This window comes from Limanda limanda, chromosome 12, assembly GCF_963576545.1.
Source record: "Limanda limanda chromosome 12, fLimLim1.1, whole genome shotgun sequence".
NCBI classification, from domain to species: domain Eukaryota; kingdom Metazoa; phylum Chordata; class Actinopteri; order Pleuronectiformes; family Pleuronectidae; genus Limanda; species Limanda limanda.
In genome coordinates, this window is record NC_083647.1 from 18,884,899 (window position 1) to 18,956,987 (window position 72,089).

The 72,089-nt window shown below is 44.7% G+C and overlaps 1 protein-coding gene across 1 annotated transcript; it reads right to left on the minus strand.

Annotated features, from left to right (window-relative positions):
• Positions 1-14,416: 14,416 nt before the first annotated feature.
• On the minus strand, positions 14,417-23,133 carry bmp4 (bone morphogenetic protein 4). Its single transcript, XM_061082737.1, has 4 exons — positions 22,869-23,133; positions 18,691-18,813; positions 17,711-18,075; positions 14,417-15,515 (listed from the first exon to the last, which is right to left on the minus strand). The coding sequence occupies exons 3-4, from the start codon at positions 18,066-18,068 to the stop codon at positions 14,662-14,664; spliced, it is 1,212 nt and encodes a 403-aa protein (XP_060938720.1). The 5' UTR covers positions 18,069-18,075; positions 18,691-18,813; positions 22,869-23,133; the 3' UTR covers positions 14,417-14,661.
• Between the last annotated feature and the right edge of the window lie 48,956 nt (positions 23,134-72,089).

A 72,089-nucleotide genomic window follows, 5' to 3' on the forward strand; every position in this document is an offset into this window, starting at 1 on the left:
TCTATTCACCAAACTCACCGAGCAACAAAATCTGCTTGTATTTTTGTGGTTGAATGATGCACAGCGATGACTCATATGATTATTTTTTTCTCCAAACCCAAAAGGAAACACTACATTTTTTATTTTTACTGGGGACAGAGACCAATGAATTAAAGGACACAAATGCTGGCCTGGAAAAGTTCTCCTTGTGGGAGGGCCATGGGTGTGAACTGTGACCTCCCAGCTGTGCTGTGTGGAAGTTTACTTATTGAGTTGGATGAATAAGCATGACACAGTCTTTTATATGGAATCATTCTGGGGTTTGAAACATGTCTGCAGTGGTGCATGTCCACGGTGCCTCCTCTGAACTTCATGGAAACAGCACCTCCCAACAAGTTCCTCTGCCTGCTCACCTACTTTTACACGACCACTGAAGTTTTATGATCGTATATTTCTGTAAAAAAACAGTTTCCATGTGTCATCTGCATTATTATACGAGTCACTATCTCACATTTAGATTTCCCCTTTGAGACTTCACATATAACAATGCATTGGCAGATTCCGACTCCTACTGACGTAAACGTGCTGGTGGGGATCAACTCTGAAGACACCAGTTATTTTAAGGTGTTCCTGTTTACTGAAAACTCAATTCTGTGTGGTGCTGAATGCCGGAGATGCTGTTTGATGAGGTCCTCGGAGGAATAGAATTTCAAAGTGGTAATTATACCATGTTTTGACGAGGTGTGTTAAAGGTGTCTGAACCTGCAGAGAGTAACCACTTTGACTCTGCTGCTCCTCTTGGCTTTACGGAGCTTTAAAATGGAGTTTCAGCACATAGTTTATCGCTCTGACCCGAACCTTTACTGTTTTGGTCAATTCTCCTGGCTCTCATAGTGTAATTTCTGGCCATGGCAAGCCCAGCTGTTCTCAAAAGCTGTGAAAATCCACTGCACACCAGCTGCTCAGCACCAAAACAGCAGGCAAATAAGAGTTAAAGACCAGCAGGTAAATACGGTGGAGTATATAGCCACTGCGGAGCCAAATATTTGCCTTGGGAGTTGGTGGAGACCAAAAATAGAGCTCAAAGAGTGAATATTGGCTTAACATTCACCAGGTGGCTTAAAACATGACTCCAAATAAATAATAATATTGCTCTGTAACTGCTGGATGTGTAAATAAGCAGCTTTTTAAGTTCACCATGTTAAGTCAGTCCTGTCTATGTCATGTTTTATTGTGTTGAAGACATGCCAAGCTGGGATTTAGAAATTGTCACCAAACAGCTATTTGGCGTAAGTGTGGCAAGCGATGGCTGTCTTGGAGAACTCTGCACTATGATCATGCATTACAGCGTGTCTGCCCACAGCCAAACAGAAGGAAAACAGCCAACAAATACAATAGGTCAGATATTTACTGCTCTTCTTGCACAACAATTTATCAGCCACTGAGACCTGCTAGCTCAACATTCAACAAGACCTTCTGTTAGATCTGATTTGGAGGTGCTCAGCAGGATCCTTTCAACAAAGCCTACTTTATTTACTTGGGTTTGTCAGTTTAACTCTGGTCTTTCTTCCTCGTGTCTTTCCGCCCTCGAGTCTCTTGCCTGCATGGAACACCATACATCATTTCATTTCATTTTCATTCGTGTTTCACTATCTTGGTATGATCTGGACTGAATAATGGTCGTCTGATGAAAGCTACATAAAACCATTGTAAGCACTAATTCGACATAAAGCGCCAGAATCTGTCAAATTGTTGAGAGCTGTTGTCAAAACCTCAGCTGTGGCGTACGTCAGCACAGCACTGATTCATCCTGGAAACTGTCTCATGATCGTTTTGTCCAAGCAACATCCCAAACATCTATCCACACATCCAGTCCCATGCTCTGCTATTTTGTCTTTTACTTGGGTTTCTCTCCATCCATTGTTTTATTGTACAGATGCAAATCTTAGAGCATGTTGTTGGGCACGTTCACACCCACCTGGTTTGGTCCGGACTTTCAGACCTTCTGGTTTAGTCCGAATCAACGGAAACGCCCTTAACCTTGTTTGACCAGACAGTTTTCCACAACTGATATTCAAACAGTTTCCGGCAAATCTGTAAAAATTTGGGCTCCTGCATATGTCTTACTATTATGAAGCTGCCACAGTTACTTATATCTATTATCGCACGCAGGTATAATCAGCCCCACTACACCCATCTCTCTCTCTTGGTCTCTCAATCCCTCCTTCTTCCACTCATCCCTGATTTGATAGCAGCCTGTGCTTGTAAGGGTTACAGTACCCAGCCCATAATGCACTCCAGACGGCCTGACTTCCTAATGACTGGTTGTGCTCCAAGCCTTTCCGGGCACGGCTGTGGCCGCGAGCCTCACACAAACACACATGCAGACATATACACATGTACACACACACATTCACCTCATGTGTTGACCAGTCAAAAGGAGTACCTTCGTCATGTGTCTGTCTTTACACTTTTGTTATCCTGTCCCCATGTGGTGTACCTGTCCCCTTCAGAGCAAACTCACCACATCGCCCAAAAACCGGCATCTGCTTTCTCCGACTTCTCTTACATACTATTAAAGTATCTCGGATGGTAGGCCGCCAACATGTGGCAGGAACTTGTGTGAACCCCAGGCAACATGTGCAGCGTGTACCCAAACATAAAGGACAAGTTAATGCGAGTGCCTTGGAAACGTTCTGTCCAATAGAACAGACCATTCTCAGGGTTAGCCTGGTCTTCATTAGGATGCGGTTCTTCTTCTACCTTTTCCTTGGCTTTTTCAGGATAATAAGAAAAAACGCATTCTCAGTCCTCTCTTTTCTAGATATAACACCACCTCCGCAGGGAGTTTGTCCGTTACCAAGGCAACATGACTGTTTCTGTTGGTGTGACTCTTCCATTCCTATTTTTGGCTAAAATGTTTTATTGAGCAGTTTCACCCTTTTTCCTCTCTTCAATGTCTCCACAGGATCTCGTCCGGACATGTTCTTGAAACTTTCCAGCAGGTCTCTTTGTGAGAACGCAAACGTACAAGTCAGTTGCTCCAGACTTTTTTCTGAACTTGACCTAGACAACTTCCTGCTGTCTTCTTCATATGTGAATAACGAACTCTGGAATATGTCCGAACTCAATTTTTCCGGCTAATTTTTAAGTTCAGGTCTGAAATCAATAAAAGTCACAAGGTTATAATCAAAGACAGAGACACATAGAATAACAAAATGTTGGTCTACTGGACAGAGCCTGAGGTCTTATTCCCCTAAAACTCCTAATAATACAAATGCATGTTGCCCGATGTGTTTGCTTGCCTATCACCAGCTTAGTTTCTGGTTCAAATGCTTAGTGAACAAGTTTTTTCCACACAGGGAGAGGTAATAATATCTGAAGTATATAATCAGTATTCACTTACACAGCCGGGCCGTCCCCTAGGGCACATGGCTGCAGGCTTTGCTGCCATATGTTAATGATCTCACTCTCGAATGCCCCAGCGTCCACAGTTAAATGTATACAGTTGTGTATGTTCATGCCAAGAGCAACAAACAGCCTCTTGACAATCACTCGCAAAGGAGGGAGTGTCAGGGTTTATTCATGCTTAGGCCTAAATCTGGGGGAAAGAACTGGCTTATTTTCTTTCTGCACTGGCTTGGATGTTCAAATACACACACAGATTCACCGGTGGTGGATACAGGGCTGCTCCGTTATTTGAAAATCCATCTTGGATTAGAAAAAGTCGGGCTGCATCCGAGATGAAAATAATAATTGTCTTGCCACATGTTGATAGATTTGTTGTTTCGGTGACAGTTTCTCTCTATTAATGATGTAACAGTATCTCTTCTTTCTTAAATATACTTAATTAAAAAAACGTACAAGGGTATAACATATAATATTGGCAGCTAGGGGTCTCTCAATTAAAAAGATGACAAAAGACCAAGATTGATGATGTTGTGAAGCCAATTCCCCTCATGTGACGTGAACATGGAAGATGATGCATTGTAACAATAGAGTGGATAGAAGAGATGTTTGCCAATACCTGAAAGTGATCCAGAAATACATCGATTTAAGTAAAGATACATTTTTAATGTACTAAAGTAGAGGTTCTTTGTTCCATCCCACCACAGCCCTTTATGTCCAGGTGGCTCAGGACCTGTTGAAGGCTCCCGATCGTCCACTAAAATGAGCAGTGTTGCTTTTGGCCAAAACAAAAACCTCTAGCCCTCGTAACCCAGATCTTTTATCGTAGATATGCGAGTGATGCTGGGTGGCCTCCCCACACCAATATACAGTGCTGGGCTCCCACCTGAGGAAGCAAGTTGTTTTACTGTCTCCAGATTGACGCATAGACACACACACACACACACACACACACACACACACACACACACACACACACACACACACACACACACACACACACACACACACACACACAAAGGGCAGGTTGTGCTGTTGCATCCTGCCACCAGAGGGTGCAGACAATGTGCCCCCATCACCCCCTGGCTTCAGCCCGAGATTCCTCCCGGGACTAAAGAAGGAGCCTCCGGAGGTCGGATCGGCAAAATGAGCCAACGAGACTACAATGATCTGTGTCAGGAAACACACATTCATCTTCCTCTCACACACACACACACTCACATGTTCAAAGATATGACTATATACTGTATATCTGTGTGAAGATGGGCTGGAAGATATGACCCTGTTCAAACAAGCTCGTCCTGTTTTTCTTTTCCCCTCTTGCTATCTCACACACACATGTTCACAGACAAATAACACACACACACACACACACAAGTTTACAAAGAATACATATAACACAACTCTGTGTGGTTGATATTAGTATACGTAGGAGAGTAGGACATTAAATGGCATATTTTACAAGTGATAAAAGTTCAGTTGCAAGTTCTTCATTTATTTCATTAAAGCTGAACGTATTTGCCCTTCTGTCCTATTAAGTGTAATTTTCCAATTATCTCCTCTCATCATTCTTTCTTAAGGCCTCTGTTCCCTCTTGTCTTTTACTCTATAAACTCCCTATTGCAGTGTAGTGTTGCAATCCCAGTCCCTGTTGACAATTATGTTTGTTTGCAAAAGGTTTTCTGTTTAAAAACAGTTTTTCTATGGTCACACACAAATAATAATAATAATAAGAAATTGTGCCTGTAACCTTTTTACACAATGTTCTTTACAATGTCGCAATCAGGACTTTTAAAATCATATCTGTACTTTCAATACTAATTCAATTCCATTCTGCCAGAAGCCTTAAGAGGTCACTTTAAATGAACATGGAGATTTCATGAGAACAGTTATTACAAGGTCAACTGGAAGTACTGTGTGCTTAAGATCAGGTCATTCTAGCTTGTCTTCTGTTGGATATTTTAAAGCTGCATATAAATATAAAAACTTCCACCAGTGCAGTGAGGACAAGAAAAATATATTAAACCAACACTCTTCACTTTGGAGAGATGAACAATGTTTTGTCTTTTTTATCTCAAGTTTAAATTCTTGCTCCCTTGGTGAAAGAAAATATCCTCCACAATAACTGAAGAGAGTTAATGAGCCATAGCCAGCGCGTCTGACAGGAGGAGCAGCAGTGGCATTAGCTCAAGACTAACAACCGCAATGGCACAAAATAATACTGACCCTGTCTCAGTATGTTTTCAGGGGCCTTTCAGTGTTGAAAGTAGCTTATCTTGTGACTTTTTAACGTAATCTGCTCGAGGTGAATTTCCTCTGTTTAGCCAAGAGGCTTTGCAGAACATTTTTGTGGAAATTAACTCATGGCCTTGGTAAAGGTTCAGAGCTTAGGTGTCAATTGAATCCTGACCATAGATGGACGGCATGTTTCCACTTCCTCCTATTGTAAATTTTTTCCAGATACAGATGCCACCATTTTGGGCTTTAAACATCATCTATAGCCACAGTCTGCGCAGTGGTGATTGTGATGTAGAGCCTCAGTTTCCAATTGCGATACAGACCCGTGAAATTTCACCCCAATTTTGAAAGCATCAAATAATAAATTAAAACCAAACCTCATAAAGATAAATGAACACTTGGACAGACATCAGTTTGATAAGAACTTTAAAATGACAGAAACCATACTTTGACTTTAGTTTGGTCCCATCTGATAAAATGGAGGAGGCGGGATTATTGACCTAAACTGCAGCCGGCCACTAGGCGGTGACTAAGAGTGTTTGGCTTCACTTTTGGTAGGTAGTATGTCGTCCATGATTATATACAGATCCAGGATCATAGAATCAAAATTGGTTTCAGGGCCATTTTGATATCTGTAACTTATGCCCATGAGATCTGAATAACCTGCAACAGAAACTTCCCAGACTCAGTTGTGCGACCTGGTCCCTGGTATTTGATTTTCCCTGTGTTCCTGTTGTGATGTTTGTCATACTGTGTTCACTTTTTCTGTGACATTTCCAACATTTGTTTCACATTTGACTGTCTGTGAACCGTGCAAACATCTGCTCGTTGCCTGAGAGAAAGTTTGCGAGCACCGATGTGTCAGCAGCTCTGAATTTTCACCCCCCCGAGTACAGTCATGCAAAACACACAAATACACACACGTATAATTACACACACAGGAACACGTTACCGTTGCACATTACTCCTGCCCTGCAGCACGTACGCACACTCTTGCATACGCAGGAACCTTCACACACATGCATGCAGCCACACACACACACACACACACACACACACACACACACACACACACACACACACACACACACACACGCACACACACACACTGTCTCTTTGCACATAAGTCTGCAAAGCCACGAGAGACACGTCCTAAGACAACAACACCGACCCATTCCAGTGGTCCCCTCCACCGTCGAATCTTGATAACCTCTGAGGCCCTTGTTAGCTCAGAGCAGAACCAGACGGCCACTTTGAACACACACACACACACAGACACACACACACACTCACACTCACACACACATGCATGCACACACCACAAATATCCCACCCCCAGCGTCCCTAACTGTGGCTGACACATCAAAGGGCCGTGTCCGAGGAGGGAAGTCGGGGAGGGTCTGTGGAATCATGGGAGACAAAGGAAGCGATTAAGAGATAAGGATCAGTCTAAGATATGACATTTCATCCTGGGCAGATCCGGTAGACACACTCCATTCAGGGCCGGGTATATAGCAACGGAAGGGGAGGAGGGAGAGATGGAGGAGGGTAGGAGCTGCGGGGGTCTCTCTGTTCCAGCCCGCCTTGCACCTTTTTCCCCCCTTCTTTGCGGTGACAAACCTCCCCCCTAAAAAATGAAGCCCGTTAACTTTGCATCCTCCAGTCCGAGTCCTCTCCCTTCAGGGTAGGACGACGTCAAAGTAGAGGTATGCGTTAGATAACTGTACGACAAACAGACTTAATTCAGGCACGAGAATCTTTACCTCTCCGTTCGGCTACGTGGTCGTTTATATTCTCCTCAGTGTCTCGGCCAAAGCACGGAAGATTCCTCATTTTTATTCGCTCTTAAATAGTATTTAGCTATACACAAAAGAGGCAAATGCGAAAAAACGTCCTCATTGTGGGCCTAATTGCCTCGGGGTCGCGTTACCTCTCCGGTTTCACGTTGTTGCTTTCAAACTGTAGCCCGCAGGCCCGGGGCACAATCCACCTGCCTCTCAGAGAGCCGCACAAAGGGTCAGCGTATGAACACAGAGGGAGTCTGTTAGCAAATAAACACTGAGATCTAACTCCGGCCGCTTCTCCAGCCAAACACCAGCTCTCTCCCCTCAGATATTTATGCACCTGAATGGGAGACGCAGCCGGTAGCCGCAGCCGGCTTCTGTAACTAACCCGGGCAAAACAATGAGCTGTCACCAGACGACACCAAACTGTATATCAACTATTATTGTGCTGAAAGACAAATTGCTTTTTTTCATCGGGGAGGGAGCAGCAGAATGAGATTGAGCAGTTGTACACAAACAGCTTTGTCTAATTACAGGAGGCTTTTTAACAATGTCTCCGTTTGCCAGGAGCCTCAGAGCAGAGATTGTTAAAGGAACTAAGTGATACTCGCTCTGCTCACTGTCTTTAATTTCCTGCCATATGTGTAAATAAAGACAAGGGTGTAAAAAGAATATGTGGCCATTTATCTTGCCACATTTTATTTTACTACAGGCCAGGAAACAAACTGCCTGCAGGGCAATGCACATTCAGCTTTATCAAACGGCTGCTTCCACATGTTTCCTTTTATTCTCCAGTTTGTACATTTGAGTGGATTGATTTCTGTGAATCCAGCCTCATAAAAAAGTGTTAAACTTTAGATGAGCTGATTCCAAACCCACACATTTATTACATCCGCCAAACTTGTGTTTTCACTCCTGGCTTTGTTGGGTGGTTGTTGTTTTGCTTGTTTGTAAGCAAGATTACGCAAAAACAACAGATTTCCACAAACCTTGGTAGAAGGATGTGGTATGAGTTAGGGAAGAACTCAATAAACTTCGGTGCAGATTCGAATCAGGGGTGAATCCAGGACATTTTCCTTTTTTTAATGTTGTGAATGTTGTGAGAGTATTTTCCAACATATTCAACATTTTCCCAGGAAATAATGAATCAATCTGGATGGAAAAGATGCAAGATGTTTTATTTGTTATTGCTTCAGACCCTCTTTCTATATGAGGAGCAATTAAGCAACGGCACTAAAAGGAATCAGAAGTTCGCACCTGCTTTGTGTTTAGAAAATAAAAAGTTCAGCAGTAGTAAAAAACGTTGCCTTATAATAAAAAACAATGTTGTAAAAGGCTCTGAGCTCGGTGGAAGAGAAGTGTTTTTTAAGGGAGTTGGTGTCGGCACACCTGTTCGGTGGGAGCTGGGAGGCAGGGGCTCTAACTACAGGCCAGAGGAGCATCAGGGGGCCGGGCCGTCCAGCAGCCATCTTTTCATTAGCCGTATCTAATGAAACTGCACAGGGCCCGAGGAAGAAAGGCCTACTGCGGGGACACCCTGCCCTGCCCGAAATTACACCAGAGACTCGCCCACAAAAGCAGCATTCCGTCCACACAGCGACAGTGGCACTTGACACCAAATTTTAAACCCGCAGGTTGTTTCGCCGACAAGTGGAAATTTCCACTGCGATCCCTCTCCCAGTCGGAGAGGCTTGGTGAGAGAAACGACTGTCGGGGGGGGGGGGGGTTTAATCACACAGTGAGTGAGCGAGTAACCCCCCCCCCCCCCACTACATACTCACACACCCTGTGGCCCCCGACCCTCCATTCTGGGACTCTTTGTTTGGGAACAGTTGTCAAGATGGAAATATCTGATACTCTTTCTAATCACTCAGGCAGCAATTACTGTTATTAAGCTTTCTTTGAGAGGCCTTCATTGTTTTTCTTCTAACGCCACTGACAGACACCAGGGGTGTTAACGGCCTGAACGCAGCGAGCAACTGCACATTTGTGACCGTGCACATGTACTTAAATGTGCACGTGAACGCAAACGCACACACTTACACACTGTGAGTTAAAGAAAGCTGACATACGGCGAGAATGACCAAATCCCTAACAACTGTCACTCAAAATCACAGTTTACGTGTTTAGGTTAGCAACAACAAAGTCACATGAAGAAGCAATGGAGGGCCGCATGTAAGAGTGTTTATTATCAAGTAATCATATATAGGCTGTGTAGTGACAATATACTTCAATGAAATCTTAGTTTAGATGTTTTCAGATATCAATCAATCAGTCAAACTTTATTTGTACAGCACCTTTCGTGCTCCACATCTGATGAACCAAGAATAGAACAGAACAATTAACAATGCTGACGTTGAAATAAAATAAAATAGATTTTAAAAGCTAGAATTACAATAAAAACAATAAAAAAGATAATGATAAATAGAAAATAAATTGATAGAATGTGATGAAAACAGAGGTATTGGACGGATAAGACAGAATATAATTTAAAATGTGAAATAACCTCTTCGCATACTTAATCAAATGCCAGACTAAAGAGGTTTTAAGCTTGAGGTCAAAGATTCCAAGTTAGTCACTTTTGGAAAAGAGCCAAAAAGCTAAAGATATTCAATTCAGCTGATACCATTGATTTTATTATTTAAATAACATAAATAACTGTAATAAGTAGAGGGTTTAGCCCTAATTTGATACCGAATTAAATCTGTTGTTTTTTCTCTTGCCTATTTTTATTTATTTACCTCACTGTTCTGTTTGCTCTCCTCTCACAAATTACAATCTGTCGCCACATTGATTTTCTGAACTTAAAAAGGTTCACATATTCAAGTTGTGAAGGGTTGTGCTTCAAAATAGTCCGAGGATCCAAAAAAGCAATTATGAGCTCTGCACTTGTTTTTATGTGGAGTTCACCTGTGTCTGAACCCTCAAAGCTAACTCCTGCACTGTTACCTGCACTGTATACAGTGTGTGTGTGTGTGTGTGTGTGTGTGTGTGTGTGTGTGTGTGTGTGTGTGTGTGTGTGTGTGTGTGTGTGTGTGTGTGTGTGTGTGTGTGTGTGTGTGTGTGTGTGTGTGTGTGTGTGTGTGTGTGTGTGTGTGCTCTGTGCCACTGACCCGGGGTCAAAGTGTTCCATCGATGACAGCCTTATCCCCTTAAACGCACGGTGCTGCGTCCCGGCTGCCATGTGCCAGTGCAGAGGTGTGTGTGATGAGTGGAGATGAGTCACAGGCCGGGTTGAGAGGAGGTGTCACACAGATAACCCTTACAGATGGACAGCGGGGAGGGTCTAAGGTTTCAGACCTGTGTGTGTGTGTGTGTAAAAATGATATACCCTGGACAAAAAAAAGAGTATAAGAAAGAATGTGTGTGTGTATATGAGTGGGAGAGTGAAACGAGAGGCCCTGACCTCCAGCAGCATTGACATGAGCTATCATCACGATAGCCCCGACCGATTCTCCACCAAAGAGAGGGAACACACATACTGACGTTTTGTTTTTCTCTCAGGGGTCAGATCCTCCAGATCGGGCAGTTAGCTCTGGTCTTATTTGCAGAGGTTCACCACTCTTACTTCAGCCAGAACCCCAATAAAACATGAATGGAGTTTTATTTTGTGGTGTTCAAGTGGCGCATGTTTGCAGAGATGATTCCTCAGTTACTCTTTCTGGACTTTTGAGCGTCTTCTATGTGTATCTCAAAACTGAATGGATGGAATAATAATTACTTCATTGGTGTAGGTCTCAGTAGAGTACACCTCTTTCCTGCTGTTCCTCCAGCAGAGAAGTTACGTCTTCTCCCCTGTCGACTGGTTTGTTTGTTTGTTTTCTTGCTTTTCAGCTTTGAAAGGATGGAAAATGGGCAAAGGAAGAACCTGTTAAAATAAAGTGCATATCCCGACCAGGGGGCAGAAACCAGGATTTTTTTTAATTTCCTTTAAAATGGCGACATTTTCACCAATTTCCTTAGAAGTAATTCATGAATCATGATGAAAGAAACATGGCATCTTAACGGGAATGAAAGTTATGAGAGGTAAATTTGGTGAAGATCCAAATTAAAATCTGATTCTGGCAGATTTAAATTTTATTTTATAAGGCCACTGTTTGACCTTTGCAGAGGTATGTGATAGACATCCTAGTTTAGATATCTCTTGGGTTATGTTGTCAGATTGCTGCACATATGAAACTGTGATTTTCCACTCAATCAGATGCATTGTATATACAAAATGATCCTAAAAAACATTGTGGGTGAAGCTTTATAAATGTTTTTCAAAACTTGGTTTCCTTATGCACACCCCAGCCTGAGATAGTTTGTGGTGATAGTGTGAAGTGTGTGAGTCATAAATATCATGTTTTATTGTGTATGGGAACAAAAGAGAGAAAGAAGCATTTCCCAATATCTCTTCATTAGTGGAATAATTGGTTTAGCAATTGATTTGTGGATCACAAGAACTCTTCTAAGGCAACGATGCTGATTATAAATTGTTTTGAGCAAGAAAATAATCCAAACGTTTGCTCTTTCCAGCCCCTTAAATGTAATTGTTGCTTGTTTTTATTTTATAGCATTTTAAAATTAGTATCACACAAAACAAGGAACTTAACACACTGGGTTTAGGAACTTGTTTACATTTAATAGACTGAAATTGTAAATTCAGGCACAAACCGCAGTGAAAAACCTGCGGAAGGTTAAACCCAACTGAAACGTTTTTGCATATTTGTGTTTCTGAGATGTTTTTGTGTCACGTGACTTACCTGAAAACACAAACATACATTCAGCTCTCTAACTTCTGAGGTTACAAAAACAAAAGGGGAGGGGAAGATTTCAGCTCCCACTCACACACGCGGCCGAAGCGAGCGAGGATCATCTTCCTTTGTTCCTGCGGAGAAGGTTTACTGTCTATAAACACTCGGCTTTTACGGCGGAACGTCCAAATAAAAAGCTTTTTGAAGAACTTCACCCAGTCAATTAGTCGAGCAGTGTCAATAGACCTGCCGCATAATGACTCACCTGTAATTGCGTGAGAACGAGCGCTTACAGGAGACTGAGTGGCACGTCACATAGGCATGACAAAGCCCTCAATCTGTTTTTTAAGCACCCATTCTGTAATTGACCCCCCTCCCACCCCTCCCTCCCTGCTCCCTTCACACACACACACACACATTTGAGTTCTGAAGTTGTTAACAATCACGTGGCTGATGACACTAGAGGATTTGAGGCTGTCGAAGGCTTCTCCTCCTCCGGGCTCGTCTTGAAGCTCGGCCGGTGGTAAACTGGAAAGACTCTCGCTGGACAAGCTGAGTTTAAACTAACGTCCTTCTCCGGGCCTTTTCATTAACATGCGTCCTTTCTTTGTGCCGGGCAGTGGGATAGTGATCGGACAATTACCATAACTGGCTGATGTTATCTCAGCTCGGTTCAGAGGGGAAGATCCGCTGAACTGTTGAAACTGCTGAGAAGACAACCCCCCCCCCACACACACACACCTACTTCTTCCTGCTCCTCTGCCTTCAGCCACTTCAAAATTAAATTCTTCTCCGTCTTCTACTTATAAAGCACCTCTCCCTAATTTGTGACGCTGATAAGTGAGCATCAAAGAGAAGCCCGGCGGCCATCAGGCGGCCTGAGGGGTCCGCAACATGCTCCTGCAGAAAACCTGACCTTTGCATTTAGGAAATCAACTTGTCATTCATCATTTATTTGAGACAACATACTACTTAACTATCTTTGGAGTTGAGCTTTACCATTTAAAAAAAAAATCTTGAGAAAAACACCAATTTGTGTTTAAAAGTTGGGTTCATGCGTAAAAACTAGCAGATAAAAAATTCTTTGGAATTGTGATCGTATTATGATTTGTTTATATTTTAAAAAACGTCCAGCGGTTTACCCCCGAGACACGATGATGTACAGGGCACCCTCTGCAAAACAACAATGCAACGCAAAGCTTCCCCCCCCCCACTCGGCAGTTCAAAGTAGTCGCTCTCTCCAAACATTATCATATAATTTGGGCCAGCCGTCAGCTTGTAAATAAGTGATGTAGAAGCCCATTGTGTGGTGGGGCACAGGTTGGAGACAGGCGTCTTTGCTCTGCCGGCATGAGCCGCCCAAGACAAAGGCAGGAGACAGAGCGTCTAACCTTTGATTCTTCTGAGGACTCAGCCGTCTTGTGTCAGGACAGGACGCATCGGCCACAATCATGCCCCCGATGTGGGGGGGACGTCAAGAACAATAGAGTCACTCTCCCACAGTCAGGCTCAACAGCCCGCCCCGGCTGCAAGTGGATTAGCGAGTGTCCAACCACCACATGTTAGTCAGGTTGACATAAAAGTGAAATATGAGAACAATACAGCCTTCGCTCTAAAGGGGGCACACGCTTTGAAACGGCATTGGCTTTCTGTGACAGCTTCTGTAACTGAAAACTGAGAAAATCTGTCACAGGACGAAAATTTCCAATATTCATCTTGGTGGTGAAATGGTGAATAATAAACCAGAGCATCAGAAAGATTCCTCTGCTTTTATCTTGTGATTTAGATGAAAGTTGATTGAAACACATTAAAAGGCCAAACGATAACTAAGATAAAGGTGTAGAATTTAAATCCAAATTCACGCTGAAACCAAAACTGAAATTTTCTGCCAACTTGTTGCTACACACCTTTAAATTTGATACATGAAATTATCAATTTCATTCTGTCCCATGGATGGATTCAAATTAATCAGTGCAGATTGCAGATAATTTCCCCGTTTCCTTTAAAAAGTGGCAATTTCACACAGTGCTCTAATTTAGGCAAATACACAAAGCATGTATCTTGTGATTGGTTTGAATGTATTATTGGAAGCAAGTCATGTTTTTATTTTTTTTTCTCCAAAAATGTATATAATATGAAAGCAATAAATATTACAAGTAAATAAACTTTACTTTTTAGATTGTTTTTACTATTTTCTCAATAAAAAAACTTATACAATCTAATGTACATTATGAAAAGTTGTACAGCTTTTTATGTTTAAAATAAGGACTCAATTTATTTTTAATATGTAGATATAAATATATATATATATATATTTTGTCAAAATATATGATCATATTGTCAAAGAAACAAAAAAAAAGTGAGACAAACATACACCTCAACATAAACGTTATAAATAAGGGTCCAAGTGAACTTTTTTTTTTTTTTTTGGAGTCAAGACCTTCTGATTCGTGTGAGCGTCCATGTTGCTTTTTTCAAGTCTCTAGTCCAAGTCAATGTAGCAGATAGTCTGTGTGTTAGCGGCAGCCGCAGCCCTCCACTACCATTTCCTGATAGTTCTTTAGGACCACCTTGTCGTGTTCGTCTAGGTAGAGCATGGAGATGGCGCTGAGCTCAGTCGGCACGCAGCAGGCCTTGGGAATGTTGTTGTTCACAGAGTTCACCAGTGTCTGAACAATGGCGTGGTTGGTTGAGTTCAGATGATCTGCCAGAGGAAAGGGGCATTCCCCGTGGCAGTAATAAGCCTGGTAACCAGGGGGCGCCACTATCCAGTCATTCCAGCCTACGTCGCTAAAGTCCACGTAGAGTGCGTGGCGCCGGCAGTTGCGGTTGCGTTTGCGGCCGCGCTGCTTGGGGCTGCGCTTGGTCCGGCGGGTCAGTGGGTGACCCTTCCCGTCGTGGCCAAAGGTCACCAAGAGGGGGCGCAGCTGCTCCCAGTCCTCACCCGGCTCCTGGTGTAGCGAGCGGCTGATGCGGACGTGTCGGCCCTGGTGACGCGGTGTTTGGTTGAGGTGCTGCACCTCCACCGCCAGCCCGTAGTTCGGGAGGCGCTCACGAGTCCAGCGCAGCACGGCCGGGCTGACGTCGAAGCTCTCCCATTGAGACGCATTCTGGCGAACGAGCCGCGTGTCCAAGAGCTGCGTGATGAGCTGCCCGGGCCGGGGGGGCTTCAGCACCTCGTACACGTTTATCCGGTGAAGCCCCTGCTCGTCGGAGAGGGCGTTAGCGACGACCTCGTCTATCTGGTGGCGGTAGAGCCTGAGTTCGGCCGAAGAGAGCAGCTCGTCCTCCGGGATGCTGCTGAGGTTGAACATGAAGCGGAAGGGCGTGGCCTCACCAAGGTCCTGCTCGTGCACCTTCTCCATGTGCTCTGAAAATGAGGAGGAGAAATGTTAGCTCAAGTGAATAATTCCATAATGTTCAGTGTCGGTTATATCAATGAATACAATGTGTAAGAAAATATATTTAAAAAGTCTTTAAAGTTTCCATGACAACATTGACAGAACCAGCAGATAAAACCATTAACGCGGTTGTGCTAACCTCACATTTTCACACTTCCTTGATGTTTTCACCTGACACAAAAAGTATGTGCAGCATACGCGCACTTTTACCCGGCTTCTGCAGTACTCAACAATATAAATACACAGAGTCCACGCTTCCTTATCTATCTCCACGGATTACCCAGCCCTTCTCTCAATGCCTTTCTCCGAGCACTTTGCTGAAACACGCATTACAAGGAGGGTGGTGATTAACGTACCACAGCTACAGTATAAACACAGTGGAGGCTCCCTGTTCCACGCTCAGTCTGCAGATTTCTGGCAAGATCACCATTGTTGGGGAAAGGAATGTTGTGTCTACTATTTTCCTGCTCAATCCACCCCTGTTATTTCACACCCGGGCTCTAATCTTACCCAGGTGGTTCTCATTATTAAAACCTGCTGTGTTTTTGATTAGCGCCGCAGTTTGTTCACTTAAGACATTTATCATTTTCATCGTGAATAATCATTAAGGGGTCAGACAATACAGTAGAATCTCATTTATCCCAAGCCCATGGAGAGGGGGGTGGTGTTCGGCTGATTCAAACGTTTTTGTGCGCGTTAACCTTCTCATGTGCTTCGTCGCTTTAATTCATAAATTTGACAATTGAGGACACGTCTCCTGTAACACCCAGAGAATAAAAATACACTTTTCTTGTGGAATTCTGAATTAGTAGTTGCCTGTAAACACGTCTCCTCACCAAAAACCCTCCGCCTGCTGCAGACTGTAATACCTCACCGTGTTTTGGACAGATCAGCCAACTGAATCACACTATCGCACAATGGTGCTCCCATGAAAGCAAGCACTCCTACTCAAAAGACCTCAAAGCGTATTATTAACATAGTTTAGCAGAGGAGAAGGAGGGTAAATGCCTGCAGAGAGCAGTCGGAACACGCACACACACACACATTCTCTCACACACACACACAAACACACACAAACACACATGCATGCACGTACACATTGCATCACAGGCACAAGTTCCTCCTCCAGCGGCGGTGCTCTTTCTTCCTCTCCTGCCTCGGTACGTTGCCGTGTTGGTGTGTGTTGGCGTGTGTTGCCACGAGCAGTGTGTTTGACAAGCCCCATTAAGGCTGACTCATCCCTCCTTCCTCACTCCTCCCCCTAAGGGTGGACATGTTCTGGAGCCCTAAAGCCCCCCCCGGTTCTCTCAGATCACTACGCCACAAGTTCACTCGCTAACTCTCAGCTCCGGTTCTCTCTGCCGACGGTTTTTTGAAGCCTTTGCCCGACGCGCTCCAGTCTGGCTTTTCCAAGCTCAACGTACATTTAGCAGATCGGTCAACCTGGAGTTTCTCCTGGCCCAATTGAAACGTCTGCAGCTGTCGCTAAAACTAAGCAGATCCAAGTCACAATAAACAGAAACCCTTCTAACATTCCAGCCTTTCTATCGCACAGCAGCTCCTGAGACTGTTTTTCCATCTCTCCCGAGAGCTGCAGCGTCTGCTCTCAGCACCCACATTGTTGGCAGTAGGGGCTTTATTTAGAAGGCTGCAAGAGTAGCATTAAAGATAATTGCACGTTGAGGAAGGTCCCTCTAAAAGAGCCCTCCATATAAACTGGAGACATGAGACATGAGAGAGGAGCACACTCCGACTCCGAGCCAAGACTGCAGCTTTTTTAAGCCGTGTTCGGTTGGGTGGGGTGAGAAGTGCAAGTCAGTAATATGGAGGCATGCTTTTCTTTCAGCTGCTAACCAAACACACAGAGTTTTGTCGAATGAGGCTCTCGAGAGCTTGTCTGGCAGATTTCTTTGCCCCTCTTTAGACAGTGTTTGGTGACCACATCCTCAGATTCCTTGGTTCTGGTGCGATGGGTGGAGCTGCCTCGTGATTCAAGGGATGAAGGAAATGTTTTTTTTAATCCTGAAAACTTACCAGATGTCAACCACGCTGATGAAATATAATGCTACTAAAAATTATAAGAATACGCGGAAACTGTGACCTTGGTTCTGGTGAAATGTTTCTGCCGCATGATGCAAACATCCTCCTTTTCTTTTCTCCTTACCTTCATGGTGGAAGCCCCTCACAGTGTTGGCCCGGCTGGCTGACCTCTCTGGGTACTCAAAAGCGATGTCGTGCCCCCCAGCCTCCTCGGCCTCCCCCGACTGCAGGCGGTAGAGGTCCAGCAGGTAGCGCGGCACGGTGGTGGAGCGGCTGGGCCGCGGCCGCCTCTTGAGGCCGAACATGTGCAGCAGCGTGGCCTCGAAGTCCCGCAGCAGTTCATGGCTCTGAGAGGCCGAACGACCCTGCAGGCCCGGTACTTTCTTTTTCCCTTCTTCAGGTATCAGACTAGCATGGTTGCTCTCTCCCAGCAGGACTTGGCATATTAAAATGACCATCAGCATTCGATTACCAGGAATCATGATGTCTCTGGGGGGGAGCAGGAGATGGCACAGGGAGTTATTAGGAGAGGAAAGAGCAAAGAGCAAGAAAAACACAACAAGGGACAAGGAAAGGAGAGAAAGGCCTTGGTTTCATCTGACAGAAAATATTTGTTTTTGAGCTTTCTCCTCCATGTCTTCACCATCTCCTCTGTCCCCAGCTCTGACTGGTTTTAATAGTCCGGTCTGCCTAGTTTAAACTGTCCCTGATCAGATCTGCCAATTGTTGTTTACCTTTGGCGACGTCCTTCACAGGTAAACAGCCGGTTTAAGAACCCAACTTTGTCGAATTTAAGCCGTTCCTATTCACTCCCTCCCTTCCCCCCCCCATCTACTCCCTCCTCCACCGCGATTATACAAATAAAAGCGGCAGCCCTGGGGTCAGAGCAAATTCTTAGCTCGATAAGGAGCCTTGTCCCCTCTGAGTCTGCTCCAGCAAGCCATGGGGCCAACCTTGGGCTATTTAACCCAAAAAGCTCTTCCTCATGCGTATACATTGTTAAAGTGCTGTTGAACGCCACATAAATCAATTACTAGTTGGACAGAGAGGGAGAGGGGAAAACGTGACATACTGAAATTGAAGTGAAAAGGTCCACTTACTTACCGACAGAAAATAAAGCATGGGAAAACAGTCCATGTTTGTTGGGAGCGGGCGATGGACACGTTTTTCCAGGAAATGTTAGGTGGTGTTGGGCGGCTGCAGGAGAACGTTGGAGTGACCCTGTTCCTGAAAGACACAGACGAAAAAACACACATGAGGCGAAGGCAGCTGCAAACACGTCAGGCGAGAAGTCGGAGAAATGCACGTATATGTCAGTGTGTGTTTAAGTGGGCAAGAGAGAGACCCGGCGTCTCTTTAAAGCTTATCATTTTGGCTCATGGGCTAAGCTAGCTATTTACTGTAGCTGGAATGTAAGGAGGTATGTGCCACAACACAGAGAGCAGCCTCCGCAAAACACACCTCGACTAGTTCAGAAATTAAGCACAAACCTTCAATGAGAGACAGAGAGAGAGAGACAGAGAAAGAAGAAAAACATCAGATAACAGCCGGATTCAACTGAGAAAAAAACCCCTGAAACAACCCTCTCATGTTCACACACAAAGACCAAAGAGCTGATAACACCACTTTGATCAGGAGTGGTAAAAATCCATACCCAAAACATGAGGGCGGGCGAGCGTTCAAGAACCCCGACTCCAAAGTGAACTCGCCAAACCTTCATCTGTCCAAACAAATGAGATCAGCTTCTTCCCGTTTGAATAGATGCATCTCGAAAGGGCCTCATCTCCTGGTAACGCGTTCGCCTACTTGAGGGATCAAACAGGTTGTAGTGACGCTGATGACAGGCCTCCTGCTCTTTGACACCACTGTCATCAGTGGGAGAGTCGGACGCTCAGCGCTGGAGTATGTGCGGCGTGTTGCAAGAGGGAAATGTGTCTCTAATGAAGCCACAACATCCAGGTTTAAGCACCAGAAGGAGCAGCATCTCCAAATAAAATCGTAAGAAATCATTCTGTATAAACGAAAAAGACTATTCAACAACATTAACAGCCCTCCCCAGCTCCTCTCTCGAATTTAACAAGCGCTGCAGTGTGGCTGCTATGATTCAATTCCTTTACACGTCATTTAAACGTGTTAAACGCTGCTGACTCACACTAATAAAATTACCGAATTTCTGACACCAGTCACCACCACCACAACACCAGCACCACGGAGGAGACATTTTAACTCTGGAGCGATGCAGGGCTTTGGTCATCGTTTGGAGCCGGTTCCTGCTGGAGAGCGCCCAAGCATTACTTACTACACAGTGAGGATGCACACTAACGTTGTGTGTACATGTGTGTGTGAGTGTGTTTAATATACGTTTTGTGTATTTGAATGTCAGGCTCCGTATCTTTGTGATCATCTCGGTCCCTGCATGGCTCACTGTATTGCAATCAAGGATCTTTTCCCTAACAGCATTAGACTTTGACCTCCGATTGACCCCCCACCCCCTTTTCTTCCACCGCGGTCATGACACTAGATCCCAGTGTGTGCGAGGAGAAGGCGATGTGCGGTGCGTGTGTGCATGAGCTAAACGACGTGCACGCACAAGTGAGTGCCACCGCTTGCATGTTTGTGAGAACTGTGGCAAAGAGAGAGAGGAGGGTTCAGAACATGATCAGCTCTATTACCCAAGGGGTGGAGGGGTGGAGGGGGGGTAATGTGTGTGTCTGTGTGTGTGTGTGTGAGTGTGTGAGAGAGAGAGTGAATGTGTGTGAGTGCACATCTCTGACAACAAATGTTCATTGTCCAGAGAGGGCCTCTCCCATGATTACAGGGATTCATAGTACTCAAAAACACTGACCATACAGAACATCTTGTAACTGTAACCAGCCACTGACAAAGCTGCGGGCTGAAACGGACAGACACTCAGAAGTGGTGCGATGATGATGAAAGAAAATGCGAGGCAGGCGGCGAGCGACTTTCAACTCTGGGAAAAGTTGTTGCGTTCATGTTCGAGTGGCGTGTTTCCACCAGGGGCGATTGGGATAAAACAAAAACTCAAGAAAACTCTGAACTGCCAAAGAAGTTTGGATTTTCATTTACTCCTCATGCAGCTAGAGCAAAAAATAAAAATTTACTTTTAACAACAATGTCCGAAGTTTCACATTCAGACAGACAGAAACTTTTTCCAAAAAACAAACGCAGGCCCAGGGAGCAATTAGGCCGCAGCAGTCAACTGCCCTTGGCTTTGCTCGGTCCCCCTTGGCCTCTCTCTCTCTCTCTCTCTCTCTCTCCCTCCCTGACCACAGATAATGTGATCAGACTCTGCACATGGCTCTTCAGATGTGTTTCATGAGGAATTTGACAGTGATGGTGGGAGGGAAGATGAGAGGGAGGGAGGAAGAGGAGGGAGGGCAACAGGTTACCGCTGGAACAGCCAAATCTATGGCCTGAATCTTTTCTTTCTTTTTTGTTATCATTAAAACAACAGTAAATCAGTTCAGCAACCTGTTTAGAGTCATGGGAGTTTTTTTCTGATAAATGCTAATGCTGCTTTAGATTGTTTACCAGTAGTTATAATATTGTGTATCTATGATTCCAACAGTTACTCCATATAAATGAAATAAGAAATTCTATAATTTAAACACTATCCCTTTTAACAAATTCATTTCAATGGTCTTCCTGTTACTAGTGTTCTGGCTTGTGACTGAAAGTTACAGGAGTTTAAATAATAAGGCTTCACTCAATAGGATCCAACAAAGTGCAATATCCTCATGTGTGTTGAAAGAAATAAAGCAGGGACCTGCAACGTGTGTTGTTGTTGAGTAGTGGTTTGGGGTTTTATTAGCTCCCAGTGAGCACTTCAGCAGGAAGAACATTCACAGTCAGTGAGATCACTGGGAGCAGGTTAATGGTTTTTGTTTAAGCTGTGGTGATGTGTGAAAGAAAACATCTCAGATACAAATGAAGAGCTTCACCACTTTCATTACTTCAAGGAGAAATTAAAACACAACCGAGAAAAAAATCTACTTCAAATGCTCCCAGATAATTTGCCTTCGAGGTTTAAAGTGTTGAAAAAATACAAAAAATCTGAAATCTGAAAATATCATGTGACTTTATAAACAAAAAGTCAATATTCTCCTGGCAATATTTTCCGGAAACCTCAAAAGGAAATTGCAGCCAACTCTTTGCCAGGCACGTTCATGAAAAAAGTGAATAAATACCTTTTTGTAATTTCAAAAAAATTTATAAATAAATGCATTTCCATTCAAACTGTGTTAACTCAGTTTTCCTGCACGATGGATGAGAAATGTGAGATGAAAAGTAAAAGGTGTGTGTGCCAGGGCCGCCATGCGCCCGCAGGCCGCAGAACCTTCTCTGTGCTGCTGCTGCTGCTGCGCGACGCGATGAAATGACACAATTTCACTCCGTAATCGTTTGTTCCGAGCAGGTGTAAACATGTGAGACCTGCTTTTCCATTGTCGCTTCCCAATTATCAACCGGTTTCAACTCTGCTGTAACGTTAGACCTCTGTAATGTGTTGGCACTGGAGGCTTCTTTTTTTTCTCCTTGGTGCAGACTTCGTCATACTTGGACCGAACTGTGCCTTTTTTTTTTTTAAGTGACGCATGAATTGTTGTTGACCTGTTTGAGAAGCGGGATTTAATTTCAAAATTTAAAATAAACTCAAAGAAGTAATTGGGGTTTTTTTCCACGTCCAGGCTGAAATTCTGGGTTGTGCCATATTCCCATCTTTAACTTTTTACGCGTTAAGCAAACCGGGATGACGCGCAGGGGAACACAGGTGTTAAATCACGCAGAATCTCAGCGGAAAGTTCAGGAAACTTTCAAATATTGCATAATTGACATATTTGAAAGATATTTAAGGAAAAACGAATGGGAAGAAACCGAAAGCTCAGTTTGGAAATGACCTCACTTGCTGCTCGACTCTCCGGCACAAAAGGCTTTAACCTGTTCGAGCTCCACCAGGATCGCTGCGCTATTCCACCCCCCCTACCCCCCTTAAATAAAAAATCCCTTCTTTCACTTCACTCCTCTCCCTGTGTCAGTGTGAGATTGTTATGGGATTGTAAGATTCTATATTTGTACAGATCTCGGTGAAGTCGCCAGAAAACACCAAACCCAGTGGCCCAGTCACAATCTGTCAGCGGCGATTCCTCCTCCTGCTCGCGTTATTCAACAGGTTCGGTTCCCATTTAAAAGCTCCGGTGTCCGGATCGTATAATGTTTGTGGGTGAGTAGGGGTGTGGGTGAGGGGGAATGGGATGAGGGCTTACCATCAGTAAGAGGTCCAGGTATCCTCCAGCGGAGAGAATAATAAGGAAAGGCGGAGGTGGAGAAAAGCAGGAACGTCCCGAAAAATGAGCCTTAGATGAGAAGTTCGATGCCTTTTTGGCTCATTAATCCTTGTTCAGCGCAGAGGATCGGACCCGGGGGTCTTGGCGTGGAGAGGCCGGGGGGACAGGGGTCTCTGCAGCCGGGGGGTTTCCTATCCGTCCTCCGGTGCGGGTCTGTGAGAGGAGCCGGCGGTGCGTGCGCGGAGCCAGGGGGAAACTTTTCAAATGATCCAGCATCTATGGCTCCTTCCAGTTTTTATCCCTCCCTGCCTCCTCCCTCCTTCTCTCCATCCCTCCCTCCCTCCGTCCCTCCATCCCAGACCCCCACCTCCCTCATCTGTCTCAAACACCTTGGATAACCCCCCACCCCCCCTCCTCCTCCCTTCCCGTCTCTCCTCCTCCTCCTCCTCCTCCACCTCCTCGTTGCGCGCTGCGGTGTTTTTTTTTCTTTCTCTTTTGCATTATTATGTGAAACTTCGCCACTTTGCATTTAAATGCCGGGACGCAGACAGTAAACTGAGTGAGAAGAAGACGCGTCTAGCTGCAGATGTAAACAATTGGTCTGTGAGGAGACGTGGAGCTGGATTTATTGGCCACAGAGGTCATCGAAATGGAAGAAAGTCAACTTTGAAAACTTATTTCACTGATGAACAAGGAAATCAGACTAATAAATATGTCAAATATCAAGTCAAACTAATGTTCCCTGTGCGGTTTGTTGTATTTCTTTCCTTCTTTTTTGTTTTACATTAATCACACCCGCTCACAGTTCTCTCTCAGACATTAATCCATTTTCCCCCTGAAGTAAAACACAATCCTAAACTGGTCATTATTTATCAGAATATGTTTTATTTTTCTTAATTTCCCCCTTCAGCAGTTATATTGAGATTTATTAACCTCAATGGCCCATTGAGAGGCCACCAAGAGAGGTAACAGAGCCCTTAATAGCTCCTACTGTCATTGATATAAATAAAGAACACAAGGAAGTTATTTGTACTTTAACTCAATATGAATATAATCAAGTTTGTACACTTATTTTTTGGGAAGATATTGTAGGTAAAGATGTAGACATAATGTTAGATTTGTTTGCTGAATTTATTTGTCCTTTAACTCAACAGCTTATTTTTTTAATCAACTTTATTTGGTCACACTTATTTTTAGGGAACATGTGTCGTTATATGTGTCGTTAACAAATCGTTTCACAAACAGTTTTAGGAATCACCTTTAAGAAGATTTGTTAATTTATTTGTCTTTAAATATAACAGCGTCTTTTTTAAAATTCTTCTTTACATCGTTACACTTGTATTTATGGAACACATTGCAGATAAAGACATAGACCTAGTGTCAACAAACCTTCATAAAACAGTTTTGTAAAAGTCATATAAGGAGTTTTTTTGACAACTCAGAAGTGAGGAAAATTAATCTATAGAATATTCACCTAACATGCTGTGCTTAAAGTCTTTCATTATGTTCATTAGTGTGTAAAATAAAGGGAGAAAAACGGATCTAGTCGATCTTCTTCATTCGTGGAGTGTGAATCTGTTTCCTTCAACAAAAGATCTCATTAGAGCATCCTCTGAGAAATCTGAGAACAATCAGATCAAATGCTGCTCTAAAGCACATGGACAGGTTTATCCTCGTAACACGCAGCTGCAATAGAGTCCACGTTTTATTATGACTTTCGAAATTCATTTATTTCATTCAATATAATCCCCACAGATGTTTACTCACTGCCTTTGCCAATGTAGTTTATCCAGAGCTGGCAACAGGTAACCGCTGTGGATTGCTATCGTTTGAAGTAAGCAGCTTTTTGTTGTCTTTACGGGGGAAACTACATCGAGCTTCAGGGTTCTTGGGAATTTCCAGCACACCAATACTGAGACCAGGGACAAACTGCAGAGGTGGATTCACTCTCTGGTCCACTGCACATGTGTCATTGTCACAGTCCAGGGATTTGGCCTCAGGTAATGATTGAAAAGTCTGCAGGTTTTGGTTGTAAAACACACTGAAACTGAAGTAAAACACTGAAACTTGTCAATAACGTTTAATTTCCACAGTAAAAAAAATGCAATCCCAAACTCAACAACTAGAATCAGTGTTTGCTAGTCTGAGGTCTTCAGCTCAGAGATTTAAAAAAAAGGAGGTCAGAGTGATTCTTTAAAATTAGCTCTGGAGAGAATTTATTTTGTTAATCATTATTGATCTCCTCACTCACCCTGGCTTTGGTTGCACAGTCCTATGCACCGTTGAGCTCTTCACTGCTGAGCCTTAAGATAAGTACCCATGCAAAAAGGTGCAAATCATTGGCATGTGCGTGGTGTGTGTATCTCTGCATTCATGTACATGTGTATGCATGCGTGTGTTTGTGCGCTGGTCCATGTGTGTGGCTTTAGAAACGTGCTGTATGACTCAGGCCACTAAGTGTCCCTGCACCTTCTCTCACATACCATCCTCATGACTCTCGCTGCTGGATCTCAAGCTGTGATTGTCTCATTTCAACACCATTACTAAAACCATTTGTGTTTTGGGGACCTTGTCATGCACAATTTATTTTTCGGTCAGACCTCTCAGGCCTCGCTTTTCATGTTTCGTGTTTTCACTTTCAAGTTCTAATGACTGGAACTAATCATGCTGATGACCTAATGGTGGTTCAGGATATTAGAAATGATCCAGCATTCCTCTTGGCCAGCCAGCGCCTCATGAATTGATATTATTACATAATTGAAGCAATGTTTATCTTGAATGCAGCCGAGGGTCCTTCAACAGCTCTGCAGGTAGACAGGTCATATAACATTTTTACAATATTACAAGAATATTACAAGATTAACTGCTATCAAAACTGCAGCTGCTTTCAAAGTAATTTTTTTCACTTTAAGTCGGTGGTTTGCAAAATTTTTAATATCGGATAAGATTTATCTTTTTATTTATTTATTTTTTGCCTTCAATCTCTTCCCGGCAAAATTCAATTGGAAAAAAGCACAAAAAGTAGTTGCTCAAAGGAAGAATGTAGTAAGTAATACATTCAATTTAAAAAAAAAAAAAATAGAAACAACCCCAAACCCAAATAAACCCTCAGATACCTTATCAATATTTGCATGTGTCTGATTTTTCTATTAATTATTCCCTGGGAAATCTGTGAAAATGTTGTAAACTTTAAACCGCCCTATCTCACAATGTTAAAGTAAGGGAAAATAAGTCCTAAACCTGACCCCGGATCTGAATCCAGACCAAAATGTTATGGGTTCTTCTCTGACACTTAGCGTATTCTTTTTGCCACAATCCTTCCAGTCGTTTGTTTCTAATCGTGCTTACAAACAAACAAACATACAAACCAACCAACAAATAAATGGCCTGGTTTTGAAAATATAACCTTCTTTGTCATGGTAATAATACAAAATTAAACCTCATATTTATTCTACAGTTATGCAATACGTCAGTGAAATATGAAATGTACACTCAGATTAGAACACTGCTGCTTATTATCTTTCAGTTTTGTTAGTTGTTAGACCTCATATTACTTCATTTGATTGCACTTTATTCCCCTATCCATAACATGTGTGACGAGACATTGGTGCAGTCTTAAAGAAAACACCAAAACAACAGCACTGTCTGTTTCAAGTAAACTAACAAACACCAAAGTCACTATACAACAAGATGCCTCTGTGACATCACTGAGACATGAGACACCCAGATGCCACGTTGGTGTGTAATCTGCAGATGTGTCAAAGACAATCAGACAAGACCACACCGGCACAACTCGAGACCGCAAGATGCAAAACTGCAGATAAACCTCAAAACTGTCACGAGAACAGAGTTTAAAGACATTTCTTTTGCTCAGATAAGATAAAGATCCACCTGTGCAGTACCAGTGTACCAGTGCAGTGGAAAAAGAGACGTTTGTATAGTAACAGAACAGATCAAGTGCGTCACTCATCAAACATAAGGGGTGGAGTTTAATTGAGGGACTTCTTTCATGCAACTTGTACTTCTGTACACTATGCCACATACAAAGGGTATAAAAGTATCTTTCAAGTTTCTGCTTTAATGTAAGAAATAGCCTGTTTGATTTTGTTTTAAATAAGTTGTAACCTCTTAGGACAAAAAGCACCAATACATTTGTTTAACGTTAATGTCCAGATTCACATTACTTAACAGAAACTGTATATTTTACAAATATGTTTAATGGTTCCAGCAGATTTTCTCTGTTTCCATGTCATTGTTTCTCTGGACCCTGCTGATGGCAGCAGTATAACATTATGCGGTTGATGTTATAAATGTTATATGTAATATTTATGTTTCAGTGGTAAATTATTATTATTGAGGCTCATGAATATGTTTGAGTAACAGTGTAGCACTTTGGTCATTTCATGTAAACGAGTCGGGAGTTGAGAAGATTTTTGGGTCACCTCTTTTTTGAAGAACCATTCGTCACTTTGTTTCTCTACTGAATTTTTCTTAATAGTAAGTAATGATCTGGTTTGTAATTCCGTAATTGTTAAACTGCTTTCTATTATTTTAAAAACTCTGGGACTGCATTGTCGTCTGTACAGTGACATAGACACTCACAACGACTTGCTGATTGGGTCTTTTCGGTCTCGGCGTAGCCTTTGCTATTATTAGCCTAACTTTCCATCGCAAGTTTCTACCTTTAATACCGCGGTGTAATAAAGGCGTAACATTCCCACCTTTAACAATAACAGCTGTATATAACGGGCTAGTGTTGCCGATATATATTTATTTCGTAAATAATCGGGATAGCGCTGGAGCACTTGAAGTTAGGATGTCCTGTCCTAGGTGTTGACCAGGCTTAGCCCCTTTGAGCCCCTCCAGTTCCGAAGGAGATTACCGACTGCGGGTGGCTTAGACCCGCAGGCAGCGACTGACTGACTTATTTCCCTAATTACAATATGAACCTCCGATCCAACAGTCCGAGTGCGGTGGCATGTGTCCACAATAAAAAAGAATCTAAAAGTGTCCATTTTAAAATCGTAAAAAAAGGAAAGTATCTCATGCATCCAGCCAACTAGAAAGTTATTTTCCACTTTGTGTGTGATGGAAAGGTGACTGCACAAACCTGTGGAAAGTTCACCTGCCCTCACTTTCCTTTGAGCAAGCTGAGCACATAGTCACAGAGCTCCCTTATCTGCTGACATTTGCCTTTGGCCATTTAGGGGAGAGGTCGGCCGTTGCTTTGCTGTTTTCTCGTTAGTTTGGAGAGTGGGGTCATTTCACCTCTGTGCGCCCGTGTCACTAAATCCTGCTCGGAGCCGCTCACCTGTGAACGCCAACCCTTAATCAGCAGCAGCTCAAAGGCGACCCGGCCACGTAGACCCCAAGCCCAATGTCATAACACACCTCCATTTTCTCTTTCTTCTCTCTCAGACACTCCGTGAAGTGTTCACTAGTGCCGACACGCGCCGCAGCCATTGATCAAACCTCAGCTTTCACTAATGCTCGGACTTCTCGTTGGAACATTCTTCAACGCAGCCGCCTTGTGTTTCTTTGGGTGCTCGGGCCGCTTGTCCTGTAATCCCCTAAACCAGCCCTGGGACCTGAAAGCCTGTAAGTGGTGTGAGGGGTTAAGGGAGGGAGAAGGACGAGGGAAACAGAGTATGAGGATGATTGGACAAACTATTTTAATCCCTGTAATGGAATTGGCATGTAAACTCATGAACCTAGAAGTAAACAGAAAGAAAGAGGAGAGGGGTTGGATGTTGAATTGAGCCTGGGGAGCCGGGGGAGCTGTGTCGAAACTCACATCTCCAAACTGCCCCCACCCCCCCAAAGATAGGGTCGAAGTCTTTTCCGGATCTTCTTCAACCGACATCACTGTTTAGATAAACACTATACGTTTCCTTCTACAGGGAATGTTTAGGTTTGAAGTCAGAGATTTTTGTTCTTGTGCTGTCGTCCAAAACAGAGAATAGAGAGTTTTGGCCTGAACAGCTGAGAGGCTATCAGCTGCCTGAGTTGTTTTAATGATAAGATAAAAGAATCTTGGGTTCGGAAATAAAAAGTGACTAGGCCCGGCCATCCTCTCATCTAACACTCTTGCTGGGGAATATCATCAAACCCATTAGACACTCCAGCGTGTGCGATTAAGGTTTAGTCTGCGGATGCTGTGGAGTTGCGGGCTGCCTTCCTGCCAAGTGAGTGGCAGGACTTTAATGTCCTTCCATCTCCTGCTGTCGCTGCTGCAAACCTGCCCTTTGCCAGATGTTATCAAAGGCAGCTGGTCAAGTGAGTGGTGGAGGGGGCCTTTTTTTAGGCCTTTCCTTCCCTCTGTCAGGGTGCAAGGAGACACACTCTGGCTTCAACACTGTCCAGACGCAGCCTGAGTGGGGCAACGCCTGATGCCGGGACCCTGGGGGGTTGCGTTGGGAGAGTTTCTCAATGGATTAAAAAGCTTTTTTATCACCATTTGGACCGGCACTTGAAGATACTCCTTTAATCTGAGAGGGGGAATTGACTTTGCCCACACCATAGTCCCTAAGAGGCCAAGCTAAGAGGCAGCTGGCCTTGCGATAGAGACCCTCACAAGTGTTGTGTTCTGGAGCGTGACACAGGAATTAATGGAACTTTACCAGAATAGAACTTAATTAAATAGCTTGAAACGCATAAGACTGATAGAGTTCCATGACAAGTGTGATTTGACCTGTCTCAAAATTGAGGATCTGGAATTATTTGAAGGCCAAACTGTCATATCCTTAAAATAGTATTTTAATTTACTGTTCAATTCAAGCTTTCAAACGTTCCTACTCCAAATTTTCCAAAGGTCACTGAAAGCAAAAAGCCAAAAGCCTCAAAAGTATTGATACAAATCAAACTGCACGTCAACTCCAGTTGTTAGTTCTGTCACTGGTAAAAGGTCTAACCTCATAAATCAGAAATGGACCAGAGACCAGCCGCAGCCATCCCAATAAACCGCTTTGAAGTAAGACGTCAACACAAGACCTAACAGAGGCGGAGCACAGTCAAACCTCTGCCCTCATTTCCAAACTCACCACCCCTCTATATTACAGTTTCACCGCATCCCCATCGCCTAGAGCCGTCTTAGCATTTAAGGCTACGAGGAAGCTCTTAAAGGGGCGAGTGTCAACATCGTCTTTTCGAACCATGACATTTAATACAGCATGTAAATCACTCCAGGGACCTGTTATGCCGGCAAGAATGTAATTGCATACTTTCAAATAAAACATGAAAGGGCCCAACAAGTTTTAAAACGCAGTGTGTGCTCTCAAGACGGCAGGAAGGAATTCCAAGCAGTTGGAAAATGCTAACATCCCTACGTGGGCGAACCGTGGGCAAGAGGACAGTGTTGAAACGGGAAGATAGAAAGTGATATAGTGCTCAATTCAGTGATATTATTTTTAATCTGGGTTGTATTTTACTGGTTTAGCCATTAATGTGATCAGCTGGCCCTCCTGAAAGCGCCACACCAGTTACTGTTGCTACAGCTGTCCGGCTTTCTCTGCTCACATTACCCACAGTTGACTGTAATAACATCGGCAGATTTACTACTTGAAATCCGCCGTCGTTATTTAAAAAATGGGTTTTCAGTTTCAGACAAAGATAGAGGAAACACGACCACCTCCTTTCCAGCCAAATAAATGTCACTGACGACCTTTATCAGAGATTGTTTGTTGGCAGATTATGCTAACGTCAGCGCAACGTCTTGGTTTGAAACTGTGTTTTCAGCTGTGGTTTCAACGTCTCTAGTTTTAAAATGAGAATCATGTAAAATATGATTTTAATATGCAGTGGGATAGATTACACAGGTGCTAAAAAGACTAAAGCTAAAGCTGCATGTCTCAGCCAAACGATAGCACCGCCACTTACTGATGAGACAAATGGAAAAAACATGCTTGTTCTCGTGTTGTAATGTGCAGTTTTTTATCCTTAACCTTTTAAAGTTCCACTCCAGTAGCTCATTACACTCCCTTAAACTGCTGACCACACCCATACATTGACAGGATTTATTTTTTGTGACATCACAAACCCTGGCTGTTTAAAATACAAAAAATGTCAGACTGGCATTGTGCATTGCAGTGTGAAGGTGGAAATATTCAGCCATGGAGTTGAAATATGTTGTAAAAACTGCTTCTATAAAAGGAGCAAGGGTTTCTTTTCACCGGATGGGGATTTTAAGACATTAGGATTTATTAACTTATACTTAATATGGAGATAAACTAGGAAAACTATGCGCATACCCCTCCCTAGCACAGTATTAATTTAAGCTGCTCCAAAATATACACATATTGTTAGATATTTGTCGCCATATGCCTTTTTTTCCAATGAAGACCTTATTATGCATTTTTCAAGTTCCATACATTATATACTCTTTGTCCAGATCTGTGATATTTCTTTGCCCATGTTCCGTTGCACCAAGTTTTGTGGAAATCCGTTATAAAGTTTTTGCGTTATCGAGCTGAAGAGAACCGACCAACCATCATACAGAGAGGTTTCAAAACATCACCTCCTTGGCGGAGGTAATAATAATCGAATAAAGGGAAGACAGAGCCAATGATGTGATTTAAACTCTGTTGTAGATTAACTTTTTCCCTGTTAGCACCATATAATTACATTACAGCAACACAAACAGAGCCCTGTTCTTGTTACATATCTATATATCATATTTTTTATTTTGACTGCAGGTCAATAGCTGTGGTCTTTTGTGAGTAATCTACATATGCTGTGCAATCACCTCACTGACTGATTATGTGCTTGACTCAAATGTCAAAACACTAATAAAAGCAACATGAATTGATTTATTAGGAGAGACTGATTTGTTTATCAAGCTCGGGGTCTCCAGCTTGGATATTTGTCAAAGTGAATTTTTTTGTAATGTCAACACTGCACAACAGCTGGACGCAGAACAGAGGGGAGGAGGAGACCTTTGTCAAAGAAATATACACTTGATTGACTGGAGAGCATCAGTTTGTCGCTCCATAAAACATGTGACACTGATTTTCAATTACTCTCAGCCAAATTACATTTTGTCACAAGAGACTTTATTTAACCGCAAAAGTTTGCAGTTAAAAGGTTGTGTGGTATTTCTTTCCCATATGTGTGAAACAGCATCCCCATGGTAACTTTTAGCCTCTCAGCGTCCATTAAATGTGCTGTAACAGTGTAAACTGAATTATACGGCTGCCAGAGATGACAAGTTTCCTCTCTTTGATACGGTTTACTCACCGGCCTAATCCAGTCTGAGCAAAGCTCCTGTGTTTGTGAGTATGTAAAGCTTTTCAGACCGTGGCTCAGTTTCCAGTGACTCATTCCTGACGTAATATTTCACGGTACAGTCGGATGTTACTCTCAGGGGTGTCTGGCTGCTGCTCGGGATTTGGCACGGAGCGGTAGGTGGTCAGGCGATTAGGTCACCACACAGCTCAGAGATCCAGGAATGCTGTAACCCAGGTTTTGCGATCTGCCATGCTTCCGATCTCTCTGTGGGAACCGATATGTTGCATGCTTGTGCCATGGAAAATGCACTTAGGTCGGAGCAGAGAGGAGAGAGTAGCCTCCAGGTTCCACCCTGCACCACATAATTAAACTAGGAGGGAATTTTACACACTTTAAAGAGAGAACCTCTCCACTTTGCTTTGGGGGGGGAAGCAGCATGTAATTGCTTCTGCTGGAACGGTTGACGTTTTAGGAGTGGTCGGAATAGCTTGGTAGCAACAAAGCTCTCGTGCTTGGAAGTTTGAACCTTTTGTGGTTGTTTGGGGAGGAAATTCTGCAGAAATGACCGTGATGTGACACACGCACACTCAACCACCATTTGTCAGTGTTCTTGGAAGCTTCATAAACCCTTTAACAAAAGCCTGGGGACGTATTTAATGAGCAAGTCCCTTCAACAGCCGTGATGGTGTTTGAGGAAGAAAGGTACTGCAGGGTGGACTACTGAAGAATTCCCTTCTGCAGGATATCCTATGATCTTTTTCTGGATGGCTGACTGAAAACTTAATTTCTAGCTGGGCTTGTAATTGTAGGTCATTTCGCTCTATGAGTGCAATTGCAGATTTGATAAACAAGGTCCTCTGGCAGTGCACTGTTTACTTTCAAGACCTTGATTTGAGAGCTGAAGCTCAAGGGTGGGATACAGTTTACCCCACATACACTCACACAGACACGCTAACACAACATACTGTATGGGTGCACGCGCACAGTCATGCACGGATGCACATGAACCTTGAACCAGCGCTTGTTGAACCATGTTGTCCAGTCAAAAGGTAATTTCTTACTATTTTATTCTTGACTTTTCTTATCATCAACTAAATGAGATGAAAATATTGAAACCGCCAAACTGAAATTCCTTCTTTCTCTATGATTTCCCTAGGCTGACGATGTCTATGACTGGATTTACATCTTTAAAAAGATTTTAAAAAAGGTCATATAGAGAGTTACTCAAACAGGAGCAAAAATGTGTTTGTTTGTTGGTTTGTTTGTTTGTAAGCAAGACAAACAAGAACTACTGGATGCAATTTGGTGGAAGGTTGGAGTATAGGTCAAGGATGTATTCATTAAAAATGGATAGAGATCTGTGGGCGGATTCAGGAATTTTCTTTCACTTTCTTTGACATTGCAAGATAGGGAATTTCTCAACATTTTCCTTGAGAGAGTACTCCATGGATCTCGATAAAGAAGAAAAAAAATCTGGCTTGTTTAGGAGACTGATATGAGAGTGTGCAGTTTTGTGCTATGTGTAGTTGAGTATTTAAAGCAGCAGGACAGTTGAATGAAAGCAACTTCGTGCTGAAGTTAAAGTAAAAGCAGTAAGACCCACTCACGGTTTGAATGGCTTTTGGACTTTCTTGGAAATGGAGATCTATGGCACAGTGGCTTGAAAATAGCATCTGTTGATTTTTAGTTCTGGTCTTTTCACGATTATAAGCAAAAGTTATTTTATCATATCATCACCAGATCTATTCTTTAAATTCATATAGCTGCTGAGAGGAATCCGATTCATGAAGAGTCATGGTCTGCACTTGAGGTGGTCCAGTGCAGATCCTACGTCAGATAATTACGAGGCCGGATGTAACTGAAGTCGTCGACTGCTGGGAAGCTCTTAAAAGCCTGCTTAGTCATATTATCTGTAATTCCACGTCAAATCAAGCTTCTTGGTGAAAGCACATGCCTCACGTAGGGAAGTTTGGAATGCCAGCGCGGTGGAATACGAGAGGAAGTTGGTCGTGTTGTAAAAGATGCTTAAGTCTCTACAAACAAGCACGGCTTCAGTGCAAATAAAGCTTTAAAAAAAAACAGGGGAGGGAAAGCGAGTACGATTTATCCGCTGTAGTTTCGGAGACATGCTAATGGCCGCAGCTAACTGGAGCCACATTTCCCTGCTCTCTGTGTGTGCTTGGTCCCCGGGGCCGGGTTGAGATGACACAAATTTTCCGCTGACAATAAAATAAATAAATAAACAAATAAACAAAGGGCTTGGTGATTCCAATATGAGTCAGGAGCATTAAGACTGCCTGTGCTTTTTTTATTTTACTGCGTGAGCATACTTTGAGGCCTGCAGCTGGAGATCACACACAGGTTCAGGAGAAGACGGGGCCAAGGGCCTCCAAGGGCCTGCTGGGTTGAAGCAACAAATTAAACTGAAAGCATTTTGTTTTTCCAAATAACCCCTCAACTCAAAGTCCTTTCCCCCAATAGTACAACCAAATGTACAATGATTGCGTGTTTACATATCCATCAGTATCCGTTTATCATTCAGGAAATAAAAATACGCCATTTCTGTGTTCGTGCTTGCAAACATTGAATCCTTTTCACAGAAACCAAAATATGCTCCCACCAAAGTCAGGGGATAAAAGCTTACCGGAGAAAGATGTTAAATACAAAGAATACCACAGTTTTAGTGATATTAGCCAGGATAATGATGCATGTGTTGTTATGAAATGTTATTGCAGTTCCGTGGTTTGGCTCACTTTAAATTGTATCTGAGGGCTCATTTGAAATGTTTTGTTTATTTACACGAGCGCGGATATCCGGGAGCAGGATCTAAAAAAGATACATCTAAACATATTACTCGCAATTTGATTTTAACCAGAGCACAACTAAAAATCCCAGAAAAGAATGAGTAAACCTCCTTCCCCTCGCTCCATCCTCTTCGGCCCCTGCAGCCGACACTCGCCCGCCTGAGCAGCGTTCTCTCCTCTGGAGCTGTAAGGTGCGAAAAAATGGGGAAGCCCGATCCGTGCTCCGGGAGCTTGCTGGTCCCCGTGGCAGCTGCTCAAACACGGCGGTGATTGGTGTTGGGTGTACTGCCAAAGTTGTTGCGTTGCTCCCCCGGTTTCCCTTCCAGTACCTCACCCCACCCACAGGGAGCCGTGGTCGCAGCAGGGGAGAGGAGGTGAGAACACGGGAAGAGGGAGGAGAGGAAGGGAAGAAGAGGGGAAAGAGGGCAAAGTTCCCATCCCTCCTCACACCACACTTTTCCGTGGCTTTCCTCTTCTCTGCTCCTATCACAGAACATGTAGCTCTTTGTTATCAAATTATATAAATACTGCACACATCTACAAACATGTAGCACAACACCACCCGTGCTGTTGTATAATTTTAAGGTCACTTCCAGACCAAACACAGCCTCCACATTAATTCCAATGAGCTTGGAACACAGTACAACCTCGTCTATATCGGCCAATCAAATACGTGCAAGCACATGTTCCTGGTGGTGGGGCGTAGCCAGAATTTTAGAAAATAATGACGTAATCAGTCCGAATTCCTCCGACAGGATCGCCTCTGCACTGAGAAATGTTTGACCAGCAACCAACCAAAATAATCACCAAAATTCTCTGGTTTTGGTTTTCACTTCTAGTGGAGTCCAATAACAGTCAAGTTATTTAATATTGTATAATATATCTGATATATAACCTATCTCATGTCAGACGTAATAAAACAATATTGTTATAGGTCTGTAACTTCAAACTCCTCCATGTTATCAAACCACACAATTCCAAAGAGATGTTTCCGAGCACATGACCTCAGTGTCCTCAGTGGCAGCTCCAGCTGTGCATGGTAACGTGCTTTGTAATGTTAATAACATCTTTCTACTTTGTGAGCAAAATGATCAGCTGTTAGTGTTCCTTTCCCAAAGTCATTCAATCCTGTCACAGTGTTTTATTATATTATTTCTTTTTTAAACCGATGAGACACTAAAAAATTAAAGTACACATCAAGTACATTTCAGTTTCAAGTGCTAATTGTATGTTCAAGTGCATTTTTTTTGAGGTGATTGGGTTTAAATTCATTATTCGATACTATAAAAACGGGGTGAAAGATCATGATTGACAGCTGAGACTGACTTGTGATTGGTTGTTTGGACTTCGAAACTGTGGTTCCCTCCCTCGCCGATTCTGACCTCACTGGTGCAAGATGGCAGCTTTCGCTTCCGGGATATTCAGGCTTCATTTCTGGAAAGTGAGAATAGGTGGAGATGGGTCGTCCATGTTTATAAACAGTCCATATGGTTCACACTCACTAATCTGGAGGCTGGAGAGGTTGTTTTCTCATGCCAGCCACTGAGCAATTATCAGTTAGTGTCTGTGTTTGCTGAGGGATTGGATGAATTGGGTTTTCCCAGGAAGGATTCCACACTGTGTAATCAGTATTACATACACTGAGGTGACTCACGGTCGGATTTAACTCATCCACCTTCAGTGTGATTTCGGCGTGCTATCAAATTAGCCGGCAGGCTCCTCAAGAGGGGTTGTTGACAAAAGGGACAACAAACATTTACAGAAGCTGCTGCTGCACCCTCCCTGGCAGGACGAGCGGGAGATGACATCAGAGGAAATCACAATAATTCACTGTTTACGTGGTTTATTTTGGGTCCTGATTCCGTGTAACTCCGCGGCTTTAAGAACACCTCCGACCATTGGGGCCTCAGCCGTTGTTATTATTTCCTGCATCTGTCGAAATCCAAACAATGGCGGGTGGTCACCTTTCATCAGGGAATGATGGGAATGGGTTCCGTGAGGTACGACCATATGGCGCAGGCATGGCTGTGACATCATTGCTTTTAAATTTTGTTTTCTGTCTGTTGGCTAGCAGTGACAGGACTGGGCTGGTTGGAGAAGGCGGGGTGATCAAGGGAGTAGCAGTGTGTGTGTGTGTGTGTGTGTGTGTGTGTGTGTGTGTGTGTGTGTGTGTGTGTGTGTGTGTGTGTGTGTGTGTGTGTGTGTGTGTGTGTGTGTGTGATAGTGTGTCTGTGTGTCTGTGTGTCTGTACTTGTGATTGCATGCGGTGCAGTATGTGTGATTTTGTTGATCCTAACCGTTTGTTTTTTGGGTTTCACCGTCGTTTTTTCTGATGATCACCACAAAGTTGTTTAACCAACTTTCGACTTTGAGCCTGGAGACGCTAGCAGGAGAACGATGTGCAAGATCGTGAGGAATGTGAGGTTTCTGGGTAAAAGTCGAGTTCACCCAGAGACAGAGATAAAGTAGGTCTGGAGCCGCTGAGCGCTGATCCACCTTAAAACTCATTGACACTCTTCCGGTCTATTCCACTAAGCTCGTGCTATTTGTGCAACCCTGTCTGCATTAAATGCACGTATGACTGCACACACAAACACACACAGACACACACAGACACACTGCTACCCACTACCGCCACCCTGCCCACACTCTATTTCAGTCTGGACTTAACCGTTCCAGGGACCACAGGGCCCGCCACATAGAGAGGACTGTGTTGGTCTCTCTAACCCGAGTCAGACCAGGCTATTCGCAGGGTTGGGGTGGGGTGGGATGGTGGTGGTGGTGGTGGTGGTGGGGTGACGCTGATGGTGGTGGGTGGCGGGGTTCAGTGCTATCTCGCAGCTGTTTCGCTAAGGACGGACGAGGTTTCTCTCGGCATAAATTTCGCAGATATCACCTCCATCAGAGGGCTATAAAGCTGATTTATTATAAATACAGCTCTCGTGTGTTTACTGCGCGCATTCTTGGGCCTGCAACATCTTTCAAAGTGAGCACTTGCAGGTGCTCTGGCTCAGGCTCCGTGGGGCAGACTGGAGGAAATCAAGGAAAAAATGAGGAGAGAGGGAGACGAAAACAACGACGGGGAGCAACAGAGAGAGAGGGGTGAGGGTGGGCAGGAAGTGAGAGGGACCTGATGAAGGTGGGAAATAAGGAAAACATGGCAGTGGTGATTAAACTGTGTCTTAGCTGATGAGGATAATGTGGGTAAATACTGGGTTACTTTCTGTTATTTATTTTCCAGGTCCCAGGAAACACATCGGCTGGTGAGATTCCAGCCTCTGCTGCAGACGACACGTTCTTCCATCAGCGGAGATCTTCACATCAGCAGCTCTAGCCTTGTAATGGACGATGGTCGACTTGAACACAATGCACCACAGCAGCAGGATGTCATTATGGTGGAAGCTGTAGCAACAAATGTAGAAAATTACAAATGAGGGAGAATCAAGGATTATTATAATTTGGGTCATTGGACCAAACTCTATTCCTGCATGGGCTTAGCCGGAGACTATATAAAGATGGACGACTGCAGCGTAGGCCATACATACGTCCTCCTCCATGTTAGTGGATGGGACTTGGTACACACAGGGATGTCATATAAGGTCTTATCACACTGTTGTTTTTTCAAGTGTTCATTTTTCCAGTAAGTTTGGTTATAGTTAGTCAATAGAAGCTAGACTCGGCATATGACTCGCACATGGTTGATTATGTGTGTATCAACCATCGCTACCACAGCTCCATTCCCCGATCACTACTGTTCAGGCTCCGGCTCCAAAAGAACGTCATCCGCAGCGTTCATATATGTTTTGGCTTTGTTTGTGGATAGTTGGAAGGGAGTTGAGGCACATCCTCCATCTTTGTTTACCTTCTATGGTCTATGGTTTATCCAGATTGTTCTGAAAGTTTTCGATGACATCACAAGCTTTCTCGTTGCGGTTGCTCAGTGGTCACAGGACAAATATTTTCAAACTTTCGAGGCTTCTGAGAACTTGTCATTCACGGGGTTGTTATTCTGCATTATGCTTCTGATTGGCCATTTCATAAAAAACAACCAAGACCTCAAAACAAGATTCAGATCATAATTAGATTTCTGAAGACTTTATACATTTAGATGAACATCCACCAAGTCTTGTAAATAAAATCATAAAATAGTTTTATACAAAACAAACTGAAATGGAAACTTTCCTCGTTTTTCCCACATTTGCTGTTCTCGTCACCAGTTTCCATCTTCAAACACATCTCAATTAACAAACTGCTTCTGTTCTCAGAGGAGCGGTGGGATAAAATCTCGTCTTTTCCGGTTTCGGGACCTGAATCTGTTTTTGTAAACCAGCGCTGCTGTCAGAGGGCATGGGAAAAAACATGTGTGAGTGAGGACATCAAGCAGCATTTAATCTTGTTTATGAAATAATAGACTTGGCAGCGATGATGCAGCGGTGAGAAAATTAACAGTTCTCATCTTACAACTCCTGTTTATTTGAAACACTTTAATCCACTCACATCACAGTTTCTTCCCCCTCCTGTCACTCCGTTGTTTGATTGCAAAGCAGAACGACTGAAACGATAACATCTAAAGGAAACAAAATGGAGTCCAGATGACTCGAGCTGGGAGGATTCTGCACCGCTCGCTCGGTGGATTTCGCTTTCTCTTGATCTCACCTCTGTTTCCGACGGTGACACGGCAGAAAGGACCTGTCAGGGGGGAGGAAGGGAGTGTGTGTGAGGAGCGGAGGGGGGGGATATCTTGGCTCTGCGAGTAGATGAGCAATAATTAAAAGAGAGGAGAGAGAGAGAGAGGGTGAAGAGAGAGAAATGTGAGTCATTCCAGAAATGCGAGGGAGCTGCTTCTCTTTGTGGATACAACAGGAGATTGACTGAACCCAACACCGGGAACTGGGAACACACCACTGGGCTGCATCCTTGTGTCTGACCTCTCTCACACACACACACACACACACACACAGACAGACTCACACACACACAAACACACACCCTTGAATATTTTCGTATAAGCAATTTTGACATGAGAAACACAAAAGTTACGAGACCAAAGAAAAGTAAAAAGAGCGACGGGCGGTCCAGATTTTTTTTGGCACGTGAAGAATGATGATGATGCTGATGATGAAGAAATGTTACAGTTTAGTGAAAGCCTTTAAACAAATCTGTCAACGACGAAAGTGTTCCTGTCAGGCTCGAACAATCCACCCTGGCTCTTCACTTCTAACCAATCCTCTGTTCCCCCGCTCCATCCCTCCTCTTTTCTCTCTCTCTTTCTCTTCTATTTGTTCATCACTTCACAGTAAAAACAAGGGAAGCAGCTTCGGTAAACAGCAACATGAAGCTACCATTGTTTTGGAGGCACCTGCTCTGCCATGGAGCGCGGTTAGCCTCGGTATTTATTTTTTCGAAGGCACTCCACACACGCACTCGCACACACGGCAACACGTAAACAAATACCCACAATCGTCCCACCACCGCTCTCCGCAATCTGGCTTGTGTTTGCTTTCCGGCATTTCTCACAGGGTGGAAATATTTAGCCATGATGAAACATGCATTTATCTTGCCTTTTCTTTTTTCTTCTCCCCAAACCACAGCCTCTAAAAATCAAATAAACGAGGGAGCCCTTATTCTTTTTCTTCTTTTTTTTACCTCCATAAAACCCCATCAGGAGGAGGAATGCTGGTAATCCATGTCTACTCCTCCATCGTGCCTTGTTCCTCTCATTACCAGCCATGTTGTTCCTATTACGCCTCAACATCCTCCGCCCGTATCAAGATAAATGCGCTGAGATATCATTTCATGTTCCCCCATTTTGCCATTGCCTGCCCCAACGCAGAACACAGGTTAACTGCACTGAACCAATTTGCTGCATGGTTGTGGTGTGGGAGTTTTCTTCTCTTTTTTCTGTTGCTTTGTCCACTCTTCCTTTTTTCTCTTCTTCTTTCTTTCTTTTTTTCTGAAAGCTTTTCCACTGACATTCCCGGCTGCTCCAGGCTTTTTTTTTTTTTTTGTCTTTAACATAAGGAGTTGTTTACTTGGCTCCGGTCAAAGATGGAACACAAGCCTCAGAGACTTGAGTGAGTTAAAGTGATGCAGTGAAAGAAAGAGCGGCAACGACGTGCACGTGCATGTGACAGATATCACAATAGGGGCCGAAAGGGGATTACTACAATAATTGACAGGTTTTACTTTGGAGGAAGTGAATAGGGATTTTATTTTAGAAATTCTGTGTTATTTATCATTTTCAATCCTGTACAATAATTAAATAAATCAATTGATTTCCCAGCAACAGAAATAATCTGTGAAGCAACAGCATCCTCGACAATTAAGCACCTCACTTTTGTGAATGTTCAATGACAATGCATGGAGAATTCTACAGTCACTAGGGTTAGGAGTCTCACAGCCACTAGATCACTGTGAATTTCCCATGTTTTTTCAACACAGTAGAATAATCACTTTTTATGTCACGCCAACTGTTTCTCCCTCATCTCTTCTGATCCCCTTACACTGTCTTCATTGTCACTGAATAAATCTCGGCCGTCCGCAGAATGCTGACATCAGATAAAGATGCAAAAACCCAGATTTCTTTCCATATCGATGTTACTCAGCCTCCATTATGTCCGTATTTTGAAAACCACTCCTCTCTACGATATCTGCACATGGATCCTATAGGGCTGGTTCAAGGTCAGGCAAAGACTGTGGCTTTTGCAGGTAAAGTATGATTAATGTTAGGTCAAGAAGAGATCATGGCTGTGATTTATAGGGATAAAACCACCAACTGAAGGTCTGTCACATGATGTATTACATGCACATCTGCCACACTTATGCTTTCCTCCCCTGCTACATAAAGGGGGACTCTGCTTCCCACACTGTCACTGAGTTAAATGGTAAATGGATTTGTATTTATATAGCGCTTTTCTAGTCTGATGATGACCACTCAAAGCTCTTTACAGTACAGTTTCACATTCACCCTTCCATACACACATTCATACAGTGCATCTATTCGCAGCACTTAGTTATTCTATAGGGGGCCATTCAGGGTTCAGCATCTTGCCCAAGAACACTTCGGCATGCAGTTGGTTCAGACTGGGGATCGAACCGCCGACCTTCAGGTTGGAGGACGACCACTCTACCCCTCAGCCACAGCCGCCCTCAACCCGAGACGCAAATCGTAATTTTACCCAGTATGAACATTTCATTTCTAGGAATCCTGGGCAGTATTCCATTGAAAGAGAAAATTAAATACTAAATGGACTGTACGTATATATATTTTTCTTTTCTAGTGATATCGACCATTCAAATCAAAGTAACATGCACACACTCTTCTGACACACATCATTCATACACTGCTGGCATGGCAATCGGGGGCCATTTTTGGAGGTTCTGTGTCTTGCACAAGGACACTCCAGCATGCACACTGGAGGAGCCGGGGATCGAACCACTGACCTCCTGGTTAGTGGATCACCCGCTCTACCTTCCCAGAGATTGTCAGAATATGTTTGTGAAAGTCTTTGAAACAGACCCTCTTAAATAGATGTTAATGTGAAATATGCATCACAGACAAAGTTAGGGAATAAAATGAAATGTATTGATTTTGAATTAGGATTTTCATTTAGTGTTAGAACAGGTCTCTATGCTACCGTCGTCTATCATTTCTTTACTTTCCATGCAAACTGCCGAGAGAGGACGAGACCCAGCGACTCAGACTTGTCCAAGATAGAGAGAGGGAGAGAGAGAGAGAGCAAGAACAAGAATGAGCACAATTAGCCAGTGTGTGAACAAGCTCTTGTTTATTGACTTTCGGGGGGGAATTTTATTAACCTGCCCGGCCTTGAATGGAAGACACCTGCTGTTGGCACTTAGGCTGTCATTACTGCAGTGGAGAGCCGCGGGGAGGGCCCTCGCCCGTCCCAGCGCCGCCTGTTGCTCCATTGTCCAGCTCCCCATCATCCAGCAATTGAGCGCTACAACGTTTACAATGAGATTGCCCTTTGTTGGGTATCGTCGCTAAGCTGACAGACCTTTCTCCCCTCACTTGTCAGCAATCAAATTACGGTAGGCGAACCCACCTACTCTGGTTTTGTTCCCTTTGTCTGTCGGCGAAAATAGGCGCTGCCCGTGATTGACTTTTTTTTGTGGAGGTTGCCGTTGGTGAAGTGGGTGATTGCGAAAGAATTGACTTCACCACAATGCCAACAAAAACAACCAGTTTAGGCGGATAAAGAGCAGAACTGGGAGACACTGAGCCTTTGTCGGCTGGAAGTGAGTGAGAGTGGACGCCACAGATAAGACGGGCCTTCACACTCCTGTCCTGTCAGAGAGGAATTCAACCTCACTGGGTTTTCTTTAATTTGCAGTTACTCGGTCAATGGAGGCGGTTTAATAAAATTTTGATATTTTGGATTTTATTCTCACACCTGTTTATTTACAGCCCATCGACTCCAGTGTCAGCACCAATCACCAAAAGCTCTCGAATCTCGTTGTTTTTCCAAGTTGACACTTTTTTTGTGTTACATGATACAAAGGTCATCAAAAGGTCCAATTGTAAGTTTTTTCCGGATATTTTTTTGCTGTAATTTCACAGGGGCCACACTCCGATATCTTCCAGACATTATACTAGGGGGCTAGCAGGAAATGATCAGGGAAATGTCCACAGAAAATGAGAGACTGCACAGTCCCTCTGGAAGATTTCAGGGAAATATCCTGACTTCAGTGCTTGTCTGATAGCAGCTCAAGGGTCAGTGCCCCTGAAGTGTTGGTGCTAATCTCTCATTACACGGGAAAACTGCACAAACAGCTGAAGTGAGTGTTGAAATTCCCATTTGAACCAGAAAAGCAGTCCAATTAAAATTGAAAATGATATTAATTTGACCATTTAAGCATTTCCCTTAATTTTCTGTCACTAAATGGAAGATCTTACTGATGGTTCAGGAATATCTGATGGTCGTCTTTCTTACCATTGTATTTCTTGTTTTTCTTTTTCTTAATAACTTGATTACTATACTACTTTTTGGTTACTTTATTGCAGGTATTGCATTACAAGCATTACTTCAGTCTTATAAACAACAGGAGCGCTGGGCAAAATTACAAAAATACGACCCAGGTTGGATGAAACCAGTATCTGTAGGACAGAAAAAATGTAAATTCCAAAGGTCCAGAATCCGTTTTGATTCTGAACATTAAAATCTGTAGCGATAATGATTTACTTAATAAAGCTATTGTTGCTTATGTGTGTCTGTGTTAGCTGCCTGAATGAGGACGATTCCAGTCCTGCCCCAGAAAGGGCGACAGGCTGTCACTGAGGAGATGAGAGGATGGATGGGTCCTCCTACTGAGTGATACTTCCTCTAAAGTGCATGGTGTCAATGGCCGACTTTCAGCAGCAGATAAAAACCCTGCTATCCTGGCTTTTATCGTCCGTCTCAGGGCTCACGGGGCACTGATACCAACCATTACAAGGACAGCACTGAGGCGAGCCTGGATGCGTGGGCTTCGGCATGTCTGCAGCTAAAAGGAGTGTCAGAGTGTGCGTGTGTGTGTGTGTGTGTGTGTGTGTGTGTGTGTGTGTGTTTGTGTTTGTGTGTGTGTGTGTGTGTGTGTGCTCTGATGTGTGGTCACTAAAAAAAAGGAGTCCGGAGAGGGAGGATTATGGCGATAGAACCGGAGTGTGCTTCCCCGTCTAAAGTCTCTTTATTCAAGTGCGTATTTAATTATTTGTTCTCATTCAGGAAATTAGGTAACTGAAAACCAACAGCAGTTTAAAACCAAACATCCACAAATATACAAGCTGTGCACATCCCACTCTTAACCTTACCGGGGCCAACATGCACTCTGTGGACCCCTCCGGTAAACATTATGTTGATGATCACAGCTCAACAAAAATAATGTTGCAAAGTCAGCTATTGGCTTGTCCTTCCGTCCTCTCAGTGCCCGGCAACAAACTTGTTTATACAATGTTGGAAAAGACTCGATAGCAGACGCTGAATTTCCTGCTTTTGCTTCTTTGTGTGCAATTTTCTTTCTTTCATTTTTTTTGCTGCTGCTTCTCTCATTCCTGTCACACTGGCCCGCAGTTCTGAGCGTGTACCAGAGAGAGAGAGAGAGAGAGAGAGAGAGAGCTGGGGTGATTAGCTGTAGCAAATTCCCGAGGATTACCAGTTAACTAACAGTTACAGGTCAGCCCTGCCTGCCTTCAGAAATACCAAACTGTAAGCAAGTCAAAGCCTGACATAAGCACATGTTTTGGTCCGGCTCTGCTGCAAGCCTGCATTCTACTGTACCCTCCAACAAGCTGCTGTGTGGTTCTAAAGAAACTGTACGGTGGAAATGAGGATTCAGAATTGTAAAATGAAAAATGAAAATTACCATGCCCACCTTGATTATTAAATCAAGTAAAAAAAACAATATTTTAAGTTTTATGTATTTTCTTTTACGAACAAAACTTTTAAACTTTAATTCGTAAAGTTGCCCTTAATACTACTAAAAATAGTCTACTTTTCATTTCTGCATTTCCTTGTCTCTCTCTCTCTCTCTCCTGAAGGGAAACAACCATTTCCTGGGTGGCTGTGGCCCAGGAGGGAGAGTGGGTCGTCCACTGATTAGAATGTTAGTGGTTCCTCTGATCGCATGCTGAAGTTCCCTTGGAAACCACAATGAAACCTCACCAGGTAGCAGACACATGTGAGAAACTTCAGGCAATGATGATGCACCCATATGAGCCTAAAGTTGCCCACTTGAAAAAAAAACGATCGTGGCCCAAATATTCCAAAAATAAATGTGTCAAATTTAGAACTCAAAATCTTTATTATATGATATTTTCTTCAAACCATAGTAGATTGAGTTGGCCTCAATATTCAAAATTCGAATGTAATAAGTTGCCTTGAAGTTTTGAGTGTACCTAACTTTTACATTTTTGCAGTGTCTAGAGTGTGGGAAGTGTTAATTAGGTGTGGAATGATGACCTTTGCCTGGCCTAAAGAGACCTTTTATGCATAGCAGCCACGGAGAGATTAATAGATATTGCCGGGCAACATGAACAAGCGGTCTGCACATTCTGCCTCATATCATTAAAACCACTTCGTTTGGCCAGTCCATCGCCAGAACCACGTGCAGTGCTCGGACTCGGACTGTAAAGCTATGATTTAACCCATAAAAAACTACCTTCGTTCATTTTGTGCCAGGTTTCCCAAAGTAAGTGATTCCAAAGGGTTTGTATACTTGTCGCTCTTGGCTTCTTCCACTTTGCTGACAACGTTAAACAATGCAAGGATGACAGAGGCCGAAGAGGATTGTTGAAGCTTGTGTTCATTGTTTTCTCGCTTAGCCTCAAGCTAACAATAACACAGATTATGTGGGACTGATGTCTGTATATCTACAAATTTATTGTCGTCTACCAGAGACGTTCATTTCTCCCAAAACCTCCTTCCGCCCTGCGTGTGCTGCTGGCCAGACTCTGCTCACCAGCCTGCTCCAGAGAGAGGCAACCAAGCTAGTGTGGTGGATAGAATTATAAAAATAGATATTATAACTTGGACTCCGTGCCTCTCTCTCTCGCTGTCTGTCTCATTCCGTCTCTTGCTGTTTCTTCCTTTTCTGTCTCAAGTCCTTCTATCTGATCCCTGATGCGTTGGAGCGCTGCTGAAGCCACTTTTGTGGCGCTTTTCAAGAGGAACCCCTTTGAGAGGCAGCTCCTCAGGGACTGGGGACAGGCAGTCGGCCAGCTTCCAGAGTAAACATATAATCATCCCTCGGACGGCTATAATTATATCTGGGACGTGAAGGAACAGAAGCGAGCGTGAGGCAGGCAGATACACAGTAGCCGAGGTAAAGCCGGGAGACATTCACTTAATATCTGTTTTCTGCCGTTAAAATAAAGATCAGGTTTGTGTTCGGGGCAAACAGAGTGAGGAGAGAAGCCGGTGGAGTCGAGCTCGCAGCCTGTTGTGGCGAGTTCGGAGGTTGGTCCTGGGCAGTGGCGTTTTTTCGCCCGAGCCGATGCAGACGTCTCGTGTTGAGAAACGTCTGCTTCCATGCACGTGCGCTCTCACAAACGCAGGCACACCTTGCAGGCACATCTCAGCCCACATACGGTTCAACCACACGAGGAACAGTGGGTGGTTTCAGGGCCAGTATGGGACCCCCACCTCCCCGCCTTCCTTCCCGAGCCCTGTTCTTTAATTCAGCATCTCTCAACAGAGCAACTTTAATGCGGTTAACTAACTAGCAGGCTTTGTGGTCAGCGCACATTCCTGAAGGCCACGCTGAAGAGGAATTGATTGCAGCGGCTGGCCGGAAAATCAAATGACTTCCAGGATGTGTGTTTTTTTTGTTTTTTTTCAGGATTAAAAATGAATTTGTCACAAGCCAGCAGCAGAAACTGAAAATGGCCGCTGAGTACCTGTTTCCCTTCGCGTCACCTGACTTCGCTTGAAACCAGCCAAGCCTTCGTCTTTTATGTGAAAGTTCCCCTCTAATTTTCCTTGTCTGTGGTGCCCTGAGGCGGGCGGGATGGGAGTGGGGAAGGGTGACATCACACCATTTAGGCAAATTCCATATGAAAGAAAGAAAAAAACAAAAAAGGGCTCAAGTTATTCTCTATAAAACAGTGGAAACACTATAAAGTTATAGGAAGCGATTAGCTGATAATTAAGCAACCTAAACAAACCCCCCCGCTGTTCTCACACATCATTACTGCCTCCCAAACATACAAAGACGTGCACATGTGCGTACAAACACACACACACACACACACAGGAGGCTGTCTCCAGGGCCGTGGGTTCAGGCATCAGGAGCAGCAGGGACCGAGGAGTGGGGGGGGGGGGGGGGCTGAGGGAGCAGGCTGCAGCTGGGGTCAGGAGAAGGCACGTTAATCACCGCTATCCTGTCAACAACAAAGAGCGGGCCTCACCCAAATGCTCCGCTCAGTAGCCGTAATAACACCGCACAGGTATCAGTGTGAGTCAGGCCGAGGTGTCACCAGAGAGCCGAGGAGAAGGAAGTGAGCACACGGAGCCATGATGCAATTACAGGAGTAAAGCAAAGAGGAGGGGGAGGAATACGAGCGAGATGGAAAAGAAACTAATCTCACGTGGTTCCTTCTCTCGTTTTTTGAGAATGACTTAATTACAACCACAAGCGTTTTTCTCTGGAGAGGGATCCCACACACTCGCTCAACCCTCAATGAAAACGCTATAAATTATGATCATTGGCTGGTGTGTGACATGACTTAATGCTCGTCGGCCCCACCCATCCCCATAAACACAGCTACTCTCTTCACCTGCACCAGACGCGCTGGAAGAGAGTCAGACACCGAACTTGGACACATTTGATTTTCTGTATTTCTTTACTGTAAGCAAGCAAGGTTATTCATGAGGTATTTTCACGGTCACAATTGTCACAAAGTGCTTCGTTAAAATCTAAAAAGAGTGAGATAAGAACAAAAGAGAAACACACAAGTTACCACATTAAATATACAATGTAAGGAAAATAGATTTAAGACACTAAATAAGATTTAAGTTACCGAAATAACTGTCTGAACAGATGTATTTTTAGATTCTTTCAAAAGACTCTTATAGGGAAACTATCAAGCTTATAGGGAAACTATTCTAACGTTTAGCTACATCCATATTTTTAAGTTTTTGTTTCAAAACGCATCATTGTTTACGCCCGTCATCCACACCACTCCAGAGTTTGTAATAGTCTAAAAACTCTTAGAAACAACTCCCTCTTGGTACTTTTAACGACAGTTGTTTTTCTTTCATAGAATTTTCTGTAACTAAAGCTGTTTTCAGACATGAACTATTTTCTAGACAGTTTACCTTTCACGTGTGAAGAACGCAGCAGGAGACGTCTGAGTCACGTTTAAGGAGCTTGATTCCCGCTGCGGAAAGCTCAGTGTTTTTGTTTACAGCACTTCGACATTGGCCCTTACAGCAGAAAGTCTTTCTATGTCGACATCTTCGTCTGTGTCTTTTACACAGCTCCTATTTTTCATCCACATGCCCACTTGCTTGCTGTGTTACCCGGACATGTTACCAGGGTGTAGTAAAAGTTCGGCAAAATGTCTGGAACAACTGAATCAGACATTAGCATTCTCACACTGTCTGGACTTTACTGCATATGTCTGAAGGAAGTTTGAGCAAACAACCGCCACAAAGGACGGAAATCATTTTAGTTTTAAAATGAAAATGTACTTGTATGGATGTAGCCTGCAAAATTTACGAAGAGTCATCTTGAGTCCCCCTCCCCTCTCTGTGCACACACTCTCATGTCACTGAAACACAAGCCTTTCCTGCAGTGACCAGACTCCGACCCCTCGTCGGGTCACATTACTGAGCAATGGACATGTTTAGATTTTGCACTCCAAAAGAAAACATCATTAGGATGTGAGAGTGGATTTCACTTTTCCCTCATGTCCGCAACTCGAAGGTAATGACCCCCCTCCCCCCCCTGCGAGGACCGACCTCACCTTCAACCTACTGGCCTTTCACAGCACACACACACACGCAAACACACACGGAGACTACACGTTTCGCCATTTGAAATTTAAAACAGCATTACCATTTACACAAGTGCAAAGTGTCTCCAAGTGGTGATTTTCTCCGCTCCCCCATCTGGACTGTCTCTGCTCCAGCAGTTGTCTGATCTGACACTCAGCCTGATAATAGGGTCGGGCCCAAGTGAAACCAGAAACAATTTGTTTTGGTCTGAGCTATCATTCCATTTCCCATAAGCCTTGCCTCTCCCTTCTCTCCTCTCAGCCCCTCTTTGTATCTCTTGCCAAGAATTAAAAGGCATGACTTTAGACACAGTTACAAAAAGCAGCTGCTGAGTAGCTTTCCTCCTCGAAACATACTAAAGGCCATTCCAGATTTACATATCTTATTCCAAATCACGGACTGCATGCCTGTTAGAAGAGCCCGCAGGCTCCACAGAGAAGGCCCTCTCCTCGCTCAGATGGAGCAGCGCTTCAGAGCCCTCCTCTGGAATGAATAAGGGAGGAAGTGGAGAGGCCACACTCACCCTAAGGCAGGAAGTGACATACGCTCAATGACGCTGGACAGCAGTTGTTTTGAATCTTGCGAGACAAAAAGAAAGTTCTTAAAAGCAGCGATAGAGCAATGGGAGAGGATGGGGAGAGGAAAAGAGAGTAATTTGATTAAAGTCGTTGCCTACAGCAGCATTTCCAAATCTAAACATGTCCGTCCTAAACCCTGTGATGTAAACACAGCCTGCTCTCTGACCTCTGTGGTAAACATGTGTTCACGGATAGGCTTTCACCCTCATCTGAGCAGCGTCTGACGTTACATTGATGAATACGCTTTTAATCACCAAAAGCAACACATAAAATGAATCTTCATTATCTACTTAAGCAAATAAGTAAACACTGCTGTCTTGTGAGAACCAGAGACACAAGTAAAGCTTCACATCAAGCTTTATTGACACAAACGAAATGGACGTTCCGAGCCTGTGATTAGTTAACTATGAAGTCTCTAATCCATGAAGGGTTTACACAAACTCTGACTCTTGAACATCAAATCAGATTGGGGGGGTGACGACTGAAACTGGAATTCCTACGACTCCTCTTCGTCACTTCTAACCACAAACTAGCGAATCTGTCCTCAATCTTGCCAACAAACATGGTCCACATGTAGATGCAGTTCTATTGGTATCATCTGCAAGGGGAGACAATCGGAGTCTCGGTGCCTCAGGATACAGGAGGACATGCCTTGGGAGAGAAGGAAGACCCTTGAAAGGGCGAGCAGCAGCCGGTGGGTCCGGGGCCTGGGCCTCATAAAAAGAGCCGCAGCCGGCTAGGCCGAGGGGGAGGAAGGAGGCAATTACAAGAGCCGCAAGTGGCTTTAGTGTTGGGCACCAGCTGACTTTTATCGTGTCGTGAAATAACTCGATGCAAGGGTGATGGCAAAGAGAGAAGGAAGCGGAGAGAGAGCGGAATTGTAAGCGAGAGAGAGAAATTGAGATGGATATAGATGGTATGGTTTGCCTGGTTTGGGGCTAGATCTGGTCGGACCACCGCTGAGAAAAGGAGCAAGCTATCAAGACAGACGACTTCCTACTGGAGTCTGATTATGCCCTGGAGGCCCAGGGAGAGCCCAATAAAAGCCTCCTCATTAAGACCGGACCATTTATAGACGGCTTAATGAGTCTAGGCCACTAAAAGAAGAGAGGGACCCAGGGACTGATAAAGAGAGTGTCCACTTACGACTTTGGGGTTCATGTCTCTGCACCTCCCTGCCCTCAGAGGACTTTTTTTTTAAATCACAACAACCAGGTCCAAAAGTTAAAATGTCCCATGGTTCAGGAGAGCAATCTAAAAAGAGCATAGTCCGAATTCAGACATTTTATTTCATCAAACCAAAAGTCAACTTATTTGTCCTAAAATATTTGTCTGTACCTCCGCTAGAACTGTTTCAGGCTTTTTTTTTACAGTCCCCGGTGTTGAATCCCTTATTTAAAAGAATCCTGAGGATTGTGGGCTGATGCCACAAGTGTGAATGGGACTCCACGGTACTTCCGTTTTACCCCAGCGTACAGTACGTTGGAATGTGCTCGACCCCCCTCCCCATGACCTTTGATACGATTAAGGAGTAAGATAAACGTGCTACTTGGGTTACACTGTTCCCTGATCACGAATGTATATCCAAACCCCTGATTGCTTTCTTAACCTGGTGCAACAGATCCTGCAATTGAATTCTTTGACGTCTTGTTTGAAGCTACTACTCGTTAATTTTTACTTAATCATTCTCAACAGGGCCGGCCCAACGGCTCACACTTTTTCGCCCGAGAGGCAAAAACTGAACTCCAACCAAGTGGGGTTGGATGGGCCCTCAGCATCTGATAAGTCCGGCAGTACAAACAGAGCGATAAGCTCCTATAGGTCATTCGGCATACCGCTCCCCCCTCAAGCACCATGCATCCTGGTCGCCGCCCACCATGACTGATAACCCACACTGATCCTATCTGTCCCTCTGAGAACAACAAACGCCACATCTTGACACCAGCTCTTTTTAAGTGCACACATGACTACATGCGTGTGGACCCACCTGTGGTAAGAGTGCACAAGTATTTAGATGCACAAACACACATAATTAAAGCCACACACCTCCATGATGTTTCATCTAATTAAAACCAGATGCTGCTTAGTGAAATGTCTTGAGAATAATTCAGCCTCATTCAACAAGAAGATCGGGGGGGGGAGTGTTCCTCATTTACACTTTATCCGACATCATACTCCAGACCACATTGTTAAATCCCTGTCAGACTAATCATGCAATACTTATAATAATGCAATACCCATAAATGGTGCAATAAAAGTGTTGGCAGAAGTCCTGGAATCCTTTCCTTTCACAGGGCCTTTCTAATGACTGCAGATGGACGGCTCTCTGCTTCTTCCCTTGCTCGGTGGCACGCTGGGTGTTAGTCACCCTCTGGGAAATAAAGAGGAGTTTTGTTCTGTGAGAGAAGGGCTTTGGGGTGGTATTACTGCGCCACTCTGTGCCAAGGCGCAGAAAATGAAAGTGAGAAGCATGTGAGACGGTCTGAGGAAGAAAGGTTGTCAAGCGTGGACGATTCCTGACAGTCCCGCAGGCCGAGGGGCAGTCAGACAGGTAGTCAGACGCAGCCACAATAAGACTGGATGATTAGAATCTTACACATTTAATGAGATAGTTCCCCTCCTGCAGATCCCTTTAGCATTTGAATCGAGGTAACAGCTTAATGCTGCGACACCCTGGGACATCGTCGGGAAAAACAGACAATCGAAGAACAGCGGAACCCGAGGGAATTTTTTTTCCTCCTTTCAGCCAAACCGGGAAGCACCTTGGAGCATGAAATGTGGCTCCAATTGTTTCTCTGTGTATCCACCCATAGCGCTGCAGCAGGGTTATTGGCAGGCAGGAGGAGGAGGAGGGGGGGTGGTGGTTCGGGAGGGGATGCTGAGCTGAGAATGCCAGGAATGTCCAGCCCTGTTTACAGCCCGGGCCGGTTCACACCTGCAGGTCAGGGTGCTATCACCAGCCCCGGCCCCTCCTCTCCCTTCTGCCCCCCTCATTACAAGAGGGTCAAGCTCAGAGGTGACCTAATTAGAAGCTCATTACATCACAGACAATCTCCATTAGCATGCCAAGCTGGCCTGTTAATCCATTAGCACCACAGAGGCCCCCAATGCAGCCTTTACATTCCTGCCCCTGTGGCCCTAACTGAGGGCCCCCAACACACAAACACACACAGTCACACACACGCCCATCTCTATCAGGATAATAATGCGGCTATCCCGTCACGTCAATCAAGAGTGAAATGTAATTGCCTGGTATTTATCTATCAGAATATCCAATGAATTTGTTATCTTCAAGTTAGACGACAGGATCCAGCTTCAGTCATTGTACTAATGTTAATCCAAATAAAGTGTGCTTTGATAGCCAGTTGTCATCCGTCAAAATGGTTCAAACCATTTAGTCTTGGATTTTAGTTTTGGCGAGTTTAGTTTGCTGATGTCAGGTATCGGTTATCTCCCTGTACAACCCAGCACATCATCAGTGGATGAATAGGTCAACCTGTCACCACTGGCGTGTAGTGAAATACAGCTGAGAAAATCGAAATACGTTGGAAACTTTGGTTGTGCAGATTCTTTGAAAGGTACGATTCAGAAAGAAATCACTTTTCCGTTTTGATGGGCCCCCTGGCCAACATGAAAGTTTGTCATTTCAATGAGCCGGTGATGCCCTGACACTTCAAGGTCTGTAGGCACAGTGGGACAGACAGAGAGGGGGGGGGGGGACATGTCAGTTACTTTTATATGAGTGTGGGCTCTAACCAGGGCTCCCCCAGTGTTTTGGCGGGAGAAGAGGTTGGACACAAACTCAGAACATGTTAGAGCCGCTCTGTCTTTTTTCTACATCTGCAGAAGAGCAATGCACAGCTCCAAGATAAATCCTTTCCTCCCACTTTTGACCATTGGAGAAAGAAAGTCATATTTCAGCAAGCTGTTTTTTGGAACTGAAATTGCATACTTTTGTGTATTTAACCGCTTGTCCTTATTGTAAACTTAAACCCGTTTTGAAAGTTTTTTAAAAAGTGAAATATTACCTATCATCTCATTGTAAGGTGCTGAGATGGAGTCAAGCATGTGTCAACAAATTTCCCCTCTCCCTTTTCTTCTGTTTGCCCTCATATATGAGCTTCCCTCGCTGTGTCTTTGTTGGATACGGCCTCTAAAGTGCCGGGTGCAGCTGTGCGGCTCTGGCCCGGTGCTGGGGACTGAAAGGGTCAGTATCTATCTCCTCGCTGGGGACCTGGGAGACACTGAGCCCCACTACCTTCCCTTTGAAACCTTCCCCTCTGGTGACTGGCAGACCATACAACGCTCAGAGCTTTGTAAGTGACTCCATTGTCGGGGGCAGATTGAGAGGAAAAAAGGGGGCTACCCCTAGGGATAGAAAAGCAAGGTGAAACAAAAAGGTCTGGCTCTGTGGTCTGAAGAGGGCAGGAACGGATCAAAGGCCTGGTTGCTGACCTGCGGCCTTTGTCCGTCAGACAGCCCTGGCTTCATTTAACCTCTCTCTGGAGGCCGGCAAAGCCCGCTGGGATATCGAGCTACACAGGAGCCATGCCCTATGGGGACATCCCAGTGCCTCTTCTGCAACCCCTCCACCCTTCCCTCTGTCTCCTCCTCCTCCACCCCTCCACCTGGGACAATATCACAGGTGAAAGTGGATGGGAGGGGTTGGTCTGTGCATCGCCCCAACCTGTCAGGGATCCACCACAAAGGGAGCTGAGCCCTCTCTCCGGATGCCCGGCGGCCAAGTCTTACCTTACTATACAGTGTTCACATGGCCCGGCTGCCTCCCTGCCCCGGCTCCACTGGGAGAGCCGCAGCACGGAGGGAATCACAACAGAGAGGAGCTCTCAGTCGCTCACCTGGGGTTGGTAAACCTCAGCTATGTGGCAAACAAAGGTGAACTTAGTGGATCTCTGCTGCATTGTTAAGTTGTGGAAACTTAAATCTTCTAGCCTTAATGAACAGTTGAATAGGGAGGATTTTCTATGGTTCAAGGGGCCATGTGTGACTTTTGAAAACCTGTCCATCATGCTTTCTATAGAGGCAGGCCCAGCAAACAGGCTGCACACAATCCTAGGATCTGTTCGGAGGCAGTCATTACACTTTTAGGCCCACTGTGTCTTGAATTGATATTGAGCAAATCGTTCACAAAGAAAAACAATGAACATGTAACCTGCTGGTTTTAGGTGAACGCCCTGCTCATCTTGCTTATCATGAAATTCAGGTGTGTTAGCGCCTTTAGAACAACAGGTTGTACTGGCATTCGAACGAAATCCAAGCATTTCCAAAAGATTTGCCAATCAGAAGCAATTTGCAGTATTTCTGGGTTGCGTTGCCCCAAAAGGGAAACTAGGGGTCACGATTTGCAGATGTCAAAGAAGAAGAATGAGGCTGAGGATGGGAGGCAAGTGGAAGCAGGAGGAGTACCTGTGCTGAGATGGGGATGGGGATGTGGAGGTATAACTATGTTGGGAACGAAAGCGGCCAAATTGTCCGGCTTTCATTAGTGCGCTGAGTGAAGCCTCTGCCGAGGCCTCGATTCCCAAGACTCTCAGATAACAAGTGGCTTCCCACACTGAGGCTTTCTGTTTTCTGTTTCCTCTCCAATAAAATCTAGCCCGAGTGCAGGAGAAAGAGAGAGAGAGGGAGAGACGAGGGAGGGAGAGTGATAGACGGGTGGGGAAAGGGGAGAGGGGACCCCCGTGGTCTGCTGTTATCTGTCTAATTCAGCCATTTGGGTGCATGGTGGTGGTGGTGGTGGTGGTGTGTGTGTGTGTGTGTGTGTGTGTGTGTGTGTGTGTGTGTGTGTGTGTGTGTGTGTGTGTGTGTGTGTGCGTGTTTGGGGGTGGGGGGCAGTTTGGTTTATTTTCCCCAAGCCCAATGAATGGCTGCCGACAAGGCATTTCTGATGGCCGTGATAAGATATCCCACCCCCAGTGTCCAACCCCTCCAGCCTCAACCAGACCTCCAGCCCCAAGCCTTTCAAGTAACTTGATTAAACGTCTCTCCAAGAGTTGGTAGTGAAAGACAAAGTAAGGTGGTCTCGTGCTGAAATGCTCAAATGTAGCAGGCTGAGTGAAAGCGGAAGGTAACGAGCGGAGGTCACTTATGACCCCCCACACACACAGTAATGGACAAACCAAGACAAAAACATTCCAAACGCAAACCCAGCCGTCCTGTTAGTGACAGGCTCAAGATAGGGTCTATATAGGACTCTAGTCTCTGCAGCTGGCTGCTGTGTATGCAGAGAAAGTTGTGTTTTTCTGAGGCCCGGCCCCACTCACATGAATGCAGATATTTTAGACGTACAGAGGTCAGTGCTGTTGACTGTTTAACCAGCTGCCAGCTGCTGTCACACTGTAAAATCAATGCATATTTTACAACAGGAAAATGATTGGTAAAGTTTCACCTGATATGCTTTTGCTTTGTAAGACTAGCTCATCTTCAAGTTTGAGAAAATTCTACATGGATGATACAGGTGCTGTCATGTGAACCCTGCAGTGTGTGACAACATGGATGGACTGTTCCTTCTGCTCTGTAGACAGGCCAAGTTTAACACCGCATAAAAAAGAAGTACGGAGGCCAAGGAAGAGGTGGAATCCAGCAGCGAAGCCTTACTACTTCCTGTCATATCCGCTATCATATCTATACATCATCCCTTCTCTTTAAAAGACAACATGACAGCAACTCTTCAAATGTACACACAAAGGTCCCACAAGGAAAGTTTAATTTTTCTTGATTTTGGTGCCTCTGTGGACAAAAGCAGGAGTGTTTCCACTGTCACCTGTCGTAAAAACCAGGGTCCAGACAGCATGTGCATTTGTTTTGCAGGGAGTGAAAAAGACACATGTAGCGAGCTCAGGAAACTGCATCAGTTTACATCCTCTTCTCAAACCTCTCTCTGCAAAACACTCATATAAAAATAAAGACAATCTTCTTACAATATTTGTACTGATTTAACATAACCATTGAGTATTAAATCCATTTATACAGAGAAATGACATTCATACTTCCCACGTGGACTGGAATCAAACCACACCATTACACACAGCTGTTTGCAGGATGTATAGCGATGAGGTAATATATTGTAATTCTCATTCTGACCTCATCCATCTTGTTTGTAAGGCACGCGGAGTTAGCGAGGAAAATACTGGTCTGTACGGGTTAGCCTTTAGCTTAGCGTGTAGCCCGGCTCGCTTCCCTCCACCTAAACATCTAGAGACTTTTCCAGCCCGACTGCCATAAATCCCGGGGACAGACATTTAGAATAGTTTATAGAAAAAGCAAATTTTCTCCCAGATTTTCTCATTTGCTGTTGTAGGTCATAAAGAGGCAACACTATTAAAATAAGACCGTTTGATAAACAGATAAAATCCTCCTTGTAGGTGAAAATAAACACACAGACATGCTCACTTACATAGTTGTCCATCTATAGGCAATATAACAAGCAGCAAGCAAGAACTTGCAAGGCTTTCTTGTCAGTGCTGAGAATACAGCATTTGAACTGGGATACTGAGAAGCAGCATGGGCACAGAAGCCAAACACATGTACTAATATACACAAACACACAACCGCAGCATACTGAGCCAATCTGCTTCTCATTTAGACTTTCTTCCGCGGTGCGCTCCCACACGCACACGCACGACACCAAATGGTCCTAATCGAACCTCCCTGCTCTGGCCCGTCCGCTCACCTCTGCTGATAGCAGCTGGAGGGACGCCGGGCGCGGCGGCCGCACCGAGGCCACGAGGCGGGGGGGGAGGGGGGGACGGAGAGCGGAGCGAGCGGGTGTTTGTGTTGGAGAGGTGGGGTGGCAGGGGTGATAAACTGTGACCTTCCCCTCATACTGCAACATGCCTAATGGCGCCCTGAGTGCCCTAGCTCAAGGTGTCTGAGCCTCTAAATGGAGGGGTATTTTTATCCTCCTCACACACACACACTCACACACACATTTAGCAAACACTAGGAACGGTGCATATAGCCGTAGCCGATGTCCGGGTGCACCACAGGGTGAGCAAGGGGCTGGCGAGTTGGCACGCAGCGCTGGCAGCACTCAAGTTCCTGATAGCTCTCAGGGCCCTCTGATGTTCTCTGCATCCCCCCGGCCCCCCCTCACCATTCCATCCCCCCGGCCTCCCCCTCGCAGGAAATTGCATTCTGTCCGCTGCCATAGCAGATAAATGAGGCAGGAGAGGGGCTGCACACTGTCACCAGCCGACCTGGCCTGTCTCACACAGCAACCTGCAGTGTGTTAGCCGCGTGTGCTCCGATCCAGCACCCACCGCCTGGCCTTGGGGAGAGAGAAGGCATATGCGTAGACTCACACACACACATGTGGAGAAGCACAAGCCTGCTGTTGTATAATCTCTCACACACACTCAATCCTGGGAGCTTAGATGTGTAGATGCTACCGACTGATACCCTGCTAGTTAACACAAGAATGACTTTAATGCAATTATGCAGGTATACAGAGAAAGAACATATTCTGCAACAGTGCAAATAGTGTACATATGTGTGTGTTCACACCATGTCTCTGATGTTACATGTTGCTTTAGTGTCAGACATGGATAACAACACTCTTCACGCTCGCAGCTAGCGTGTGATATCCGATTACCTCATGGGGAGATTCCTGCGATCCCTCCGTACACATTGTCTGGGAATGTCGAGATATAATGCAGCTAAAAGGGGCCGCTCACGCAATGGGGACCCCAGTGGTACTTATGGGCACGGAGGCGACTAGAACCTTACGGGAAGTTGCCTGTGTGAGCGTGCGTGCATGTGCATGTGTGAGATCATGCGATGTTTGAGATTGTGTGCATAGTGTGCACATGTGACTATAGGTGCACGGCTGAGATCATGGGCGTATGTGCAAGCGACTCGCCTCAGCCGACAAGTATGTTTGATTAGTGTTCCACTACATTCAACAGGGTCGGCCGCAGCAAAAATGAGTTACAGCTCCGAGGTGATGTCAGTGCCATTGGAACCCAACAGCACGGCTCCGCCCTCCATGCTGAAGGCTTGGCGCCCCTACACCAGGGGGCCACTATGTCACAATGTTTAAAAAAAAACTAAAGTGGTGTTCTCTAAAAATAATGTCAAACTAATGGGATTTCACATGATAAACTATAAGAAATATCCCAGTGTCCAACTAATGCTACACATCTGACCCTGGCTATTATCTTTTGGGAACTTTAGGTGCAACTATAAAGTTTTATGTGGTGTATGACTCATAGAGGCCATGAGCATGTTCATTACATGGAACATTTATACCTTTAATATAAACTTGTCTCTCATCCCAGTCGTAAACCCTCCGCTTTTCCTGCGTCTAATGACTGGAGATGTTTGGCTAATGCAAGTGGGTCGGTAATGAGTTGAGGAGAGCAGCACTGGTTTAGAATGAAGACAATCTGTTCTTAGCTGCGTGGGACCAAGAAACCACAACTATGTAACATCAATGTCCTGACCTCTGACCAGATAGGTGTTTGTAAATCATTGTGTAGAATAACTGCATATTTAATGACCTGTTCTTATCCCTAATTGGGTCGTCAAACAAACATATGTTATATATGATGTATAGATTCTGCTGTGGAAAGCAGTGTTTTGGTTTTGAGAACATCAAATTTGGTGTCGGCTCTTATCGGCAAAAGCTCTTGAATCCCGTTGTCTTTCCAAGTTGACATTTCGTCTGCATCATAGACATGTACGAATTCTCCACACGGATCAGGTGGTGCAGCAGGCGGAGGCAGGATGTAACTTATTAATTCTGCTCGAGGAGCATGTGATTTTGTTGACAGCACATCGACACCGGCATCGGGTCTTCTATGTGTATGGCTCCGAGATATACGTTTCTTATTTTATTTTTTGCCTTTTTGCATCTTTCACACACACACACACACTCGCTCGCTGTGAATCCTGCTATGATCACTCATCGACAACATGCATGTATGAACGCAAATGTCCGGGTGAGAGCTTCCGGACGTTTTAAGGACTTAATACTCGCAGTCAGAGAAAGTCCCCAGAAACTTGGACGTTTGCGTTCACACACACACGCGTCTTCCAGAGAAACTGTGAAGGATCTCCAGGTTCGGTGCATGTTTGAAAGCAGCTTTACAGAGAGTCCAGAAGTCAAACTGGGAATCGCAACATTCCTGAGGAAGGAATTCAACCACGTTGGTGAGGATTAACTTGAGTTTTCAAACATTTCCACTTTGCATTGAAAAGGGCCTGTCTTCGAAACCCAAAAGCACAGACAAATAAATATTTTAAACAGCAAACCGGGGCCTGACACCCCCTTACCCACCCACCCCCACCCTTTCTTCTGTGTAACCAGCAACACTCCCCTCCCAGCAACACTCTTCTGTTGATGGGAGTGATCCTGCATGTGGTGAGTGAGGAGTGCAAGGACACCATGTGGTTCTCTCCTGTGTAACACACACACCACATGCACACACACACACACGCACACACACACGCACACACACACCGACCCCATTACCCACCACCACCGCCACTGCATCTGCCCCACATGACCCTTCATCCTCTTCTGAGCTGTAGCAGAGCTCCCCTACACATCAGTGGGCTCCTGATTGACAGGCCGTGAAGATACACCAACATGGTCTCCATTTAACTCAAGTACCACACCAGCATCACCTCAGACACCCTCACCCGCCCTCCTCTCCACGTCCCAGGAGAAAACACACTTGAGCCAAAGTGTTTCAGAGCAGGATGTTTCCTGGGGAGAAAAGGTTTGTCTCGGGTCAACGTGCACTGCTGTGATAGAGGGTGCTTTTTCACGAGGGTGTAAGGGGGGGGGGGGGAACTTATGGTGAGAGGGAGAATGGAGGAGAGGAGGGGCAGGGAGAAGTAGAAACAAGGCTTGGGGATGTTTGAGGAAGCAAACCATGGCATGGGTACGGTGGCAGGAGTGTGTGTGTGTGTGTGTGTGTGTGTGTGTGTGTGTGTGTGTGTGTTTGGTCCAGGTTTTACTGATGTTGTGAGGACCTAAATCCTTCAATCACATTATTGAGATGTGTCTTTCTTATGGGGACTAGATGCGATTACATTTAATAAACATGGAATGAATTATTTAATCCTAAAGTGAAGACATATTTTAAGGTGTAGGTTAAGGTAAAGTTAGATTAAGATAAGGGTAAGGCAAGTAGTTACTTTGGTTAAGATTATAATCTGCAGGAAATTTAAGCTGATGTAATATCATCTGGAGTCACACAGACACAAATGTGTGTGTGTGTGTGTGTGTGGTCCAGGTATAACTCATGTTGTGAGGACCTTAATCTTTTTCCTCAGTCACATTATTGAGATGTGTCTTTCTTATGGGGACTAAAAGCAAGTACATTTAATAAACATGGAATGAATCATTAAATGTAAGGTGAAGACATGTTTTAAGGTTTAGGTTAAGGTAAAGTTAGGTTAAGATAAGGGTAAGGCAAGTAGTTACTATGGTTGAAGGAAATGTAATGTCATCTGGAGTCACACAGACACAACTGTGTGTGTGTGTGTGTGTGTGTGTGTGTGTGTGTGTGTGTGTGTGTGTGTTTGTGTGTGTGGTTGCACGTTTTTTTGTTACCTCTTTGGGACTTTTTCCACCATAAACACTGCCCTTGTCAGGACCAGTAGACCTCCTGGGGACCAACCAAAGCTCGGTCCTAATGAGGCAAAACTTGCATTCTGCGGTCCTGGATAAGGTCAGGGTTCAAATGTAAGGTTTTGGGATAAGGTTTTTGTTTGGCTGTCCACAATGAATGGAAGTCAATTCAAAGTCCTAATATGGATAATCACACTAACCTGTGTGTGTCTGTGTGTGTGTGAGGGGTCTTCAAAGTGGAAGTTGGGTGATTGGCCGGTGGGGTGTAGCGGGTGTTTAGGGGGTTAGAGAGTTTGGAGTGGTGAGGTGGCGGAGGGGGTGCCGAGGGTGTTTAGTCCTGAGAGGAAACATTAGCAAAGCGAGAAGGAAAAGCTGCCAAATTAACTTCTCACCCTTTCAATCACACCCCTGAGAGTTCCTGTCCCACTTTACTTCTGCCGATCTGGCTCCACTTTTTGGATGGAGGAGTTGTTTCTTTTTTTCATCCTTTCTTTTTTTTTTGGCCCGGCACTGTAGAGAAACATCGCACCCTCACACCAACCCAAGCACAATCTTATGACCCACTACTACACCCTCCCCCAGTTGCACCCGCCGGCCAAAAGTTCCGACTACAAACACCGGCTCCGCAGCCAATCCGCTGGCGGGACCTCCCTCTGCCTCCGCTCCTGATGCTGTGGCGGTGGACGAGCTTCAAATATGCCCATCCCGAGTAATGGTCTGTATCAGAAATCAAACTCGTACCTTGTTAAATACATCCTCTCCTAAACACTGGCCAAGAAAATGAATTGAGCTCCAGAGAAAAGAGGAAAATCACTCAATGTATCACATCATTCCAGGAAGAGAAAAAGAACGGCATTAATGTGGGTTTAAAAGATCACCAGAGGAGTGGAGCAGATGGTCTTTCATGACTGGTGCTTTTGTGAAGCCGGCCATGTGCATTCAGCTCAGCCCGCTCCAGCCCGAGCAGCATGGTCTGGAGTGTGGTAACACAGCTCAGACCTCTCTCCTCCTCTCTGTCGTTCCCCTCCCGCCCTCCCGGACATTCCTACACAGAGCCATTCTGCCCTAATTTGTTTGTACTTGTGCATTTTTCAGCTTCCCCTGCTTTCTGCTTTGGCTCTTTTCTTCCCCGGCTCCCTCTCTATCATGCATCAGATTAGGTGGTTGGGTCCTCCTCTTTAGGTCCCTTCAATCTAAAATTGATGATTAGAGTCATTCTGCAAGACAAATGTAACTTTTCTGGACGCTCTAAATCTGTTTAGGCACATTTAATAGTGTCAATTATTGTGGGGCCAGACGGGGGACTTGGGCCGTTCTGTATTCAGGGCCCTTAATAACATTGGCTACAATGAGAAGCAGATGCTGACCTGCTTGGTCCCTTTGAAAAAAGACATTTGAGTAGCTCTGCTTCTAATTTATGAGCCTCCCTCCACATCTGGAATTCTTTATAATTAAAACATAAACCCCAAAGTTCTACTTCCACCTGTCAAACGCTGAGAAGATGAACATAGTAATGGGCTTCTCCTGCACTGGTGGAGAGATGGAGAGACTGGTTTTGCTTGTTCTTTTTTTTTTTTTTTTTTAAGAAAGGAAAGGGGCAATAAGGGGGTGCAAGAAGAGGCCTTCTTTTGTGATTGTTTTGCTTTTATGGCAAAGTCTGGTGCACTGCTATTCAGTTTAACCTGGGATACAACAAATACACCCACAAATGTAGGAGAGAAGTTGAAATTACACTCTGGTTGTGGAAGGCTTCGGGTTTCACACAGTCGAATCCTCTCCGGGTCAATTATCGGTAAGAAAAACAAGGAGAAATGTGGAGCTATTTTTTCTTTTGAAGTCCTTTTTTTCTCCCTTGAGAATCCGATTCAAAGAGCTGTGAGACAAAAGCATTACGACGAGACGGAAACTAAGATTTCCGATCTCACACTCAGCGCTAACAGGAGGCATCACGTTCAAGCTTAATAGATTTCCTCTCCTTGTATTAGCAAGTAATGAAAGCAAAGAAATGGATTTGCCATGGCTGGTGAATAACATAATTGCCCATAATAGGGTTTGTTCCAACAGATCAATAGGACCTACATGAGGGAGAGTGTGTGTGTGCATGTGTACGTGTCTGTGGAGGTGTGCGACCGCAAAGCCTCTCAGACTTCAAGCTCCCTTCATTAAATCGAATTAAGATCCTGCACCCTGCAGATTCATTTTCTTTGTCTTTTTCCCCTCTTTTCTTCCTCTCCTCCCTCCTCCTCCTCCTCCTCACACCCTCCTCCTCCGGAGCGCAAGACAAACGCAGCTGTGCGAGGGGTCGTGGAGCTTGTGGAGGTTGGAGAGTGCAGCTCGTGCAGTTAATCCTGCTGCGAGTACGGCCATGAGGACGGCATTCCTTCCATTTTCTCCGCTATTACCAGATCACCATAATTAAGCCCTCGTTGTTAACGGGTCAACCAGGCCCGAACAGAGGGCTGATCCTCACCAGCTTCCTGTGGCTACTAGCAGAAGAGCGAAGGGGGGGGGATCCCACATGCTGAGTACATGGGAGATGTCTGAGAATCTACTCCCAAATGCCCCACCTGTAACACCTGCAATAAGACTCATGGACATGTGAGCCGACACGGAGGAACATAAAAACGCAGCCAAACGCATAGTTTTTATTCCCAAAGTGGAGGTTCCGCATCCTGCAGGTGCCATGCTCCTACTGGGGTCCTCGCAAATCTTCCCCGGGCCCTCTGCCGAAGACAACTGTCCTCCATCGCTACTGTTAACTCATCCTGTCAACTGTGATGAAGAGCGGCAACAAGGTCTGCAGGTGTGAGGCCGTTAAAACCAGACCCCAAGTGGTTCCCAACAACGACATAAAACGCACCGCCTCAAAGGAGATGGAGGCGGGTGGTGGTTTTTTTATTTTAAAGGAAGGAGGCTGCGGCGCTGTCCTGAGGGAAAGAAATGAGCACAGTATGTGACAGGTTTGGTAGGGGGGGGGGGATGCATAGCAGCGGGACAGAGAAAATGAGCTAAACAAGGTGGATGGAGAGTGAAAGAGTGGGGGGATTGGGGGGGTTGTGCATCAGAAAAAAGAGGGGAAAGTGACAGAAAAACAGGGTGAGAGGTGGGGAAGGGGAGAGCGAGAGAGAGGGGGGCGAGGGCGAGCTACTACGCGGGGAGGGAGCGGGAGCGGGCGAGCGAGAGGAGGGCCTCTTTGTGGATCATTGGCAGATAATGGGCTCATTAGGCCAAACGTAGCTTAAAAAGGCTCTGGCTCTCTAAACAAACAGAACAGGCGCTGAGGAGATGGACTTAAGGGCCCGACATGGAAAGAGATATAATGAGGCCCGCCACCCCCGCCCTGCAGACCAAAGGGAAGCCGACCAACCGGCTGCCCGCTCCAATTCCCCAACGACCTGCCAACCGGCTCCCGTGGCTCTCAGCGCCCTCGCAAATAACATGTCCTGTTACTTTGCCATTCTCTCTATTTATTCTCACCTCTTTCTTTTTTGGGAATGTTGAATTATGATCTCGATAGATGCATTCAAGTGGGAAAGGACCTTATTTCCGTCTTTGGCCTTTCCTCAACACGAAGCCTTTTTTTAAAAGTCTCCTCTGTGTTTTGTGTACCGCTGATCTTTGAGGTAACTTCCTGGAGTTATAGTTTGGTTAGTTTGAGTTTATGCATCACAGAAAAACACTAGTTGGGGTTCAGGACAAATTTGACCTGCAGGTTAAATGAAACACAAATCAATGTGGAAGGACTGTGTTTCCCACTCCACTCCACACCACCCAGGACAAAGACAATAGTTTTGTCTGATTTTCCTTCTTCTATGGATTTTTTGAGATTTAGACCCTTGCTGAAAATACATGTGAATGCTGTTTTTGGACATGGCCTGCTTGATACAGGCACAGTCATCTGTCTCAAGCTGTTTTCTTCTTATGAACTCCTGACGATGCTCGGAGAATCAGGTCCTTCAATAATCCAGTTTTGCCCTTTCTACCACACAAAGGGAGATCATCCCTGTCAGACACAGTCTTACCGAGTGGTGTCATGCTGGAGGAGAAACATGTCACAAATATTACACTGCGGAAATCGTGTAATGACGCTTCCTCCATACCCCTGGATGTCTGTCTTCTTCTTTTGTGTAACTTTGAACATCCCACCTGTTGCTATGCAGCGGTGGTTCCAGCTTGTATGCGAACCCCTTTAATTTAATTGTCCATGTCGCATATAGTATATCTAAATCCGCCACTGCTGCTTATCCAGGCAATGACCGACTTTATACTTCACACTTGGGATCAAGCGAACATTACCAGGAATTTCTGAGCTGCCAGGGTCAAGTTAGTTTAATGCCTGGTGCGACTGGTTTCAAACATTTGCATTCTCACATGACTTTTTCTCCTCTTAGTGGTCTGGCCCACACATCATCATCACCCCCTACACACACACACACACACACACACACCCTGCCAGCCCGGCCTTACTCACAGATCTGTATTGTCTACGAGAAGGAAATACTCACATTGACTCACGCATTAGTTTGGTTCTCCATCACGAAAACACCTGGACTTATTTATTTCACCTTATAAAACGGACTCGACATCGTATATACTGTGCGTCGTTGCTCTGTATCATTCACTCATTACGCTTAGCAACCCGGAGCTGTCCACATCATCCCAGCTCTCCCAGAGGAGCAATAATGCAAAGTAAAACCCTGCAGTGATACAGATAAAATGTTATAGAGGAGGCTGAAGAAATGTGAGCTGCTGCAGTTAATGCTTGTGGTAAAAGGACGCTGGTCCAACAAAGACGTTTGTGGGAAACTGGAAATTCCTATTAAGCAATTGGGCCAGAAGGGAGGATGGGCCAGTTGTGTTTACCCACTTACAGTAAAGAACCATCTCCACGCACTGATCGCTTTGATGAAAGTCCTGCAAAGGTCCAAATTGATATTGTATGACAGCGCGTGCGATTGAAGTGCACCCCTGTAGCAGAACTATTAGGCCCAACGGCTGTGAGCAACAACAGAGCAGTTTGCCTTGAACTTCTTTGCAATCAACTCGGGGGAAACTTTCACACAGAGCATGGCCGTCCAGCCATTGAAACTGCCACAAGATTTATAGTGAGAAGAAGTAAGAAGCTGCCGTCTGGTTCTCCAGGAAACCGCAACATCTTCCGCTCCTCTCCCATTACAGAACGTTTGCCTTTGTTTGCCTTTATTAATACCAATATATTACACTGGGGGGGAAAAAAGGCAGGAGAGCATTACTTAGAACGACTGAAGTGGGGATAAAAAATGGAGGTATTGTGAGAGGAGGTGGGGGGGGGGGGGGCAGAGCAGTTTCTGTTCATCTCCAGCTGCTTCCCTGCTCATCACGCTGAGAACTAACATGAAACACACTCACGCTACGGCCTCCTCTCACAAACATCTGACATCCATTAAGGATTCTGATGGAGAACCGAGCCTCTGAGGGGACTTGCGGTCCTCAGCTCGAAAAGAAAAGAAGGGAAGGGGGAGGACAAGAGAAATTGAAAGAAGGGGATATTTCTGACAACTATAAATAGGTTCCACACTTGGGCCACAACGCGTGCTTTTTCTCCTCTAGGTGGGAAACGGACCACCACAACATGTGCCTTGTTTAATCAAAGAGCTTGTGTAATGAAATGTAAGAAATTTTCAGAAATGTGAGGGAGGACTTTATTTATTTTGAGAATTTTTGCCTCCCAGTGAGACGTCATTTCTCTCTTAAACCTGCAATATTTTCAGCCACCAGAGGTCTCTCACTCAAAACAACAACAAGAGCTAAGTTTGATGATGTAATAGAGCAGTGTGGGATCATGGGAGATGTTTTTTTCAACCACCATTGCTAATGAAAATCTACCTGATGTGATATTTTTGTGTTGTTACTTTAGGCAGCAAACTGCACTGGACAATCGTGCTCCATCACGAGTGACTGTTGTTAGACAGATTTGGGATTATGTACACAAATCAACAAAATACATAACATAGTCATTTTAGTTAAGAGTTTTAGATTTTATCTTTAATACGACGATCCAATCAATTTAACAGTTGATAAATAAATGTTCCGAACACATGATGTCTTTTTGTGACATGACTTACCCTATCGGCCATGATGGCGTAATAATGAAATCGACAATAATCCTAAAAGACTAATAGAAAACAATATATGCATACACACATTATGCATTATACACACAATACATATATTTCCCCAAATGAACTTATCGCTTTCAGAACTTCTACATATCTGTAAATTAACGCGATAACGAACATAAATATGTATATATTGCTTTATTTAACTATTTTACCTCAAAGTGATGTTCGGTAACAGACCACGATGGCTGGTATAGAAAGACAGAACCCAGACGTACCTATGTGATTTTATTGTGCACGAGTGACTCTACTACTCCGATTTCTTTCTTTATACTCTATATGCTATATATACTCAGTCTGGAGTGTGGCTGTCTCTGAGGGTCCCCAGGCCTTTCTGTAAAAACATTCCAAAGCCGTCTATGAGATATGTCTGTTCTGTTCCCCGGGAACTTTTTCCCCGCTCAGATAAGTCAACCCTGACAGTGTGAAACATCATCTGAAAACACTGAAGATCAGCCCAACACATGTAGGTCTCCTCAGAGGTCCTAAGGGCAGAGCACTCACCTTGTAAACGACAGGCGGATCTAAAAGAGTTTACTCACAGCCGATGAATTAGGCAGCACCTTTGTGCTCATACGGGAACTGGCATCTTTTCTGTAAGGACGAATAAAGCTGACATATAGACAGTAACCAACAAAGAAATAACTAATCCATACATGTGTGCACAAACACACTTCAGAGCTAGATCTTAAACTGATCAGCAGCCAGTTAAACAGACATAAGCTGCTTTCAGACATGCACTGAACTCTGGACATTTTCCTAAAATTTTCCGGAAAACACTGTTTGTGAGAATGCAAATGTTGCTTCGGACATTTTCCGGGACATTTTCCGGAACCTTTCCTGCGATACAGCCCCCTAGCAAAATATCCAGAAAATGTCCAAGTGAGCCCCTGTGACAATACAGCAGGAAAAAGCCACACAAGTAGAAGATGCTGGCGAAGTTTTCGACCTTGAGAGACAACAAGATCTGAGAGCTTTTGACGATAAGGGCCGATGCTCTGCCTCCTTCATGCTCTACCCAGGCACTGACCTGGACGACCCCCTGCTGCTTTCTTGATATGTGAAAAGCAAACTCCGGGTCAGAGTGGTTTCAATATTTGCATTTTAACCTTTGGCAAGTTAGCAAAATGACAAATATTTCCTGTACTGGCGCTAAGCAAGTCAGGCGTTGGGTTTGTAGATGGAAGTGTCTTGCAGGAGAAATGTGAGAAGAAAATGAGCTATAAAATGTGTTAGTCCAAACAAGCTAACACCTGCTCCCTAGTGGATCGGTGTAAAGCCGAGTGAGAGAAACATCCCCCTGCTGTCTCCTCTCCTTGTTTACCTCAGCATGTTTCCACATTGGGCCACCCCGCACGAACCCCCACACGGACCCCCGCACACACTGACCAGCACAGACAAACACAGTGATGAAGAGAAGGATCGTGTGAGAGAGAGGAAAGACACACCTCGTTAATCTTCCTGGCACTTTCCACTCCGCGGCTGTCCGATTCACCGGCAAGTTTACTTTTACGTGGAGGTGAAATTGACTGATGCCCAAACGGCCGCCGTACAAACGCAAAATGTTCCGCGTCACCAACAAGTAATAATTTACACAGTTTGAGATTTACACACTGATCTGTTTTCTGAACTCTTTCACGCCCTCTGCAGTGTTCTTATCTCTTAAAATGGAGTTCTCAAAATGTTTGGACACACACTCTTTCAGCTTGAGGACTGAGGCGAGCTGAAGAGAACACAACACAACACAGTCACTGAGTTTTCCTGATCAGTGTAATTGACTGAAGGTGAGTAGTTTTACCTGAGCTGTTTTCAGACGTGGACTGAAGTGTTGTTTCTTATCTAAAGTCTTGTTGTCTGTCCAAGAGGACATCTTCCCCTGCATCTTCTACGTTTATGGCTCCTCTGTTTAATCCTGAGATAATTGTTCTGTTTGTAATGTGTCTGTCGTGTGTTACAAACGTCATCAACAGTCCCACTGGCTTTCCTGACATCTTACGAGGGGGCGTACGGGTAAAGTTCAGGAAAATGTCCGGAACAACTGACTCTGACATTTGTGTTCTCACATACAGCCTCTCCGGATAGGTTTAGGAAAGCCACTTTAGAGTGAACAGGTTCTGTCCGCAGACACAAACCAGGCAGGCAGATTTGTGCAGGTTATTAAAAGATATTCAGCACGTTGGGAAAATAATTTCGACTTGTTTGTCTTACACTCTATTTTTGAATGCACCAAATAAAAAAGATACACAATGTTTTCCTCTTTCTAGTCTCTATGCTGATCTAAAGTAAATGTTTCCCGGCTCCAACTTCCAATCGAATGCTTAGACATGAAAGTGGCCAATCATCAGATCTAAATATTGGCAGAATAGCACAAGAAGTGAACTGCACTCACAAAAATGTTGCACAATTCTTTTAATCTGCTTTTACCAACTTAAATTTGAAGTATTTTTGTTTTTCAGGTCAGAAAACCGGAGACAGCACCACGTGAACAAACTGAAGGCCAATTTATGCCTCTCCGTTTCGTCTATTACGGACAGATAAGACCGCCCTATCCGTCGTGAAACGCCCTCTCCGAATGCTTCGTACAGCTTTTCGTACACGTCTGATTTTTCTAACTATCCGTCTTCATGTTTGAGACCCGACGGACCGCTCTTGGCTGTGATTGGTCCGCGAACGACATCATTTCCGTATGACGTCATTTCCGTATTTCCGGACCTCAAACTTCCTGTTTACTTCCTGTTTACTTCCATGTAGCATCAAACCCAAACACAACTATGATTCTACGATTAATGTGACGTAGAATCATACGTCACAATCATACGTCACACTACTCTCTCTCTCTCTCCTCTCGCTCTCCCTCTCCCCCCCACAGACCACACCACGGCCCCAAGATCACCTGGACCAGCAGTACACACACACACACACAAACACAAATAGCGCCACACAAAACACACATTATGCAAACATATGCACTCGCATAAACAAACAGACGGGCACATGCATACATGCACGCAGTATGTACACAGATGCAAACACACAAACTCACACTGCAGGCATGCACACATACACAGACACACACAAGGATGTAAACACACTGGTTGCCACTAGAACTGATACATTACAAATAGATTTTGCAGGTCAATGACACGAGGGCTGAACTTGTGTGACCAGAGAGGCGAGTGCTTTGTGGCCACTTGCTTCATTTTGATTTTCATTATAGAAGTGGACAATGTCTATATAGAGTGTATCTCACTCTATGACTCTGTTAGACATAATATATTAGGAATATACTCATGGCTGACGGTGGCTCGTTCGAGCACTGAGGGCACGGTCACAGACGGTTATAACGAGCTTTCAAAACGGCGCTAGCAGGCTAGGCTAGCGGGCTAGGCTAGCCACCATGCTAACTGCGGTGGTAACAGTGCAAGAACCCGCCGTCACGACTTTAATTCCACTTCTATCATGACACTGTTTCTATAATACCGTCAGGTTAGAAGCAAACACTGGATAGTAGTAGTTAGTGTCGGGAGTCCCTGCTGACTGTGTGTGGAAGCTGGGGGGAGCTAGGTCCGTGTAGCTTCTAGCTACATGTAGCCTCAAGCAGATTCAAGCTGTGGAATCAGCAACACAGTTCGGAAACAAGACCGGGGAACCGCTGCGCTAAGAAACGATTACATCAGCATTTTGACCCGCTGGGTGTCACTTTATTTAGTTCTGTTAGTTGCCATGGTTCAGTGTGTGGGGACGCAAGCTAACATGTCAACAGAGACACGTGGACTTCTTCTTCCCAAATGGGGTAGGCTTCTCTGAGCTCGTCTTCCGTTGCGCCACCTATGGGTTTGGCGGTGAATTTTTTCCGGACGTAGACTGACGGAGAAGTAAAAATCAAAAAGAGTCTTTGCCCCCTGCTGAGAACTCTCCGAGAAACGGACACGTAGTAGTATATAAGAGCCTTGAGGAGTCGATTATTTGGCCCCTGAGGACACATTGTGATTAAAATACCACCACATATTTATTCAAATTGTTCCCGACCAGCTCACATTGTCACACACAAACAAAAAGCGGTGACAGCAAGTCAGGCAGCCCATCCCAAGCCAGGCTCCAGTGCGGAGGGTTGTCAGACTTGTGAATTGTTGGGGGGGGGGGGGGGGGAGTCTGAATGACAATGGGTCTGGTAGCCCTAGAGGAGATTGTATGGGCAGCGGGACCAGGCAGCGGCTTCTGTGTGCTGGAGTCAACAGCCCCAATCACCCACCTGGAACCTGAGGCCCAGACAGCCGGGGTGGGGGGGGGGAGGTGGAGCCGCTGCAGGGACGGAGGAGCCCCAGACCCAGACAGATCCTC

Coding starts and splice junctions, on each gene's coding strand:
- bmp4 (XM_061082737.1), bottom strand. CDS start 18,068: ATGATTCCTGGTAATCGAATGCTGATGGTCATTTTAATATGCCAAGTC. Junction 15,516..17,710: donor GAGGGGCTTCCACCATGAAG/GTAAGGAGAAAA, acceptor CCTCATTTTCAG/AGCACATGGAGAAGGTGCAC.